At 34.1% G+C, this 72,089-nt stretch overlaps 1 protein-coding gene across 1 annotated transcript; it reads right to left on the reverse strand.

Moving 5' to 3' along the window:
- Window positions 1-19,823: 19,823 nt before the first annotated feature.
- On the reverse strand, window positions 19,824-24,872 carry LOC149553110 (homeobox-leucine zipper protein HAT5-like). The gene is made up of 3 exons (XM_089788622.1): window positions 24,448-24,872; window positions 21,162-21,553; window positions 19,824-20,488 (listed from the first exon to the last, which is right to left on the reverse strand). Exons 1-3 carry the CDS (start codon window positions 24,566-24,568, stop codon window positions 20,003-20,005), a joined length of 999 nt encoding a protein of 332 aa, XP_089644748.1. The 5' UTR covers window positions 24,569-24,872; the 3' UTR covers window positions 19,824-20,002.
- Between the last annotated feature and the right edge of the window lie 47,217 nt (window positions 24,873-72,089).

Below are 72,089 nucleotides of genomic sequence, written 5' to 3' on the forward strand. Positions count from 1 at the left end.
TACACCAAATCTAAATAATTGTGTAGAGCTCTTCAAGAGCTTTCTATTGACTACTCGAAATCCAAAATCTGACTTCGTATGCCTAAGTTATGCCTTAATCTATGCTCAAAATAAAAAACATCTAACTTTTGGGCTCCTAAAACCTAACAAAAAGTCAAAATCATAGAACCAAACCTACATCAAGTTGTAGTGCTCTAAATTAGCTTTCCAACACCTATAAGAAGTTAGAAATCCAATATCTTGAGAGAAAGTCATGGTCATTTTACTAAGATAGTCTTTTTACCATTTTCACTGCAAATTTTTTTTTGTGACAAAAATTCCAACATGATTAAATTTGACGGCCATAATGGGCTGAAACTAAAAAACTCTTTCATTTCCTTTGAACATGGCCAAATTAGGGCATATTATATATCAAAATTTATGAAAACATCAACCCAGATCCAATGGTGATGTCTATTTTTGCCCATGAGGTCATTTATGCAAGTTATCTCCTAAAACCTCATTTAAATGAAATATCTGAAAAACCCTTTTGTCCAATAATTTCACATGCCCAAAATCTACCAATATCCCTTCATAATAGTAAACCCAAAACCTTCAGATCTGTAATAAACAACTCTTATATCTTGCCCTTTCTTTTATCCTCGCATGCATTCCACAGATTTAATCTAGGGTTACAATAACAAAACCATAGCTCTAATATCACTTGTAAGGAAATTTGCAACGAAAAAAATATAAACATTTCCACATAACCCATAATAGATCTGAAATAAATATGCAATTGAAATCCACATGCAAGAGAATAGCCAATATATCTACAAAAAATTTGACACAAGATATACCCTAAGAAACCCTCATTGAGAGAAAAACCCAACCTCCAAAGGCATCCATCACCATGTATTATTCAACAAAAATACCATTGCAATACAACCATGGAAGTCTTCAATGCCATAGCCACAACCAAGCAATCCATGTGAACAAGCATGAATCCACACATCCCATGCCATGCTTCCAACCTTCACGAATGTTCCCTTGGCTAACCTGTCAAGCCTTGTCCCACTCGACTCTTGTCTTTTTCCTTCTATCCTCTTCATACAACAACTACCTTTGTGGTTTCTTATATAGTAGCAAGTCCCACAAAGCCACCAAGTGGTATTACATAAACCATGTGCTACTTAACCCACTAATCCCATTTAATATTGGACATTTAATTCTTTTCTCCAATATTAAATAATTACATCAAATATTATCACAATGTTAGAATATAACTCAAGTATATCCCATAGGAATCTTTACATGTTGCACATCCATCTAGGTGCAACATTACATAATAAAATAAAATAATACAATATAACAATATTATGTACTGTGTGTAACATCCATTATCTCAACAACTCCTTTGAAGAACAATTCATTAAATCACACCATTTCCATGCAGGAATCCTCACTCACCCTACACATCATGTTTTACCCTTTTAAAAGCTCCTATCCATCTTGAAGCTTGAGCATATCTGAGCACACATCCAACCATCATCATGTACATATCTAAGCATCAAGGTCACACTTGGGGGAGCTTACCATACTTGGTTTGCATTCCTCTTTTGTGTTTCCTTTGTCCTCTCATACATTTTGGTGTATTTCGTTAGTTTGTGAATGTTAGACTAATTTTAATACATTCTGTACACTAGGATTGTACAACATACAATAGGACCTAGAAACAAGGGTAAAAGGGAATTAGTACTGAAGATGCTTTTATCAACAAATGTATATTCAATATCAACAAAGACCACAATAATGCAAGCACTTCAAGTGATAAAAAATAGTCTTAAAATAAATATGTGATCAATAATTATGTCATTGATGCATGAGTGATAAATACCATGCAAGAAAAAATTAGTCTCAAAGGACTTGGTGTAATAAAAAATAAAATAGAAACCCAAACAAACCCTCAAATTAAAACAAAAAATGATACACAAAAAACCAAGCCATGGTAGCCTCCAAGGAGTAGGTATTTATAGTTTACACCATTAGGAGAACTACTTAATTTTGTGTTATGATAATTGATCCCAAAAAAGTTCATTCAGTCACCTGATATCAAAGAAGAACCAAAGGTAAAACCCCCTTTATGGGATGAAAACTAATCAAAAGGTCCCTAGATAAACTCTTATTTTCAACTCAAACATGTAGTGCAAAATCTCATTAACCATGGCCTAATTGAAGTAGACCCTCCTATGGGATCCTCCAATATTGATCACACTATTTTGAAGAATCACTTGGTAGAACATGATAAGAGAAAGGATTCTAGTTCAAATTCAATTGTGTTCTAATATGAGTTACAATCAATCTAGTCATGAATGTAACATAAACTGTTTAAATAAGGTAGATGCACATGTGTCTACTATTACTATTAAAGGTTATAACCTCCAACAATGTGTAGTTGGCACTCACCATAATAAGATCACTATACCAAGAGCTATGTCTAGGCCACTAATTTTTATTGAGTATAACCTTGTCAATCAACTTGGTAAAACCCTAACACATATATCTATATTTCATTTATTGTGTACTTCCCCTTAGCATAATGAGATCCTCAATATATTTTTGAAAGAGTCCATTATATCCAATAATGTCAATGTCATCCAATTTTAGACCATGATAGGGAAATTTTCATTATCACAACATGTTACCCTTTCACCTAGTGATGTCCCTCTAGATAAGCCTAATCACATTGACCTATTGCACCTAAAAGTCTTTTTCCATAATGCTAAGATTGGATGAGTCTTGATAGATGATATAGAAAAAATGTATATATGTACTATGAGAGTTTTAATAGGTATAAGTTATACTAAAAATGATATTGATCCATCTAGGAAGATCAAAATAGAAGTGTACGATAATCTTGAATGTCCTTCTAAAGGATTAATTGTATTACCCATCAAAACTGGCCTACAAATTGAAAAATACTTTGCTACAAGTTGTCTAAGATTTAGGCCTTCCCTACAACATGATTCTAGGACACCCTTGGATCTATGATATAAAATCATTCTTATATAAACATCAGCAATGTATGAAGTAGTCCTATAATAGATTGGAGATCACAATTCTAGGAGACCCTAATCCTTTTTAGTTCTATACAAATTTGAAAGATTCACCAAGCCAAAAAGTACCATTAAATAGTGAAGAAACATCTACTTATTCCTCTAACTATGTTGATGCATTAAAACTAGATGTAAAACTTCTAAGACAAAAGTTGAAAAAAAAAGTATCCTTAAGTAGATCTCTTGGTAAAAGAATAATTGAAAACATATTGGATGATAACTTCATAAGACCAATCAGTTATGTTGATTGGATCTCTAATTCAATTCATGTAAGTAAGCATTCTTGAGAGATCAGAATATGCATAGATTTTTAAGATCTTAATAAAGCATGCCACAAGGACAACTTTCCATTTCCCAATCATCATAATAGATATGAAAACTAGATATGAAATGCTATCTCTAATGGATGGGTTCTCTAGATATAATCAAATAAAAATTCTCCTAAGGATCAACCCAAGATGGATTTCACATGTGCTTGTGGAACATATTATTGGAATATCATGCTCTTCGACCTTAAAAGTGTTAGGGTAACTTATAAAATAGTAATGACTATTGTCTTTCATGACTACATGAAGATACTAAAGACTGTATAGATGATACACTATCGAAATATCTTGCTAGAAAAGATAATTTGATCATTTTGGATAGAATCTTTGCAAATATTGAAATCTATAAGCTTTGGTTAAATCCAAAAATAAAAGTGTATTTTTGGAGTTGTATCTAGAAAAATCCTAGCTTATGTTTTTTTTCATTGAGACATTGAGGTAAATCCTAAAAAGGTAAAAGTAAGATTAGAAATGCCTCCTCCAAGCACTTTGACGAAACTCAAAATCTTGTAAGTAAAATTACAATATATGTAAAGGTTCATTGAACAACTAGACAATAAGTTCCACTCATTTCAACATTTAATTCATAAGAGTGGAATCTTTCACTAGAATTAAATTGCAAACAATACATCCAACAACTGAAAGAATATCTTTTTAACCCACAAATCCTAAATGCCTATTATTCCAGTAAAGTCATTCATTTCTATATCTTAGATACTAAAACCACATTAGGAGATCTTCTAGCAAGACATGATGAAAAAGGCAATGAAAGGTCCATTTATTAAATTATCCAAGATATTGTGGGTTATGAATTGAGCTATTCACTCATTGAATGAGAATGCTTGGTTGTGGTTTTCACAACACAAAAATTGAGAAATTATATGATCCATCAAAAGATAATGCTAATTTCATGAATTGGCCCACCAAAACACCACCTATGCAAATAAAATTTAACAAGAAGAGTGGTAAATGGGTAATGATCTTAATAAATTTGACATTGATTATATTGATCACAAAGAAATCAAAGGATAAATAATCATTGATCAACTTGTAGATGCACCAGTTCAATATAATCATCCTTTATTGCCATATTTGCTAGATGAAGAAATATTTAACTTAACATCATATGTATGGTAGCTATATTTTGATGGATCATGTGCTATAAATGGATCAGGAGATAACATCATGTTTATCAAACGTTAAGGAGATGTGATAACCAAATCATACTAGACAATATTTGACTATACTAGTAATATTATTGAATATGAGGATTCTATCACTGGATTTAAATTAGCAATTCAATTAAATATCCAACACCTTAAAGTGTAAGGTGATTCCCAATTGGTCATTTGATTGATTAATGATGACTATGAGACAAAATATGAAAAATAGATACCTTAAAAGTAGCTGACTAACTTTTAGATGTCTAAATTTGTTCCAAACATATTTTGTAATCTTTCACTAATACATTTGGTGTAGTTTATTTTATGAGCATTCATCATAATTTTCATTGGCAAATGTCAAAATTTTGACAAACTTCCAAAAGTATGTTCATTGCTTTTTTTTTGTTGGACAACCCAAAGAATAAATATGTATTAAAATTCCAATTGCAGCGATGACATAAATGAGCTATGAAATGGTGGTTCTATAATGCCAAAATTCTAATAAAATCTACATGGTGTTTTCCAAAATTTTGACGAATGCACCCAACATAGGCATCGACAAGATTGCTAAACTCGAGAGGGAAAAAAATATCACAAGTCCATCACTCTCATTGGTTCTATGGAGGGGATAGTTTTGATTTGGATGAATGGGTTTGTCAAAAGTTTGAAAAAACCCAATATGTTTTTAAAAAAAATGTTAAAGTATTTTTGCAATTAGAATAACAAATTAATTTTTGTTTATACATTGCCATAGACATGAAGTTATCCCTAAAGGAAGGCATATAATGTGTTCTTGAGATCCAAGGATGGTTTTAATGGATCAAAAGAGTATGACTAAGTATGACAAGTGATGATTTTCATAGTGACAAGAAAATGGATTGAATTTTTTTTTATTAGTCTAGTGTAACTAATTTGAATTGAACTTGGTAAAGTAGTGGTGTATAGACTAGAGGGAGAATTGTAAGGTGTTTCAATAATACCTTTGATTGTCAAACTATTGTAACTTAAAGGGTACAATCTTGGACAGTTTAAACAGGAATAATCAATGAGATCTTTAACCATTAAGAGGTCTTGTGGAAGAGAAAAGAGATGTGTGTGATTAGTGAGATATTAAACAAAATTAACCCTTTAGCATTAAATATTGCTTACTTGTCCACTACCTTTATCCACTTAGAAAAATAGTCTTCCTCATCACTTAAAGGATATATGAGGACTAAGAAAGTGGAATGAGATATAAAATATAGATATCAAGGTGGTTTTGATGAGAGAAAAATCAATATTTTGACAAAATATAGTTGTTGAAACTTATCTTATTTTTAAACCACTCCAAGATGGGTTGACACATGGTTGGTAGGGAAAGGAAGAAAATTCTAATTTCCTAACAACCTGCCAAGAGTATACATGGAAGGAAACACATATTCAGTAGCAAGAACCAACTTATGTATAAATAAAGTACTAATTGATTAGACAACTTGCATGATAAAATATACTATCAACATCCAACATGCTCGACTATAAGGTCTTCTAAGTTACAAATAATACAATCAATTACAACATCAAATCTTAAAGGGCACAATATTGAGAATTTCTTCTTCCTTAGAACTTCCTTTTTTATACCTTCATGATGTCTTCCTAAATCTAATCCAATCTATTATATATAGCCAACGAGACCACAAGTCAGCCTATCAAACATTTAATTACAAACTAGGTCATGCCTTGGAGGAGAAAATAAAAGAGTAATTTAATTATAAAAATAGATTATGCACTCTTAAGGATAGGTCCACACATGATCCAAGAGATGTCCTTCAACCACCCAAGATGCCACATCATCATAAGAAACCACACATAAATTAATTACATGGTACACTGGATAAAATAGGTGAGAAAAGAAAGAGGTACAAGACTCTACGTACAAGGAACATTAGATTCTACACACTTAGGCTAAGGATCACCAATGGGTTCATAATAAGATGTCAACTACAGAAAACTTGTAACCACGAGCCACAATGGCTACTCCTCAAACAACAACATTGTATAGAAAAAAAAGCAATATTTTTGGTTGATGTAAGATTGCTCATTGAACCAAGATATTGCTCCTGCATCAAATACCTTGGGTAAATAAAAAACTTATGTCCTCATTAGGAAACCCTAATACTCTCACTTAAATCATAAAGACTTAGCTCAACTTGTGTTATCCATGAACTATCTTCAACTGGTTTATCCTTCCACTAAACAAGGAAATCCATGCAGTTTTTTCCTCTAGTGCTCTTACTTACTCTGCTATCCAAAACCTTCTCAATGTTTTCAATCTTCCTCTTGGGATAATCTAGGTTATATTCTAATTCCTCGTTTGATTCAAATTATTGAAAGATTTCTGCAATATTGAACATTGGTGAAATATCCATATCCTCTAGTAATTCAACTTCAAAAGCATTTGCACTCTCAAATATCTTCAAGATCTTACAAGGACCAAATTTCTTCATCTTCGTCTTTCTATAGGTACCAACTAGAAATCTATTCTTCTTCAAGTTAACCATAACCTCATCTCCAACTTCAAAATGTTTATGTCTTCTTCATTTATCTTCTCTCTATTTTTACTCTTGATTACTAGTCTCTAGATTCTTTTTAACTTCTTTATGCAAAGTTTTCATGAAATCCACAAATTCCTCTGCTTTAGCACTCCTCTTCATCTCAATACACAAATCCCTCTTTTCACTAGTTCCTTTAGGATGCATTACATTTACTATCTCAAATGGTGTCTTCTTAATACTTTTATTTATAGAATTATTATATGTAAACTCAGCTTGTGTGAAAATCAAGTCCCAGTTAGCAGGCTTATCTCCAACCAAACATCTCAGCAAATTACCCAAACTCCTATTCACAACTTAAGTTTTTTCATCTATCTATAGATGAAATGTAGAACTAAACTTAATTTCACTATACAACTTATTCCAAAGTGTCATCCATAAATAACTAATAAATTTAGTATCCCAATTTGAAATAATAGTATTAGGAAACCCATGCAATCTTACCACTTACGTAGAGAATAGTTCAACCATATTTGCTACATTAGGTGTCTTCTTACAAGGTATGAAATGAACAATTTTAGAAAATATTTCAACCACTAAAAAAATAGAATCATTACCTCTATGTGTTCTAGGTAAGCCAAGCATAGAATCCATATTGATATCTTCCCAAGGTCTATTTGGTACGGGCACTGGTGAATACAAACTCAAATTCTGACTAGTTCCTTTTTCCATTGACAAATTCTGCTACTCTTAACCATTTTTCCCACATCTTTTTTTATCTAAGGCCAATAATATCTATCAGAGACATCTTCACTATTTTGTCAATTCCAAAATGTCCAGCAAGTCCACCACTGTGTTTCTCTTTCATGATGTTATTCTTCATAGATCCTTTAGGTATGCACAATTAAATTTCATTAAACAACATGTCTTCTTGAATGAAATAATCAATTGCCTTTTCTTTCTTTCTTATCATTTCATTGTTATAATACTTCCAAGATTCTACAAATCAAGATATATTTCATATAAATATTTCAAATCATCAAAACCAAGTACCTCAACTCTCATTTTTGTCAGCAAATTCCTTCTTCTACTTAAAGCATCAAAAACTTTGCTAGACTATTCACTCTTATGTTTCAATACAAAGGATTTTTTTTGCAAATACTCTACCCACTTTATGTGTCTCTGATTCAAATTAGTTTGACTTCCCAACTACTATAAATCTTTATGTTTAGTGTATAACACAATCTTTAGGCAACAAATAATGTCTCCATTTCTTCAAAGGTTGAATAATAGCATAAAATTATTAATCATAAACTAAATACCTATTCTTAGATTCATCCAAATTCTTAATATATAAATTTATAGGTCTTCCTTCTTGACTCAAAAAAACTTCAATGGCACTTCTAGTAGCATCAAAATCAACATGAAAAACCTTAGTGAAAACAAGCAAAGCAAGTGCAAGTAATTTTTCCACCTTTTGTTTTAATATCTCAAAACTCTTATGCTCTCCACGTGTCCATTTTAAATCCTTTTTATCTCCTCTCATAGTCTCTATCATTGCATTATGTACTAAACTAGAATCTCTGATGAACTTCCTATAGAAATTTTCCAATCCGTGAAATGATCTAACTTCTCCAACATTCTCAGGGGTATGCCAATAAAGGATAACATGTGCTTTTCTATGATCCATCTTTAAATCATCAGTTGAAATAAAAAACCTAAGGTATACAATTTCCTCCTCCATGAAAGAAAATATCATCAAATCAATCAATGACTTTTCTTCTTTCAATCTTCTTTCAATCTATCATTTGTTGTTATCTTTTTTATGGTTCTAGAATCAGTGCACAGTCTCCATTCTCCATTCTTTTTAGGTGCTAATGCAATAGATATAGAAAAAGAACTTAAACTTTCTCTGATCAAACCCTTATCAATCACTTCTTGCACTTGTCTAATCAGTTCCTTATTTTTAGTAGGTGTTATCCTATGTGGCTTTTTATTAGGCAAACTAGCTTTAGATATCAAATCCATACAATGACTAATACTTCTTATAGGAGGCAAACCATCAGGTACATACTTAGAAATAATATCTTGAAATTTAGCCAACAAGATTCAATCTTAGGTACATGCTCAAGTTAATATGTTTTTTTCTTCCTAAGTATCAAGGCAAAACAAACATTTTTTCCTTCACATCCTTAATAAAATAATTTCCTTCAACCAAACACACTCTTACTATGGTACAATGATTCTTGTCAAGTTTAGCTACCAAAGAAAAAAAATTGTCATGCAAAGCTTTTTTTTATCATACTACCAAGTTCTACCCAACGAAATATGACAATAATCCATATGCATAATATCACACAAAACTTTATCATAATAATTTCCAATTTTGAACTTAATAAGGCATTGTTCACTTACTAGTAACTTATGCGCCTTCTGGATCCAAGAAACATGATAGGGATTAGGATGTCTCATTCTTTACAACTGTAATTTGTTGACAATCTCCTGTGATGCCAAATTATCTGAGCTCCCATTGTCAATGATCACTTTGCAACATTTTCCAGCAACCTTCCATCTAGTCTTGAATAAACTCTTCCTGAAAATAGGTTCTTCATTAGCTTCCACATTCCATAGGATTCTTCTCAACATCAAGTTCTCATAATGATCATGCTCATTAGTTGACTCAACAACTTATTCACAAGACAAAGTGTTTATACTACTACCTCCAATCTTCTTACCAGAATTATAATGTTCAAAGGCTTTACGTCCTTCTTCACACTTGAAATAACTACCCTTAAATGAAGATCTCTCTTCTATCTTGTACCATCTTAAAATGGACACATTTTTCTTTTAAGAAATTTTAGCTCCCTCGTCATAATTCCCTCTATGGATCATGGATATGCCTATTCTCGATCTCCTTTTCCCTCCTCTTCTTCCTCTTTCCACCCTCATCTTTCTGGCACCTACCCCTTCTTTTTGTGGCACCCTAAAATTGACCTCCAAGATTAGGTCGAATCAAGTTGAACTCGTCTGGACTAGGTCAACCTAGGTTAATCTAGTGCTTCTAGGTCGACCTAGTCCTAGACTAGGTTAATCTAGGTTGACCTAGCCCCTACAGTTTTGGAGCTTGGGGTCCAAAAGGTCTTAGGGGTTTAGTTAGTTTTTTACCATTACCCAGTCGACCTATATTGTTCTCCTGCCCAAAAATTCATATATAAGGAGACTTGGGGACTTCATTTTCATATCATATTCATAATTTAATTCTAATATTTCAAGCTCTTACTCTCAAGTGAATATTTCTTCCTTTTGCATTCAAGGAGTTCAATTATTCAAGTTTTATAAGCATTTAAGAAAGGATATTTCTATCTAGCATTGAAGGATCATTTTTGAGCATTTCCTCTTCAAGATCTAGCTTATTGTTGGCCATCAAGGGAGGAGGTCTACATTGAAGCATTCATCATCTTCTCCATTGATGCACTTTTATACCCATGGCACCGTGATGGAATTATGGTAGATCTATTGCAAAGAGTGGAGATACTCTACATTAGTAACTCAAGATCTATATTACATTTACCTACATACAAGCAAGGTGGATCCTAACATTTATATTGTCTTTCATTCATTTACATTGACATTTCTCAATTACAGTTAATTCCTTAATGTAGGGCTTGATCAAGGCAAGCCCTCATCGAACCCCAACCCAAAAACCATTCTTTTTTGTGTGGATTTGTAGGTTGGGAGCAAAAAGGATTACAAAACTGGAACCTACTATTTTGCATGCTTTCAGTAGTCATCATTTGCAGATCATAAGAATATGTAAACCTAATTGTAGGACGTCTTCCCAAGTCGTCCTAGTCCTCCAGTTTTAGATTCTCGAGAGATTTTTGGGTTTGTTCCTTTCATCATTTTATTTCAAGATCCATAGATAGATATTTAGATACACTTCAAGTATGTTTCTTTTGAAGTGAAAATGCATCTTCCTCTTCACATTTCAAGGTGTCTTTCATGTTTAATTTCCTTTCATATGTTTACCCTAGATTTACATCTTAATTGATCTAATTGTGTTTACATAGCATCTATATTTTACATTATTCAAGTAATTAGTTCACTTCCACAGTCACATTATCTTATTAAGAGCCAAAGAGAGTACATTTCCTTGTATCACATTCCTCTTTATACTTCATATTTAGTATTAGCTCCCTTCTTCCTTTGGGTTCTAGCTAATCTAATTTGGATCATAAGTGGAATCATATTTGGGAAATTCCTCTTTTTCCATCACACACATATTTGAATGGATTTGTGACCCCATAAAGTGGAAACCTAAATCTTATTAAAGTGCTTCCATTTTCCCACTAAGCATTTTGGTGAACCCTCCTTGTGCTCCTTTCTTTTTGGAGTTTATATTATGTAGCCAATATCTCCAGGCATATCTCATAGTCCATAATGCCTAGTCCATCATCACACTCAAATTGTCTATGTAGTGTTGATCTCCCTATTTCCATATCTTACTCATTCAAATCTTTGTGGATCATGATGCACCATACATCCTCTAGAGTAATTATCACCTCACTCATTGGTAGGTGGAATGAACTAGTATCTAAGTGTCATTGCTATGTTAAAATTTTAATCAATCATCTCTTTGCCTTAATAGTGGGAGTAAATGTGACATAATGTAACCCTAACTCAGCTAGTATCTCTCTCTGATGTACACTCAATTGAAATCACAACTCTAGGTATGGTGACCTATGCCACCACATCTATAGTAGAGGTAGCTCCTCCTATGTTTATCATACCAATTGTGTCAAATGTTTGTTACTCCATGTTAATGTTGATCAAGTTTGACTAAATTTGACCATATTTGACCATGATGACCTAATATTTGACCAACCCTAGGTTTTTGACTAAGTTTTGACCATTTAAGAGAATTCTGATTATATTTTGACTTTGTATGCAATTTGGTTTACCAACTATGCAGTTTGGCTTACTAAGTGTGTCAAGTGCACACTTGGGCATGCTAAGTGCATAAACTACATAGTTAGGCCTACCAAGTGCACAAGTTGTGCACTTGGGTGCATTTTCTACAAACTTGGCATGTTAGAACCCCAAAAATGCCCACAAGACTCACTTTTAACCCCCCATGTTTAACCCTCTAATTGCCTAGAAATGTGTAATCATAGAGATGCCTTGATGTACTTAATTGTGGTACTGCGGCCTTCTATGGTTACTAGCTCCATACTTGTTCCCTATGGGTTTGTCCAGTGGTAGCCTATCCATTTTCCTAGCTCCATAGCTCTAGTTCTTCCAAAAGTGAGAGTGAAAATGACCTCAAATCTCCTATTTAAGCCCTTTTATAGCCCATTTGTCTCATATATAGATGTGCAAGCTTTTTGTTTTGTATTGGTTGTAATGATCTTTGCAGTATGAGCCTCATAGCTTTTATGTTTGATCTCCTTTTTTATTCATTTTTTGTTGTGGATTCGCCTAATCATTATCAATATATTGACCTATCATGTATAGTTTTCAATCACTTTGTTAAGGGGGCACCCATGTATCCTACCATTATTGGGGAATGTTTATGCATTTTTTCATAACTATTCTTTGATACAGTGCTCAAAATTGCATTATATCAAAGAGGGGGAAAGTGTAGATGCTAAAATTTGGTTCATGTCTATAAATTCATCATTAGCACACTAACATGTCTGCATTCTTGCATCATAACTTTTGATCATTTTGGCCAACTTGACCATCAATCAAACCCCTTTCAATACTATTTCAAAATGATTCTTAATCTTTTCAAACCTCTTCAAACATGTCATTTCCAATCAACCTTAATCAACCGTGGAACAACAATAATCCTTTCAAATTACTTTCAAATCATTCTGAAATCAAATCAACTCTAGACACCTTCAAACCAAACTTCGACATTTTTGAGTTCATCATTGCATAACCCCATCTTGTTAGATCTTTGTCAAACTTATTATCATCATTTCAAATCGTCATCAAACATCCCCAAATGAATTTTGGGCATTATCAAGTCCCCCAATGCCAAATCAAACCCTATCAAATTCTAATCAAATAAACTCAATTCATCATCAATCCTCATCAAGTTGATCATTGACACTTTCAAGTCACTCAATGCATGATAAAGTCAAATCAACCTTATCCAAATAGATTCAACAATGTTGATAGAGTCCATTAATGCTATTCCAAACCAACATTATCAACTGATTATGATCAATTTGATGGCATCCACAGAGTCATTGACTCCACTAATGTCATACATTATCATTCCTTGGCCAAACCAACCGAACACATCATCAAACCTTGTTCAATCACTTTGAAATCATCATCCAATCAATCAATCACATTTGAACCATTTTCAAAATCACCACAATAGATTCAAGTTTGCATCAAGATCATCTAATTAGGTTATCTTTGAATTAAACTTATTAATTCGGCCAATCAAAAACCAATTTGTCCCTTGGGAATATATAACCCATAATTTTTTCCTATGTCTTAATCATATAATCATGTTATTTTCCCTTTTCTCCTAAGTCTCCCAATTAATTAATTTCATATTAATTAATTTTAACCATTTTCATGAATTATGGGATTTTTATATTCATAATTTCTGATTTCTAATTTGGAGAGATTAATGAATTTTTAAAATAAAAAAAATGGAACTTTTACACATCCCCCCTAATTGGGCTTCCATCCTTCTATTTCTAGCTTCCACTCTTACACTTTACCTTCACTTTCTTACACATTCCTTTCGATCTTTCCCCCTCCACCTTTTTATGCACAATTTCTTATGCATTATCATAATGTGTCCTTTTATGACACATCTTACAATTTGAACCTTTCAATTATGACAATTTTCCAAGTTGTGCAATTCAATTATGACAAATTTCCAATTTTCAAATTTATCACTCAACCCAATAAATTAAGCCTCTTTTGCACTTTTTTGGCTAACCACGCATCCAAGTATTCTCTCATCATAATCTTCATATTATTTTCAAGAGATTTGTTATTATCATGGAGAAAACATTAGAACAATTCAATGGAGAAAAAAGGAGAACATATAAGCTACAATTGAAAGGGGGTTTAGTTGTTTTGAATTCTTTTACATTTCAAGTAGTTTTTATGATAGGATTAGATAGGTTTGCATGTCTTTGAGGTTTTTGGTTGCCTTGATATGCTTTCTAACCCTTTTTCTAGTCTTACAACAATAACCACCTTGGATAACACAAAGTGGGCAAGCACATTGTAAGGTAATTATTTATTAACCTTATGAAATCAATGTGTGAGCCAAGCTGGAAATCAAAGATACACAAGCCTCACAACCCAAGATTGGTTAGATTTTGGTGTAGTTTCTCAAAAATGAGGCATCAATCTACCTATGCGGACTTTAAATAGCAGAGATCTCAAGCTATAGGTGGAGGCATTAAGGCACATAACTTGCAAAAATATAATGTTGAACCTTCAAACCAAATGTTAAACTTGCAAAATTGAGTGTTAGCTTGAAAATCAGAATGCAACTTTAATTAGAAAGAAGAGTAAAATGCTAGAACAAAAAAATCAATGAAAACAAATGATCAACCCCAATTAAATGAATCGGTGATCTACAAGTGCAAGTGTCAATTATAGGAGGCACCAATGCATAGAGATGTCAAAAAATCATTCGTGTTTAAGTGCAAGCAAACTCGTTGATTCAGAACTTGGAGCCCTTAAAACTAAAGATTTGTGAAAAATGATTATAAAAACGAGACTAGGATCCTACCCAATGTGCCAAATGATGTATGTTGAATTTGAAACCTATTTGTAAACCCTAACAACCCAACCACAAGCCTAAGTCTACAAACTAATTCAACAAACAATCAATAAAGCTCTTCTTCATGAAATGCAAAAGATAAAATAGTCAAAGTTAGACCATCACATTCATGTAATACTTGACTCTATTGTTCTTCAATCCTTCATGATCTTGTAATTTTCTCTTACTTATGTTGTACACACACAAGATGATGTGAAAGGATAAATGTGGTTGATTGATGTTGAAGAAGCTATGATACAAGATAATTATGAGATCAAACTAAGCAATAATCACAATATTTGTGTTCAACTTTTCTTTAGTGATTCATCACGTTAGACCAAATGAGGAAGAAATATGCTTATATAATATAAGTTCTTACAAGAATTCAGCATTGAGAATAAGAAGTTAAAAGATGAATCGCTAAAATAAGAGGAAATGTAAGAATTAATAAGATGAAGAGGTTGATTTGAAATTAAGGGTTAAGAATGTGCTAGGTAAGTGTTAGAGAGATGTTGACTTTTGGTAACACATCTTTGACTCTAATGAACATAGACATGGGAGGAAAAGAAAATGAAATGGGTAAATTAAGAGACTATTGTTATTTGTCACATATATGTGAATTTAGATTGTGATCGTGAAGAAAATAGAAGGCTAATGTTAGAAATGATAATATGGCAAATTAGTTAAATAAATAATCATATTTATTTAAATAATTAAAAAAGAGGCCAATAAATAAATAAATTAAATAAAATATTTGATTAACAAAATAGATATGATTATATAATTAAATAAATAAATAATTTTATTTTTAAATATCAAATAAATATATTAACTTTTGGTAACACGTCTTTAAATTTAATAAAGAATGCAAGTGTCTACACACTAAACTACTACAAAACTTGCATCATTATCATTTCCAAATGAAAGTTTCAAAAAATTAATCATCTCTTTAAATATTATTTTTCCCATATATATAAAGATTGCATTGTTATCAACTCAACAGTATTAAGATTATCATAAGACCTTTTCACACATAAAAATTAATAAAAGAAAAACAAAAAATCAAATTTGATGTGTATGTAATGACGTAGGTTTGAGCCAAAAGGATTAAACAAACTTTAAGCTAGGGTCAATGTAAAGAGCACGAAACTTTTTCTTCAAACGAATCATGAGGTAATAAGATTAAAGAAAATAATTACCTTTTCAAGAAATAAAACTTCATAAACTAAAAAGTTTGTGCCAAATCCATGCGAGATGATCTCTATATATTGAAAAGTCGTTCACACTGAAAGATGATTGGTCCTACATGGAGATTCTTTTCATCCTAAAGAGGAGATACCCCAAAACTGTAGAGCTTTTAGAAAAGGCAGACTAACACCAGTTCTTTCCATAATTGACTAATACCAGTTAAAATAAAATAGAGATGCTGTAAATAAAAGTTAATAGTATATTTCAAAGTTTGTGAAATGTCAAGTGGCTCTTAATTTGTTTGTGACGTTCAATGGTTTTCAATGAGTCCACTAGAGATCAAGTCTTGTTTGATGTAAGGCTCTGATATCATAAAGGATGAAGTCATGATTATGTTCCGGGCGATTTTGGCAGAATGTATACCCCAGTGTTTGGCTCTTAGCTGAAGAGGTTTCTGACACGAATGCACCCGTATCAGATTGCTAAAAAGTCACTGTGGTGGCCTTCACTGATTGATAACTCGTAGAAAGCATACCTCTGCTGAGCTGAACCCTCCATAACAAGAAGAACAAAAAGCTCATGTCATTTCCATGGCGTTCAGTATAGTTTTCCTACCTCACACACATAAATAAAGACAACAATACCAGGATACATCATTTTTCAACAGTCTGGAATCAAGTAAAGCAACTTTTGATCAAATTAAAGCCAATTGAAGATAAACCATATACACGTGTATGACGCAAATATCTTCGCTTGTGAACAAAAGTTCATGAAGTTGATCAAAATAAGTCCTCATGGACAGATCGAATTCGTTGTCAAAAGATAGCAATGCCCACACTTACAGCTGCCAGTCAATGAATCAATCACCTTGAGCTATCTGAAGGAATCAGTACCCATATATAAATATTCTAGCTGTGCTGTGGGACATGGTTCATGTGATCAAATCTACCAGTTAATGTTCGCATCACTGCCTAAAAGTTAAAATACAGAAATGGGCCTGGAATATCAGCTTTAATTGTCAACCGGAAGAGACATATTGACCCACAATGGCCAGAGAACAGCTCTACCGTCTTGGACTCTTGCAAGAAGGGCCCGGGCTACAATGAACAAGTGGGGAGGGGTGGGTAGGCCCAATGTGTATGTACATTGTATCACGAAACCCATCTTCCTGCCAGAGGATTGTGGACCCAGTCTCCTACTACAAAACAGCAATTTTTGACCACCCAAACGCATTATCATCACTTTGGCCAAATCTGTGACGCATTAGCTTGTCTGTTCCTCAAGTTTAGGCAGCCCTCAATCTCAGATTCCCTATTCATAAAGAGGATTGTTCTCGAGATGGATTCTCCTCCCATGTGGAATTTTAGGTAGCGCAATCTAGAAATAAAAGTTTTATGGGGCCAGGTAAGATAAACAGAACTAGGATTTTTCCAATGTTCCTATTCCTGAGTCTTAAGGCATTTAGCATATTAGGTTGCAAGGAAACAAAGGAATACAGGTATGGGATGGGAAATACTTGGGGACATCTTTGAACAGAGAATGGAAGGATATGAATAAAGTTACAGCTATATTAGAGATAGTTATAGTCTACAGATCATGTGGGATATCTGTAGATTTTGTCAACACGTCAAAAGCATATATTAGTGGTGGAGAGGGATCTTATCTCATTACGTCAACACCCCTCACATGATGGAGTCGAATACAACCATGTATCATGTAGGTTTTCCATCCACTACATACCCCGTCACTGGGTCAAGCCTACACGAGCGAAGAGTCAAAGGGCTTGAGGGACTCAAACTGATGACTCACACACTGATTCCATGAGATTTTGCCATTACACCAAAAGCACGTAGTTTTGGTGGAGATGAATCTCATCTGAAATATAATTACTACATCAACACTATATAAAGTGTGGAGATGGGATAAGTACAGAAGACTTAAGAAATTTCAAAGAAAATGGAAGTATAGAATTACAACTATACTAGAGATAGTGTGGGTTATATGGTGTGTGGGGGTGGGGTCAGTACAGAAGACTGGGGGGATTTTAGAACAGAGCATGGAAGTATATGACTAAAGTTACAGCTATACTAGAGATAATTATAGTAAAGAGAAGATGTGGGGTATATTGGGTGTGGGGATGGGGTCAGTGCATAATCTTGAAATAGGGTATAGAAGTCGATAAGGCTTTTAGATTTGCAGGTACACTTTTTACATCCCTCAACTCATCTTTTTCTTGTCTTGAGAAGATGAGTGTTCGTAGAACAATGCCAACATCAAGAGGTCCTCGTACAGCTATTGCAGATTAAAATCTTCTCAGGGGTAGAACATGGAGCCACTGAAAGTGACATTTTGTCTAGAGGGTTTAGTTCCGTGTTGTTGAAAATACATGCATTCTCTAGAGACACGAGCACCTACACAAGAAATATTACATTCATTATCCACACACCAACTTTCTTCGGACAAGAAACTTCATCACATCTCTCATGGCTCTTTGGTAAACCCCATTACATCAGACCTAAAAGACTAGATAGCAAAGTTCTCATACATCTTTACACACTATTGCAGGTGTAATTTCACGAGGAAAACTTGCGACGACCCCGCTCTATTTAAATTTCCACCACTAATACAAATCAAGAGTTTGCGTATGGGCATGTGTTAGTATCTTGCTTTTGTCCAGATAATTTGGGGAACCATGATACCCTACCATTTACAAAATGACAAACTCCAGAGAGGTCCCTTGAATTCCGTGAATTAAAGTAAATATGATGATCAGCTACAACTAGCTAAACTAATATATTTACTCAGCTGACTCTCAAAATACGTGGGATTGAATATTGGCTAGATAAAGCTATGTATATTAAATACTAAAACTAGAAAATACTAAAAATCACGCAACATGTCACCTTCAAATTGGTAAGAGAGATATTTGCATCTATTTCCTAAAGTATATTGGCAATTAAAAATTGTATCCATTTCCTAATAATTGTTATTGTGTTACTACTTGAACACAACTGACATACAATGTTCCCCACTTACAGTTCACGCAGCTAATTATTATTAAATCTTATTTCAATGAATCCTCAATATAATCTTCAGGTCATGGGCGAGATGAGAACATATACACAACTTAAATCAGGCATATTCATTTGCTCATATTAGCAGTTGTAATTCTACTATTTCAGTCTCGTAGTAACAAAAGAAACTTATAGACCAGGGCTGCAATCATCTGATTGGTCGAACAGCAGTAGAGTTGTCTGGAAATTTGTGCTTAATATTATCGAGATAATTTAATAAAACAATTTGGATTAACAAAGTTCTTTTGCTTTCAAACCCGAATTTGCCACCAGGCTAATTCCTTCCAACATAACAAACTTTGTAAGCCAGTAAAATGCATCTCAAAAGTCTACTACATATTCCTCAAGTCATCATTGCACCTGCACTAGTTTGCCCAAAACGTCAGCTCCTACATAAGTTTAATCGCCATGGAGACTAGAGAACCGATTCAATGCTTGTTGACGATATAAGACTGGACTAAGTAGCATACCATGGACTTTATATCTAAGATAATGATAACACTAGCATAGTTAATAAGATAATAATAACAGACAGAGCAGGATGGCATTCACTCATAATTCTTTTAATTAGGGAGGATTTAAATGCTCTTGCTTTAAGGATAAAAGACACTTGAAAACAAACATAAATAGCTATACATCATGTTGCATAGAAAGTTTTAAGGTCACTATTCAAAATGACAAAATCTTCTAGTAACTTACAACTGCAAGGTGTGCTAACCCTTGCACAGACCAATCTCCTATATTGTTCGAGTGGTTCTACATAATCTTTTCTTATTCCGAACACTGGAGATCACACAAAACGAGCATAAAGAGTAGAGCAATTAAGCCCACTCCCAGAGGGGAATGCTGACTTGATAATCACTTGGAAACATATCATTGCAGGTAACTGCTGATGCATCTGAGTAAAGGTTTCCTCCTGCTTTGGGGAGATGACATGTCTGAGGAAGCAGTTTCTCACTCACACCTTCGTCGTCGTCGTCGTCTTCTTCTGCAGGTGAGAGGTCTGACTGATCTGCTTCAAAAATATGGGATGGATTTACATGGTCTACAAAGGAGGAATGGCCACAATCAATGTGCTGACTGTCTTCATCTAGAACCCCACTGCTATCTGTTCCAGAGCTCAAAATATCTTCGTGTTTGCAGACAGGAATGGGGTCCTTAAGAGAAGCACCAATATCAGATTTCTGAAAATATTCAGAATGAAAAGCAGATTGACAAGAGCCTTTCTTCTCGGCAGTCTCCAAATCTTTTGTCTCAATTTTCAGGTCTTGATCTTTAGAATGCATCTTGTCGGTCAGCAAAACAACCTGATGCAATAGCAAAAATGCAAGAAACCAATGGATTTAAAAATAATTTATAACGATAGAAAACACCAATAACATAACATAAAGAAAGTTATCCAGATCCTGCAAGCAGCTGTTGTTATTATTATGTTAATAAAGATAGCAATTGACATATGTATAATTGGCACTTCGATTATAATCTGTTGAAGTGAAGGCCAATTGTCATTTGGTTTTCCCTTCAATTATGTATCTCTCGAGTTATGAGACTGTTCGTTATATGTAACTGGTGCATTTATAGACGATGCTGCTGCTGTATCATTTGTTTATGTTAATCAATAGAATTCTCTGCTCAATGTCAACATAGCTACAAGTTCTTGTGTACCACCATAAATCTCTTTGTGAATTGCTTCAATATTTTTCTCTATTCTATTTTCCGTTCTTCTACATTTACATAACCTACTCTTTTCTTTCAAGAATGATCTCCTTCAAATTAGATTATAGATTTTTCAACTGCGAAAAGACAGTTTTGCATCTTTCTGTACTGCATAAAACCGATGGGTTTATAAATCTCTTTGTATTTCTTATGCAAATTAATAAACCTCACAATCAGAGCCCGATTTGAAACTTTATGAAGCTAAACTAACTTAGCAATATCATCTTATTTCATACTTGTATTTAGATAGGCAGTTAAACATACCTCGGCTCTTAACTTCTCTTTTTCTTTGAGAAGGTTATCATAGTCCACCCTCAGAGTTTCATAGAGCGACTTAAGAATATCATAATCCCTTTCCAATTGTTTTGTTTTCCACCTTGCCCGCCGATTTTGAAACCAAACTGCAACCTGCCTAGGCTGCAGACCCAAATCCCTCGCTAGCTGTGCCTTGCGCTCAGGCTCCAGCTTGTTTTCAACCTCAAAGCTTCGTTCCAGAAATTGAACTTGCTCAGCAGTCAACCTTCTCTTCTTTTCCGGTGGATGGAAACAATCCTCAAGTTCCTCATCTCCAGTTTCTTCTTGTTCCAGGGTAGTATAAAATGGCCTCTTTGACACATTACCTATGACTTCGCCCAAATTAGCCACAGACCTTGAACCTACAACGATACAACAGCATCAAATTAGCTTCCAGCAGTGACAATATTCGTTGCCTGATTTCACAATTTATCACTCGAAATTTTTGAAAGATAGCTTCTCTAATAATCCCCCATAAGAAACCTTGATTGAAAATGTCACTGGCGAAATTCTCAACAAGCCACAAATCCAAAAGGGCTTAAATATCATATACTCACAACCAAAGCCTTAACAAAATAAATACTAAAAGATCCAAAACCGTTATCGTGGACAAGAGAAATACCAATAGAAACCCATTCTTATGAACATGTCATTGACAACCTAATGTAAACTAACACCGAGCATCTTTACAAATGATAATGCCCCATATTCATCGTCCCCTGAATGAAGGATTGGGTATGTAATTGTGAACGTAGCATTCATTCTCAAGTGCTTTGATGTAATAAGAGTGGGATAAGTGATAAATGATAACCATTGGTCCCAAGCAAAAAAACAGAAATAAAGGGTTTGCTGTACATGGCTTGGGCTTGGTAACAACCGGCGACCTCAAGAGTATAATTTGACTTTAAGAAATTCTGGAAAACTTAAATAAAATCCAGACAAGAAGTTGAATTAACGCCTAATCAATTTTCAAAACAACCGACTTAGACCCAAGATTAATGCTATAATAGTTCAATTAGCAAAGAATTGACTGCTATTGCTTTCCAATCAAGCCTAATCTAAAGACGGGCGTCCTATTCTACAACAGTTGGGAAGGGAATTGGTTTTGGACGTCAACATAAACATGGCCAGCAACAGGTAAAAGCACTGAAACTATCTAGAATTCAATTTCCTTTCATACCCAAATTGCAATTTTTAAGAAATATTTCAATGGAGCCGTTAAACCCACGCCGGCAAAAGCAATAATTTTGAAATATGTCAGCTGAGGACTGAATTTTGAGTCTCTGCATTATAGAAGAGCCACCTTAAAAAAAGGGTAGCATAATACTATAAACGATTACAAGTACAAAAAGAAGAAGTTGGAACTATAAACAAAAACTGTGCAATGCCCTAAAAAACAATTACTATTACTACTTTTAAGTTCAGCAATAAAATGGAATATGTTTTGGATAGAAAATGTAATCTGTTGGCCTTGTGACTATATATCTGATGAGATCCCTCTCCACCATCCGTATGTGTTTTTGGTGTGAAGGCAAAATCTACATGGTATCAAAGTGCAGGTCATCGGTTTGAGTCTCTCAAATCAGACTCAAACTGTTTGTCCATGTAGGCTTGGCTTATCAATGTGATATGTAGTGGGTGCAAATCCCACATGATATGTGATTGTATCCCCGTACATGCTTTTGGTGTGATGGCAAAATCTCCACAATTGAATGAGGAGGCTGATCCTTACAAAATCAACAGCCACCAGGCTGTAAAGAACCCAAGAGAACAAACAAAAGTACAGGAATACAACAGGGCACCACCAACAGCACACTGTCAGCAGTAAACCTCACTCTGAATGGAATATGTTACCCTAAGTAACATTGAGACGTTTTGAATTTTATAAATTATGAAACATCCAATCAAAAATCTGATATAAATATAAATTCAATGAGCACGACCTCTGTACAGTGTAATATAGAGACAACAAAAAGAACGCAAAATTTAGCCAAGGCAAACAAGTATCAAGTATCAATGCCTTGTGGGATACCTTCCAAAACACCTGAATTTCCGGATATGTTCATGGGCGCAAATTATGACATGCTTATTTTTCAGAATTATATACAAACTTCACCACTCAGCTGATACAGAACTTAGTAAAGAACAGAAAAATTAGAAACATAACGTCTGTCACAAACACCAAACATAACAACAAGTCTTAAGCTTACAAACAATACTATCAATGTTATATTTAAAAGCTCCCTAAATACTCCTTTTAATCAGAACAAGGCATGTCTGTATTGTAGAATTGAATTACAAAATTTACCACTAAACTCATACACAAATTTGGCAAGACTAGAGAAACTATAATAAAATACTTCTCTTGCACCATTACTACAAGATCCGATTTTCAGAAAAGAAAACTAATAACAGTGTCTATTTAACACCTCCCAAATTAGATATATAGGATTGAAGATGCAAAACATGACGTCTAATTTAACAGAACTTCACCAATCAGTTATTGTAGAACTCCGGACACATTATAGCATCAATATGAACGTTGAGGCTGAAGGGCACTATAAGAACAATATAAACTCTAGGGAACAAATAGTGCCAATATTATTTTCAACATCCCTCGATACCTGAATTATCAGAAATATGATAAAAAACACAAATCATGGCACCCTTACATTTTAGTATTCAACGATTAAAGGAAAATATCATCACTTATCTAGTACTTAACTTCAGAAAGACCATAATAATATAGATATGGCCTCTGCAACATACCCCATAACAAGATCTGACGTTTAGATTTATTTTTTAGTAAGTATTACCAGTTTTTTTAAGACCCCGTCAACAGCTTCATCAGCCTGATCTATTAGAAGGAATTCAAAGTCTTAAACAAGGTAAATCGATTTTTCACAGATAAATGATACATTCTACCAATTAGATACTGCATAACTTCAGAAAAAACTAAATAAATATATATTTACATGATCTCTGCAATCCACGGGTAACAAAAGCAATCTAAAGTTTACAATAAACCAATCCCAAAAGCTCCATAAACAGTTGAACTCCTACATGTGAGAAACAGCACAAAAAATGACATACCAAATAGGAGAGTGAATTGTGAACAAAAATCATCAATCCACTAATACACAATCGCAGAAAGAGGGAGAAAATGAAAAAGCTATTTGATAGTAAACTCTCCAAAAAAGAAAAAGAAAAAGATATTGATGTAATTAATATTGAAGTTGGGTATGGCAAGACGTACCGTTGAAAACAGGAGAGCCAAGCAGAGTTTCCAATGCATCTGAAGAGCAAGGGATCCTCGGGTCATTCCCCATGACAATCACATTGGATCCACCATACATTCTCCCCCCAGACATGATCATCTCCTTACCCAAATACTATTTCACACAGTAACATAAATTTTGCCCAAACCCAACACCAGCAAAGACAACAAGGTGAAGAACTATTATAAAAACATTTTATGGCGGAAAAAACTAGTGCTCCAGAGAGCTCTCATCCTAAACACCAACCAGCAGACCACCAGTTCCATCATTCAGAGCCCTCTTTTACCCAATTAAGGGACCTTGTTTTGAGAATTTTTTCCTCAGCCAACTTCAGCCAGGGGAAAAAATCTGAAGGATTTGAACTTTGAAAGCTCTGAAGAACTAGAAAGACTGTTCTATCCAGAGAAGAAAGAAGAGGAGTTGGGGGCCTTTTGAGGAGTCGGGCGGCATCTGGCTTTTAGGGAATCCTCACATGATGATGGCAGTGGTACCCATATGCATGGATGCCCTCATCTCCTTCCCTATGGCCCCATCGCTCTACATTGACCCAATCAATGCTTCCGATCAGTTTACATTGTGGGGTTTTGCCTTGTTCTTGTTTTTCCCAGGGTATGAAAAGGGCATTTCTCGGGCCAGTTGAAGAGGCGGACATTGTGGGTGTAACATCTCTTGGACTCTTCCACAGCTTCCCATTGCGACTTGCCTTGGACTCTTTCACAGCATCGCACTAGATTGTCGTAATAACAAAGTTTTCTCACCTTCTTACAGAACGGTTATTATTATTACTATAGGATTACAGCAGGTGTTGAACAGGAGTTTTAAGATATTATTTGCTATGGTGTGTTGGAGTGAGGATGAGGACGACGGGACTGTATTGTCATGGTCAGTCATATTAAGTTTAAGGACAGTTATCTTTGAATTATTGTTTATTGGATTTTGATGATTAAAAGTTTATTGTTGGTTATTGTTTGTTTAAATTTTAGAAAATAATACAAATTTATTGGTATCAATAATTTATGTTAAGATTATGATATTGTACTATTCTATCAATTATGAAAAGAATTAATTGATAAGGAGATATTTTCCTAGTCATATTGCTATCACACTTACCACTCATTGGACTTTCAGAGGTCACCCATCACAGTACTACTCCAACTTGAGTGTGCTTAACCACAAAGTGAGAATATATTTGTGTTTAATGTTGTGTAATACATTAGACATAAGTGAAAATGATGGCTATAAGTCCTTAAGTGAATTTAAAGACAACTTAAAGAAAACTTGAAACTCTATGTATTGTTTAAGAACTAAAGGTATATGAAGTTAGTTATAAGAACTAATGATACTCAGCTAAATGACAAAATAGTTTTTGAAGTATAAATCTCAATACATCTTATATCTTATAACTTATTAATAGTTAATTGTTACATTGTTTAAGTTAATTATTATGTTAAAATTATATTAATAAGTATATTCTCATATAACCAAAATCATTAATCTAAATATTTAAAAATATTATTTTTTATTCAACTCACTCAAAATAGTGAGCATGCAAAAGAATTAGGGGAAATGATCTAGTTGTCACTCTAAATAACATTCACCTTTTGCCCTCTAGAAAGTAATACATGATAACTAGAAATCTATATAAAATATTCTATGTATCAATAGCCACCCACTTGCACATCCAATACTTAAAATTTGAATATTTAATTAAAAACCATTAAAATATTTTGCATGGATTAATAGTCGCTCACTTGTAAATCTAGTATGACCAATTTATGATCTTTATGCACAAACACATCCTCTCTCATTTCATGTAACTACATGTATAAGTTAAAATTAATATATGTGAACTCTTAAGTCACATGAGAAGAAACCCTACAAACATCAATATCTTGTATTTATCTTGGTATATTCATTAAGGTTGTCATATTAAATGATGTTCTCAATATATTGTCTATTTGAGTGAAGGAAGTGGTGTTATAATAGTCCCCTACTTGTACATATAATATGACAAACTTTTTGATCATTATGCACCAACAAATACTCTTGCATTTAATGTAACTATCCATAAAAGAGAAGAGGTTTCCACAATCCATGCCAAGCAAGAGATATTTATTTTTGGATTTGGTTTTGTTTAAATACATGTTTCATCCTAATGATAGATCAGAGAGTGTGATTCGAAAGGTTGATGCAAAAAAAATTAAACACAATTGAATCCAGAAACAAATATCTCTTGCATTAAATATCCATAAGTTAAAATTAAAGATTTATCTCATAAGTCACATAAGAAAAACAAAAAAATGCACATCAATGTCTTGTGTTTATATTTGATAAAGGGTGGTCTTAAGATAAGGAAGTGATAGTACGCTTCTCTCACATTTAGCTTGTTAAAGTTATCAACATTAACTTTTTAAACTTGAAGTTATAAGTAAATCTAAAAGTCTTAAACTTCTTTCTTATGATTGTGGATCATTTATTCTCAAAAGAGATTTAAAACAATACCATAGATTTGAAATATGTTGATAAAATTGTAAATTCAAAAAAAAAAAAAAAATTCTCTTTTAAAATTCAAATCTTTATATGAGGTTGATTATACCTCTCTTTGTGATGGTAGTTTATCAACTAGAGATCAAAAGTGTTTTATTTGATCTCAAATGTTGTATTTAAAGCAATAATCTTATTTCATTTTAGATCATTGCACATGTATAGATCTTTTTCATATACAATTATCAGTTACACAATATTTGTTCTGATCAAAGAAGTTGTATACACATAATCATCTAGATCATCTTGAGAATTTGAAAGCATTTTCCTTGATTATTTGAATGAATGTTCTTTCAGAGTTTCACAAAAAATATTATCTTCCTTGATTATTTGAATGAAAATTCTTTCATTGTTCCACAAAAAAATTTATCTTGTAAAAAGTAAATGCATCATTTTTTTAATGTTAGAACAATTTAAGAATATTTAAATGATCTAACAATGACAATATAAATATATATTGATATTTACAAGTTAAATTACATCTACTTCAACAATTTAATGCATAATCACATAAAGAAATCAAACCAATCAATAAACTATTAACTAATTCTAAAACATTCATCTAAAGATCAATAATAAGCATATAAAAATAATGAATCATCATCCAACATCTATCACACAATCGGTTTTCTTTTTTTATTCAATTTTAAAAATATTCAATTTTTTATTATTTCCAACTTTATTTACCCTACAAAGGAAATTTATTCTCCCTTTACTTTTAAAAAGTAATATTTTATTCTTTTCAAAGTTGAAAGAACCAAATCCTAGCAAATATTTTACTCATCTATTATCCAACACCTTCTCAAAAGTCATCTAATGCAAGAAAAGACGAATTAGGGATATACCATAGAGATTGCATGAATTGCTAACACTAGAAGGAAATGCGTTGGATATTAAAACAAGGATTATTTGAACATTGATGGAAGTCGACTTTTGTTTTCTTTATTTGTTTATATATATATATCTATATATATTTTTTGTTTTTTTGTTTTTTTTGTTTTCTTTATTTGTTATATATATATATGATGGAAATAATAGATTATGTAAATATTGTTATCGGTGGTCTTATAAAAGTTATAATATGATTAAAATATATATTTAAGTATGATGATTTAAGTTATGCTATGTTAGATTAAATTATTAAGAAAAATAATAAAATGAATTTTCATAAGTGATTATTTTTAGATGTTGTGGATAATAGATTGTGTTATGTTATAATACTGTAGGGGACTCTTATAATATATTCAAAACACACACACTCTTGTACAATATGAAGGTTACTCCACTCAATATTTATACATAGCATAACAATTTGAATAACTCATGAAATTACGAGAAAGAACTTGTCTTCTTTTTTGAATAAAATGAAAATTTACACATGCTCTTTTATTTCAATTAAATGAAATGCAATTGAATTCAATTGCCAAACATCAGTTGCTTGGGCTTTACAAATTTGGAAGATGGAGCTACAAGCTATTCTTCTACGCTCCTTCCTACTCCTCTTTATCTATGAAGAGAACAACTCAACTATAAATAAATAACCTCTAGCCCAAGCCTCCCTTTAATAGAATCTTTGTATCTCTTGGAAATTTCACCCTCTCTCTTGATTAACAATGGATGACTATCTATAAAAGAAACATGTAGCCAAAAGATGACCTTTCATCTTCTCTAGGAGCTCCCCTAAAGAGATGAATTTTAAATTGGGTGCCTCAATAGGTGTCTTTTCCCATTTTTTTGTAACCATTCAATAAATATGAGTGAATGACTCTTCCCCTTCCTTGTTCCTACATCAAGATGACTATTTATATGATTTTGGTTTTATAAATATAGAGATGTGTCCTATTTTTAGAAATACAATTGTCTTTATACACATGCCCTACATATTAAATATTTTTAACCTCCTATGTCATTTTGGACACTTTCTTAGGTACATGGAGACCTATAGATGGTTGCATTTTTTTTTAATCACCCAACCCTTTTTTTTAAAAAGAGTAGTAAATGCTTTGACCCAAAGCTTTGAATCGGTGAGGCCATAAATGGGGAACCTCATCCCTAATGGGATCTAAACCTTGATGGCAAGAACAAAAACACAACAACTTAAATATCACAACTTTTCCTTGTTGGCTTTGATCACCTAATCTTAATAAAAAATGAAAAGAACATTTTTCTTGGGGTGCTGCAAGATTGCTTGTGCAATGGGATGCTCTTGCATTAGCTATGCTAGGTTGGAAAAACTTTGTGAGTAGGACTCACAAAATGATGTGGATTACTTGAATTACTCTTTCAAGTTTTAAACAACCTATAGCAAACTTCATCATTAATTAGACAAACATAGCTTCTTCCTCTACCTTTTCTAACACTTAGTCGGGACACTTGATGACCTCCTCCACCAAGTATGTGTTGGTGAGTGTTTGTCATTGATATCAAATGGTAAGTATGGTTTCCAAAACTTTTCTATTTGGTTGGGCAATAGAATTAGGAATTTAAATGTGTAGCTATTCAAGAGATTATATAATGGTTGGATTTGATAAAGATGGTGTTGATCTCTAAGACATGTTGCCTATTTGTGTTAAACACTTAGTCATTTCCTAGGCAGAGTTGGTTGGTCATCACTGCGACCGAGCCATCCAATTAAGGTTGAGCAATGTATAATAGACTTGTTCATATTTCAGTTTGAGCCGAGCATGTCTTCGATTGTTGAGTACTTCAGTTTGGACTGAGTGATAGTGTATGTCGAGTGTGTCAAAAGTCAGTAAATGTCGAGCGAAGAAGAGATAATTTATGCTGATTAACATAGTTAATACCAAGAATTCAGAAGCCAAAGGATGACATGTATATCGGTATGGACCGAGTGTCAAGATATTCAAGTGTTGTGTAAACCATTTTTGGCTGACTTCTACACTTAATTTATGGTTTGTAGAGACAACTAAGAAGGTATTTACACATTTTTGTCAGAGGACATCAATCCTAATGAAGGTAGTGTAACCAATCAGAAAAATGGAAGGACTAAATGACAAAAGGGATGAATCTAGATCATTGATCTTGATCTAGAAGGTTCATCAATTAGTTATTTAAAGAGGGACCCAAACCCTAAATCATGAGGATGAGAGAAGAGACAAAGTAATAACGAAGGAGGCATGTATGTTAGAAGCAAAGAGATCAAACAAAGTAGCCAAACAGAGCAACGAATGGTAGAATATAATATATATAATAAGGAGATCAAATCAAGATTGGTAAGAGAAGATCTTTAGCCTAGCAATAGAGTGCTAACCAAAGGATTAGGTACTGAGACATTCTAACCAGTGTATCAGGGCAAATCTCTTAACAGAGTGGTCTTAACAAGCCTATTCAAATATCCTAGTTCAAAGTTCTTGCGTAGTTGTAAGTTTAAATCCTTTAATTTCTTGTGTCATGTGTGTACATTTACTCTCATGTTTATGAATGTGATGCATACTTAGATCTATTACAACATAACAGTTATATAGTTGATGATCAAGACTTGAGATGGGTAAATGGTGAATGCATTTGATTTAGTTGAAGAAGTTAAAAGTTTTGTAGATCCTAATTCATCCCCCCCCTCTTAGTACCTCACTTCCCAATAAGACCTCTAACAGATGTTTTCTCATCAAATAAAAGTAGCAACTTGATCTAAATTGATACAAAGACAAGCTATTTAAATTTTTTTAACTTAGGTCTTGCAATGGAAGCTTTTGCATCTTGTAACCATGGTGACATGAACTAGTAATATGAATCAGTTACAACAAGAAAAAAATTGATTATCACTATAAACAATGTAGTATCAAATGTTAATATCCTTTAAAGTGGCCTTTGTAATTGTGTCTAAAGTTGAGATGTACACTTTTATGTGTATGGGTATGATGTTCTAGTTTTCATATTTTTATATACTAATGGCTAGTTGTTGAGACATAAGCTTGATAGGTGGTTGTTAGTTTAGTAGTATGGATAAAAAGATCTAGATACTTACTAAAGATCAAAAAATGATGAACCTTTCTTGATGATGGTTGGAGTGCATATTGAAAGTGTAAACTGGTCTTCTATAGACTATATGAATGGTATGTTAATATATTCAATTATGAAAATTGAATGTCATGGATTTACTATTGTAGAGATAATGAGTTAATGAGGGTTTTAATGATATCATTTGAGAAACTTGGTTGGAGAATTTATCGATATGATATGAGTGTGGATGTTTATGTTCTCAATTGCTAATGGATATATAAGTAGATTATGAATGTTCATTTTACTATTATGGATAAAAGTTGTGTATTTAATGTTATGTATTGAAACAAAGTAACCCTCCTTTGATTATTTTATTCATTTTATATTACATATGGATTGGGTACTCCTGGCTTTAGGTGGTTCTCATATTACTGGTGAGGTATAACATTGTAACCAATTAGGTTTCTAGTGATACTTAATATTGTTCTTTCTCATATTACTTTGAGCCTTTCAAGGGGTTTCCACTCCAACACTTGTCTTATGTGTTGTGCATATATGACTCTGGTTGATAAATATATAATTTGATGCTACTGATTTGGAATTCACTGGTGACTCATAATATGTGATGTTATTTTTGGTCATTGTATTGAAGTATTCATTTGATAAACTAAGTGTCTTATAGACCACTAATTCACCCCCTCTTTGTGGCTTGGAGTATTCCAACAATTGGTATTAGAGAATAAGTTCCTTTTAGAGGTTTAACAATCTAAGGTTGATCTTGAAAGTTCTAGAAAGAGACATTGTTATATATGATTTGTATGTTGTTATTAATGGTAACTAAATTCTATTCTTTTGGCCACTTGATAATTTTTGGAACTACCAAAAGTTTGCTTGATTAAATTAGCTAAACTTATGGATAAACAAGGAAATGTAATGGCTCAATTTTGTTAGAAAGTAAAGTCCACCAAGATAATTGAGAGGGAGAGGGGGGGTAGGGGGTGAATCAGTTTTGAATTTAAAAAACTCTCAATCTAAGTATATCATATTTCTAGAATCCATATCAATTAATAATTTTCTCTTATAGGATTGATTTTGTGATAGTTTTTAGTATCAATGTTTTAGATCATACTACATGATCCATCATTAGGATGCAAGAGAGAGATAAGGAATTGAAAGTGATGTTGTGTTTCAATTCCTTTTCTCTCTTTTGCATCCTGACGATGGATCATGTAGTATGATCCAAAGTGTTGATGCTAAAAACTATCACACAATCAATCCCAGAAGAGAAAATTATCAACTCTTAATATCTTTATTAATTCTAAAAATGTAAACAATAGATGTGACAACCATAGAAAGATAACCATATAGAATAACATCATATATGTTAACTAGGGAAACCCTTGATCAAGGGGGAAACTCTGGTGAGAATGATTCCCACAAGATGATGTACTAATATAAAATTTTCTTATGAAAGGATGGACTCTCTTAGGAGCCCATGAAATATAGTGAACATATGAGTCCCTTTTAGGAGAGTTTGAATCATTGTCGGGAGATTCCAACCCTCTTAGGAGTTGAAAGGATGACAACTAAACCCACTATTCAAATAGCCTCAGAATCTCTTCACCAAATAATCTTTAGGATAACATATCCAAGTTCAAAACTAACTAAACAACAAACTCTTTTCCAACAGAGTTCCTTTGAAGCTCATAGTATATCCTCAACATCAATCTTCACTCTTACAAAATATAGTTTTCCTTCAAGATTGCATAACCAACAAAATGATCTCACTGATGATTACAACTAAGGAAATAATATTTCATTTATACCAAATCCTAAAACAAGTATTGAGTTGGAATTTAGGCTTTCCCAATTTATAATGAATAATATAGGACCACATTACAATATTACAATACACATTACATTATAATTAACACTTTCCAAAATAATTTTGTCAATAGTTGGCCTCCTAGGAAACATTGAGTCTTCACAAATCCTCACAAAATGAACATCTAATTCTACCATGTTAACCGTAGCATCATGAATATGTCTTCAATAATAATCCAAGTGCACCAAAAATTCCTTAGCCTCACCAAAAAGATATAATACAAATACCAGAAACTATCAACTAGAAACTCTCTCTAAGAATAGTGTCCACAAAACTTTTTTTAGCTCGTGCAAATATTCATAACTCTTTCTACGAACATAGACATAACATCAAGACAAGTTCCTAAATATACCTTTAACTATGCATAACACAACTATCTATCCATAAACCACGCTAGATGAATATTCTTCTAGAACTCTGGTTGATCTATCCATAAAATTGATATGTTGACATCAATGACAAACATTGTCATGAATGCAACACATAAGTACTCAATCATCTCTCTGACATACTAACAAATTCCCCATACAAATGCATCAAGCATTCATGTTTAACAATCTCCCCCTTTGGCATTGATGGAAGTATAAGATGAAAAAATTCTAAGTACCATGAATACCAAACTAAATTTCTTCCTCATTTTCCTTTAGTCTCCCATTCATGTTGCTCATGAATCTAAACATACATCTCAATCTTAGATAGGTTGTAAAGAGTTTTCATGTTCTAATTGCAACCATAGAATACATCAATAATCAATATGCATGAACAATGTATCAATCTCCCCCATACATAAACATCAATACTCTCTCCCAAAATAACAAATACATTTCTCTCCCCATTGACATCAATACTAATGATTTATTAATCTCTACTCTCCCCATAATAATGTTCTAAAAGAGTGTATTTCATGTACTAATATCTCCCCCATTGACATCAATGATAAAGGTATCATTATGTCAATTCTTGAAGTTTAATCATCTCTAATCCAATCTACAAAAAGATCAAGTGTCCAATTGTTAAATACGAGTACCAAGAGTCCTCAATGACTCATATCAAGCATAGATACTCCCTCATAGGAGCATCATCAAGCATTCAGTTCGAAAAAAAAGAATAGTGCTCTATTATATACAAGATTGGTGCAATCTTTGCATCAACTACTCTAAATTAGGTTGGGGCATGACCCCAAGCATACCTCTCAAGTACTCAAATGTTTCCTTAGCCAAAGGTTTTGTAAATATGTCTGCTATCTACCCCTTTGTGCTAACATATTCCAATTTGATCTCTTTCTCTCAAAAAATGATACTTAATTGAAATGTTCTTTGTCTTTGAATGAAAAACTGGATTCTTCGACATACTCAAGAACTCCCTGTAGAACTGCATCAATCATTTATGGTTAACAAGTTTATGGATTGGTATGGGAAGATAATGAAGGATTTCACATTATGCACCCAGGGGATGACTATATGATGTAGGAGCATCTTGGGTTGCCTTGTAATCTTGCTCATTTTGTTCATTCTGGCAGTTAGCACTGAGTTTATAGTATTAACAGAGTTTGGAGTATTAACCAAGTTCAGTGTTAGCCGAGTTCAATGTTAACTGAGTTTGCACTATTAACCAAGTTTACAGTATTAACCAAGTTTGTAGTGTTACCTGAGTTCCAGTATTAACCAAGTTGTTATGGTATTAACCAAGTTTTCTTTCATATGTCAAGTGATTCTAATATTTGCTGATGCTCAATTCCTTCTTTGACCAAGTTTGACTATGATTGGTTCTTACTTCAAGCCGACTTATGTATTCAATTTGGATCATGAATTTAATGATAGGATCTTGTCTTGGGATGTGTGCAAACCATTTTATGGTCAACCTTTCTATTGTGTAATGATCTAGAATCTTCTGTAAGTCATTTTGATAAGTATAAGTAGGGGTATTTTGGTTAAGGCTAGGTAGAACCTAGAGAGTTGAGAGAAGATGTTTATGGAAAAGTGAATTTGATGTTTGATCATGGATATTGAAGTTTCATTTTGTATCTGGTCATAACCCAAAAGGCCTTATAGTTGGGCATGTATGCTGATAATTCGATGAATCAACAAAAGTGTGTACTTTCTCTCTCTCCTTAGTGTTTTTCTCTATATGTTTGCTTCTATTGTGTTTACTCAGTAAGGCGTTGGATAGTTAGGTGTGCCTTTGGACCTAGCTATTCATTCCCTCCTTGCATCACGTGGTATCAAAGATTAAGGTTCATCCTTAAGGAGATTAGATCATGTAGAACCCTAAGTTTAATTTGGTTATAGGGTGACAAATTTGGAGATTTTACCTATAATTTGTAGAGGGTTACGATCTTCCAGGAACCTACTTGTAAAGATGGTTCAAGGTAGAGGAAATACTAACACTACTATTATGAACATGTTGAGACAAATTGTAGCTAGATGAGATACTGTGAAGACATCCCAATTTAGAGGAGTGCATCTTGATGATGTGAGTGATGATGAAGCAATGGCACAAACCCTAATCCAAAACCCGAGTAAGATCAAGACAAGGAAAGATTGTTGAGAGTGTTGTCTAGGGCAGATTCAAAGCCTATTGTAGAAGTTGTTCCTTATGATGAAAAATTGGACACTAATGTTGTGTTAGATTGGATCTTTGATATAGAGAAGTTCTTTGAGTTTGAAAATACTTGTGATAATAGGAAGGTGAAAATTGTAGTCACAAGGTAGAAAGGTCATGCTTCACTGTGGTGGGAGCATTTGCAAATTAACATACAAAGGAGAGGAAAGGAGAAGATCAGGACTTAAAAAATGCTAAACAAGGTGAAGAAGAAGTTCCTTCTTGTTGATTACCAAGTTATCTTATTGAGAAAGATGCACCATTTGAGACAAAAGGACATGACTATGAAGGAGTATACCAAGGAATTCTATAGACTAGACATCACATTTGGACACGTGGATGATGAGGTTGAGAAAGTTGTGAGGTACCTAAATGGATTGAGATCTAGAATTCAAGATGAGATAAGTTTTGTGAAATTGGAAAGTGTGGAAGAGGCATACCAATAAGCCTTGAAATCTGAGGAGATCTCGACAAAGAAGCATGAACAAAGACAAAGAGGTAGAGGTGGTAGATTCTAGAGAGGTAGAGGTAGATCAAATGGAGAAGGTGGTAGATCTGATAATTCTGCGCAAGATAAGGGAAAATCTGAGTTGAAAAATGATGAAAAAGAAAAGATCGAATGGAAAGGTGGTAATTCTTACCGAGGAGGTACCTGTTCTTACTAAGGAAAAGGTAATTCTTGTTTTACAGGTGGTTTTCAGGGTAATTATTTTAGATGTGGAAAAGAACATCGACCCTTTGAGTGTAGATACTTTGGTGAGAACGAACAAGGTAATAGAAATGTTGTGATTCAAGGAGATCTTGAGGGTTCACCAAGTAGAAATGAGGTTGGAGAAAATCTAATGGTGAGAAGAACTTTGTGTAATAAGGGAATTGATGAGGAACCTGTCCTAAGGAGAAGTCTTTTCAAGACTAGATGTAAGATGGCTAGAAAATATTGCAAAGTCATCATTGACAATGGAAGTTTAGCAAATTTGGCATTAGAGGAGGAAGTTAGGAAGTTGCAGTTGCAAAGGTTGAGACACCCTAATCTCTATCATGTTTCATGGATCAAGGATGAAGATAAGTTGCTAGTAAGTGAACAAAGTGTTGTGAAGTTCAAGTTGGAAATTACTTTGGTGAGTATTGCGTGATGTTATGCCTATAGATTGTTGTCATATTTTGTTGGGTAGACCTTGGCAATATAATAGTGTGCTATGCATGATGGAATATTGAATCAATATACTCTTTGGGTGAATGGAAGAAAGCAAGTATTGTTGCCTTTGATTGAAAGTTCAGATGGTGTTAATTTTACTATTGCTTAGGTTTGTGTGGTCAATGGGAAGCAATTCGAAAAGGAAATGAAGAAGAAAAAAATATGTTTTGCCATAATTCCTAGAAGACCAAGTTGTACTAGTCATAACTGAGTGACAAAAAATAATGATGACTAAGTGTCAGAGGTTAGTAGTAACCAAGTGACAACATAAGCTAGTAATATTGATTGAGTGCTAGAAGAAATTGAAAGTTTACTTGATGAATACAATGAGATTGTTGTAGAAGTTATACCTGATGGTTTATTAGCTAGTAAGAAGTATAAGTCATTGTATGGATATGATTCCTAGAGCTAGATTTCTAAATAAAGCACCATATAGATTGATACCTACGAAAAATGGAGAACTTAATAGACAAGTGCAAGAGTTGTTGCATAAAGGTTTGACCAGGGAAAGTTTGAGTCTATGTGTTGTACCTAATGTATTAGCACATAAGAAGAATCAAGAATGGAGAATGTGTATTGATTCCAGAGCTATTAACAAGATCACAATGAACTATAGGTTTCCTATGCCAAGGATGGATGACATGATAGATTGTTTAAGTGGAGCAAATTATTTTACCAAGATTGATTTGAATAGTGGTTATCATCATATCAAAATTAGAGAAGGTGATGAATGGAAGACTTCTTTCAAGACAAAAGTGTTGAAAAAAATTGATCAATTGTATATTGTCTTTGATGTTACACAAAATGTCATATCTTTACCAGTCAGTGTCTATTGAGCTCACTTGGGCGATGAAGACCATTTCTTGTGTTTGTTGAGTATTCCAGTGTTTACCAAGTTTATAAGACATTATCTACTGAGTTCACTTGGGCTCCAAAGAAAAGTTTGTAGAAGTTTAGTGTTAACCAAGCTCACTTGGTTAACAAAGGAAAGTTGGATAGAACTAGTGTTAACCAAGCTCACTCGGTTACCAAAGGAAGTTTATGATATTGCAGTGTTAACCAAGTTCACTTGGTTAATATAGGAAATTCATTTCAAAGTTAGTGTTTATCGAGTAGGGTCAGCTAACAAAGGATTTTCTTGTTTTGGCATATTATGTTTAATGGATTTGTTTGTTGCTTCTAGTCGACTAAAGAGATGAAGAATTATTGTTATAATTTGTATTCAAGCTGAATTTATAATGTATATGATATAAGTATAAGGTCAAGTTGAGGATTGAAGATGTGTGAGAATGTGTGGAAGATAAGAAGATGCTTAGAGGAAGAGAATTGGAAGGATGAGAAGAATATCATTGTTGGGTGGCAAAGATTAATCTAATAAGGAAGGATCAAGTATTTGAGCTAGAATTGATATCTAAAATCAACAATATAGTTGCATCGACAATCAGGTCATATCATTCTTACTCTCTAACCATTGTAGTAGTGAATCAAATCTCTTAATAGAGTTAGCCTAACATCTATTTGTGAATCCTCTAACAAGGTGGCATTTCTAGATTGAAGTGTCTAAAGACCTCTAATAAGGCCACTCTTAATAGGGTGATTAAATCCTCTAATAGGGTCACACCTAACAGTGTTTTTTGTAATATTTAACAAGGTTGGCTCTTAATAGGGCTCACTTCAAAAGCATGAAAAATAGTAACTAGTTGTAATTGGTGGTTTTCCCAAATTGGGTTTCCACATTAAATCTTGGTGTCACTTGTGTTTCTGCTATTTATTTTATGTGTATGCAACTAAGTTAATTAAGGGTCATCACACATAATATCTTAAGATCTAAATGTTAAATATTTTTTGAGTAACAATTGCTATTATAGTGCTTGCTGAGTTGCAACATATTGATAGTGTTAATCGAGTGCCTATGTGCTAACTGAGTGGAAACAATTTCAATAGAGTTTATGTTTTGTACTAACATCTAAGGGATATGGAATTTATTTTTGTGGTAATTGATTCACCCCTCCCCTCTCAGTTACTCCTCTTATATTTCCAACAAAAAGATGGTTTGTACGAATGGTTGGTTATGCCTTTTTGTTTGACTAACGCACCTAGTACTTTCATGAGGTTGATGCATGAAGTTCTCAAGAGATTTTTGGGTAAATTTGTGATTGTTTATTTGGATGATATTATGATATTTAGTAAGACTAAGGAAGAACATCTTGATAATGTTAGACAAGTATTGCAGAGATTGAAAGAGGAGAGGTTGTTGATTAATTGAAAAAGTATTTTTTTATGCAAAAGGAGATTGTGTATTTGGGATTTGTGATTTTAGGTGATGGTTTGAGAATGGATCCTAAGAAGGTTAAAGAAATCTTGGAATGGCCCACACTTGAGAATGTGGGTGAGGTAAGATCATTTCATGTTTTGGCTATTTTCTATAGAAAGTTTATAAAGAATTTCAGTTCTATTTGTAGTGCTATGACTGAGATAATGTGAGGAGATAAGAAGGATTATAAGTGGACACATGGGGCTGATAAGAGTTTTGATATTTTGAAAGAAAAAGTTGTTGAGTTACTTGTATTGGCTTTTCTTGATTTCAACAAGGTATTTCAAGTTGAATGTGATGCAAGTGGTAGTGCAATAGGCACTATGTTGAGTCTAGAAGGTAAATATGTTGCTTTCTTTAGTGAGAAGTTGAATGATGCTAAAAGGAAGTATTTTGTGTATGATCAAGATTTTTATGTTATTGTTCAAGCCTTGAAGAAATGGAGACATTGTTTGATTCCTAAGAATTTTGTGTTGTATATTGATCATAAAGATTTATAGTATTTGGGAAGTCACCATAAGTTGAACTAGAGACATATGAAGTGGGTTGAATACTTGTAGAGTTTCACATTTGTGATCAAGTATATGAGTGGAGTTACTAACCATGTTGTTGATGCATTGAGCAGAAGATGCTCTTTGTTGACTGAGATAAAGGTTGAAGTTCTTGGTTTTGATGAAATGAAGGAGTTGTATGATATTGAATTCGATTTTCTTCAGATGTGGAGAGAGTGTAGAGCACCAAATCCAAATATATCAAGTCAAATGAGTAATTTTGATGATTATTTCATTCAAGAAAGTATGTTTTTCAAAGGAATTTAGTTGTGTATACCAAGAAGTTCTATGAGAGTTAACTTGATTAAGGAAAAGCATTGTGGTGGATTGGCTGGACATTTTGAAATTGATAAGACATTGAATTTGTTGAAGGATAAGTATTATTGGCCACATATGTATAAGGATGTTTAGAAGTTTGTAAGGAGTTGTGGAATTTGTCAAGTTGCAAAATGAGTAAGTCAAAATACTAGATTGTATACACCTATTTATGTTCTTGAGAAACCTTGGAGTGACATCAAGATGGATTTTATTTTGGGATTACCTAAGATAATAAGGGGGTATGATTTCATATCTGTTATTGTGGATAGATTTTCTAAAATGACACATTTCATACCATGTAAGAAGACATTAGATGATGTGCATATTGTTGAGACTTTCTTCAAAGAGGTTGTTAGATTGGATGGGCTACCAAGAAGTATTATTACTGATAGAGACAATAAGTTTGTTGGTTATTTTTGGAGGACTTTATGGAAGAAGATGGATATTGATTTGAAGTTTAGTTCTACATTTCATACATAGATAGATGGACGAATAGAGGTTATGAATAGAAGCTTGCATAATTTATAAAGATGCTTAGTTGGAGATAAGCCAGGTAATTAGGATATGATATTGGAACAAGTTGAGTTTTCATATAATAATTTTGTGAATAGGAGTACAAGAAAAACACCTTTTCAAATTGATACTAGAATGCAGCTTAGAGGAATATCAAATTTGAGGGATGTTGCTGGTGAAGAGAAGAGAAGTGTTGAAGGGGAAGAATTTTTTGGTTCAATGAAGTCATTGCATGAGGAAGTAAAGTTGAGGTTGGAAAAAAATAATCAAAAGTATAAGGAGAATGTTGATAAGTCTAGAGGACATCATGTTTTTGAAGTTGTAAATGTAGTGATGGTATTGGAAGAGAGGCATATATCCTATTGGAACATACTGTAAGCTAAAAATGAAGAGGTTTGGACCTTGTAAGATTTTGAGGAAGTTTGATAGTGGCAATGCTTATGAAGTTGAGTTACACAATGACATGGATATATCTCCTACATTCAATGTTCCTAATTTTCATAAGTATCATGAGTCAGATGATGAAGTTGTTGTATTAGTTGATTATCCTAAGAAGTAGATTGAAGAGTTTTAGTAGATATTAGATCAGAGAGTTGGTAAAAGCACAAGAGGAAAATATTACTATGAATATTTGGTGAAGTGGAAGAATAGACTAGTTGAAGATGCTACTTGGATTTCTCAATCTAAGTTGGATTCTACTTAGGTTGTGACATCTTAATGATTCAGGAGAATCATTTATTTCAACCCCAATTGTTTGATGTAGGAGCATCCTAGGTTGCCTTGTAATCCTACTCATTTTTTTCATTCTAGAAGTTATCTCTGAGTTTTTAGTGTTAACCAAGTTTAGTGTTAATGAAGTTTGCAGTGTTAACTGATTTTACAGTCTTAATTGAGTTTGTAGTGTTTGTTGGAAATACAATAGGGAAATTAAACTCTGAGAAGGGGGAGGGGGGGGTGAATTAGTACTCCAAAACTCTAACCATTAAAATATTCACCACACATCCATCTCACAATTTGCATGTAAACTAAAATACCAAACTAAGCATGTTCATCCATAGCATGAATACAAATAACATTCAACACATATGACACAAGATATTTGGTTACCCAGAAACCCTCCAATGAGAAGGTAAAACTAGGGTGGGGATGACACCCACAAATCTTCACTATTGTAGTTGTAAAGTGTATTCAATGAAGGTTAGAATGTTTGATCATAAACTATGATCTACCATGTGAAAGGTCTACCCTGTTAAAGGCTTAAAAAGATTATTAGATCTTATCCTATTAAGGATTTCAACACCCTATTAGAAGTGTGTCTAATTAAGGGAATTCAACTTACAATGAAGCAAGCACCATGTCAAAGGATTTACAAGAGCCCACTTGGACTACTCAGGTAAGAGATTTTTACTAATTTACCTACTAGAATGTCTCAGCCTTGATCCTTCAATTAGCACTTCTCTACTAGATATCAGATCACCTCTTTACTGATGTATACTTGATCCTCTCTAATTAGATGTATCACTTCTATCCTCTTCTCTTCTTTCCTCTATTATCTCTAATTGATTCTGCAATCCATTGCTCTATCATAACTCCTTAGCCACCATGAATGCTTTGTCTATGCATGCTAACTTCTTTATTTACTCACAAACTCTTTAGGGTTTGTCCTCCTTAAGAAGAACTAGGTGACTTACACTTAGGTAGGAATCAACAATTGTGATTCATTCATTTTCTAGTTAGAACATCCCTCAATTTGACTGGTTGCATGTACCGCATAGGGAATTGTAATATAGATTCATTCTTATCATCTAGAACCACAAAAAAATCTTTAAGTCGGCTAAAACATGATTTACATAGGAGTTTGTGCCATTACAAACAACTGTCAAAAACTATTTACTCGACACTTGAAGCCTCTGATGCTTGATATCCACTATATCTTCAATGCTGTAACTCAACCTCTAAATGATTCGATATCCACTATTCACTCAGCATTTGAATCACTCGGCATATACTAACTTGCTTATCACTAGAGTGATTGGGCACTAACTATTTGCTCAACACATATTGGTGCTCGACACATACTACATATCTCGCTCAACATGCACTATTTGACAACTTATGCTCGACATACACTACTTGCTCGACATGCTCTTTATGAATATGACTAAGTGAGTAGTCACTCATATGTCAAAACCAATATGAGATTAACAATCCCTTCCTTTGACATGAGTGACAAAAACACTTTTTCATGCATATATATCCTTGACTTTTAAGCATAAATCAGATAATTTATAATCTTTACTTGGATCATATACAAAATTTCAAAATATCAAATTTTTGCAAAATCGGTGACTTATTAGTTATACCTAAAAAACTTCGTAACTCCCCTTAAGTTGATTGTTCTATGTTGTATCTAAATTTTTGAATATAATACTCTTGCTGAGTAAATATGCTTTAACTGCTATCTTACTCTATTTCTGCATTTACTCCCCCTTTGTGTATTCTCTTTGTTTTCTTCTTATCCAATAACTTATATCCCCCTTTTAACTCAATATCCCCATTTTTTGACACTTAGGTCATGGGTGGTACAAGAATAGTGTGTGTGTATCCAAAAATGTTTGATACACCTCCATTATAATCTTAAGTGTTGCATCCCAATTGTTGCACACTACCTCTAGAGATTGAATTTGAACATCTAGCTCAACACCAAGGTCGACTAAGCCTTCATGAGTATAAAGATGAGGATCTTTCTTCATTAATATTTCTATAGAGGCTAGTTCCTTGTGCAAAACCTCAATGTGTAGGGTCAACATGGCTTGAATATTTGTCAAGGCAACCCTAGTAATTGCATCTTGTACATGTAATGTAGCTAGCTAACCTTGAGTAGATATCAATCTTTGAAAATGAGTCTGACTATGACTAGGAGATAACTTAAGAATATTTTTATTGTTTTTAAATCTCCCTATAGCCAATCAATAGCCCTCTGTGCTTCTTGTGTGAAAAAATTCACATCAGAAAGCTTTGTGTATAGAGGTAATATATTCTCTAACTCCTTTTTCACATCTTCCATCTTGGTTGCTAGGTCAACCCATCTTAGTGCAATGGTACTAGAAATATTTTCATCAACCTTTGTTAGAAACCTCTTCTTAGACCATTTTACAAGTTTAGTGTTTGTATCCAGATCTACATCACTGATCTTGTCAACCATATTCACCAGTTGCTTAATAATAGGTTTATCCTCATTAGGTGCTAGAAGGATGAATTCATTGAGAAATACATTTTTGATGTCATATAACACTTGTATTTTCTTGTGCTCCCTTATGAGTAACTCTTGGTTCTTCTTCCTGACTAGAGCTTCTTGCAATATGCTCATCTCCTCTATGGTGATTGTTGCTAGATCAAAATTTGGAAGTTTAGTCACCTCATCCATGTTGACATATCTATAAGATGTGCCTTCTCCAACCTTAGATGTTTTAGGATTAGGCCTTGATGATTGTAATGGTGTAGCTTATACACTTGACCTATGAAGAGTTTGACTAGGAATATGAGATGCAGATATTGGTAGGGTAACCAATGTCTAGATTACTATCTATTCCTATGGGTTTGTAGTAAAAAATGACTCTTCAATCCTCTCCTTCTCCTTCTCTATTTTGTCTTCTTCACCTTGTATCTGTGAGTTAGGTGCAAGAATCCTTTCTTGACCTATATGGAGTTGTCTCCCATCCTGCTCAACTGTCAATATTGCTTGCACTAAAGAATTTGACACCAATGTGCTAACATTTGATGTTACTATGTCCTTTCTTTGGTATACCACAATGGGCATTCAAAAATGGTGTTAGTGGTGACACCCTATTGTGCTTCTAGACCTCTTATCTCTATAGATGAAAGGGGTACACTAGATGTGTCAGTGTTTTGTTCCTCTCCTATTGATACCTTGTCAATTTCATCTGTGCTGATTAATATAGGATTAGTGCACAGTTTAGAAACTAAATTTGAATCCTATAGTATCCTCTTCAAATTATCCTCTATCAAAGGATTGATGTTCTACATGGTTTTATTAAAAACATCCTTTATCTTGATAGTATCCTGTTGACTTCCTTGTTCCACATGAGGGGGATTGGCACTCAACATATGTACCTGAGGTACATTCTGATCTTACTACTACTCTTCTTTAGTTATAGCCTTTGTATCTACTTCCTTATCCCTCCCTCATGTCTATACTTAATATTTCAATCCTTGGTAATCTCTACTACCTCTTGTTCATCTTTATCCTCACCTACCTTCTCAAGTGCTTGTTCAATGGTATCTACTATTTGCGACCCATAGATAACTTTCCATATTTGGGTGTTTTGTTTAACAACCTCCTCAATGTTATTCTATTAAATTTTGAAGGATTTTTATTTGGGAGAAAATATCCCCTTGTATTTTTTTATGACCTTAGTCATAAATGAGTTGTCTAATTTTGGCATTACTCTAGCTAGTGCAGTCTCCCTTATATTCCTTTCAGTAGTTGAACTGTATTGCCACCTTTTCTCAACTTTGTCATATAGAATTTTAGGTAAAGAGTTGGAAAGCTATATAGGTGTTTTTTTAAATGTGGCCATCATCTTATATATAGATTCCTCAACCTTATTCATTTCTACCTTTCCAAGTTTGCCAAAATCAACATGTGTGAACTCTAACAAATCTGCATTATACACAAGTTGTCTAAATCAGGAGAAGGACTGTGGCTTACCACTTGAAATTGACTATTTTCATCTAACTCATTCCTCTCCTCATTTGATTCATCTAGAGCTATATACTTCCTCCTCTTTGGTTGATCTTGCCGATTCTGCTCTGTAGTAGCAGTAGTTCTTTTGCCTTTGGGTTTGTCAAATTCTTGTGTCTTCTTTACAGTAGCCCTTGTGCTAGCCTTGGTAAAAGGTGCTATGTTGGACTCACAACTTTCTTTGGTTTCCTAAATGCTTTCTCCTTAGCTTTTCTTTTCTTCTTTTATGTAGGCTTAGGTGCTTCACTAGCTTCTTCTCCCTCGACACCTTCATCATGTTCCACTTCTTCTTCTTATTGGTCCTCACCTTGACCTTGAGTTAGTGCTAGAGGGGCTTGAGTTGATTTCTCATCTTCATCATCCTCATCATCCTCATCCTCATCTTCTTCTTCTCCCCCTTCAAAAAATCTTTCCTTCAGCTTCTTCACAATTTTATTTTTCTTTCTTACCACAAAAGCTATCTTCAAATCTATTGTAATTCTTGATTTGGCTTCCTCATAATTGCCAAATGAGGTTGCACTCTTGTCTACTTCCTGTGCTAATAGTTCTATGATGGCTACTAATTCCTCATCCACATTGATTTCATAGGGTAATGGCTTGAGCCATCTTAACCTAGGAATAGATTCTTGTACATAATTAAAATCAACATCAACTAGAAAACAAACATCATCATAATATTTCTCCACTAGTGACATTGATATCCTTAGTCTTTGTTTCATGGAATTCTTTAAGTCTTCAAAATAGCTTGTCATGACTAATTCAAAGTTGTCCCCAAGTTTCTCTATAAACTCTCCAATTTGAATTGCAATAGACTTGTGGGTCTTCCAAGCAAATTTTCCAAATGAAGGAAATGTATTCTACACATAAAAGAATATGCAAACTAGTAATGAACTGAATTTACATTGTGCACTCTTTGTTTTTCTTATGGCTCCCAAGTATTCTGATAACTGTTGGAGTTGTAACTCAAAAAATTCGTAAGAGTGATCCTTATTCACTATTTTTTAGCCCAAATCCATAGCCATACATGATACACTATTCAATCTACTAGATTGAAAGAACTTGTGAGCAATTATTCTCACTGCAAATACAATTAGGGAATATGAAATTGTATCTATAATCATCCCTCTTTTGTTCCATACAATCCCTATATTCTTCTCAATTACTTCCTTTGCATCACTTCACATGGTCTTGGGTCTATCTAGTATAGGATACCCTATTACTCATTGAATGATCCTTTTAATGATCTTGGTAGGACCATTTTCCAATCATACTATGTGATCATGTATTATGCTCAACACTATCTTAATCCATTCCATTTTGAATACATTTGGACAATCTAGGGCATGGGCTAACCCTTTTCTTTATTCAATTTTGTTCTCCTCCTTCAACACTCCATCACCACATAGTTTTCCATACAAATATCCAATTTCCATGTCTCCAATACTTCCAACCTTACAAGTGTAACAACATCTTACATCTTGTATCATTAAAACCTTTGGTGGTATCATTGATAACACACCTTTTGGTTCTCCATTTGATGTAGGAGCATCTTGGATTTACTTAGTGACTACTTTGGAGTTCATGGGAGGAGGCTCAGTAGTTGCTTTGGAGGGTGTTTGTACTGGTGCTTGGCATACACTGGGAGCTTAGAATGGTCTTGGGAGCTCGACATGGTCTATGGAGCTCAGCATGGTCTGGGAGCTCGACATGGTCTAGGGAGCTTGGCATGGTCTATGGAGCTCGGCATGGTCTTGCGAGCTCGACATGGTCTTGGGAGCTCGGCATGGTCCTTGGTTGCTTGACATAGTCTTTGGTTGTTCAACATGGTTTGAGAATTTGGTGTCTATTTTAGGCTGTATAACTAATTTTCCAAAATGAGTTAAAGGATGAAAATTTCAACAATTGAAGAGGGCCTAGACTTCTACCTATGGTTTGAAGATCGAGTTCTATATCATTCAAAGCTAGGAGATATCACAATTTTAGAAATACATCAATTTTGAGAATTTAATTGTTGTAGGAGGCCGACTTTGGCATTTAATTTATGTATTTGCATTTAATTTGTGTTTTGGGCTGACTTTTGGCTTAGATTGGTATAAGTAGGGGTTGTGGGGAAGTCTTCAGTCAATATTCATTCACTTAGAAGAGGAGTGGGTGTGGGAAGTAGCTAAAGAGCAAGTTTTTTAGAGTCCGTGAATAGAGCGCCGAATGTGAGGCAGTTTACATCAGGATTGTGATGGAGTTGTGAATGTGTGGATAGAGTGCCAAATGTGAGATAGTTTACACTTGGATGAAGTTGGAGTAGAGCTAGTAGTTGTGGCTTGGAAAATAAGGAGATAGCTTGGTGGGCTTGTGAGCACAAGTTGAGATCTTCCTTGTGGGTTTCTACCAAAGTGTGGATTTGGACTAGCTAGGGTTTGGGTTTGGATCTTGAGAGATCTTGCAGAACTATTAATTGCTTTATATCTGGCCATAATCGAGAAGGCCTTATAGCCTAGCATATTGAATGTAATCAGTTATATTTTATGAATATGTTATTATTATTTGGTATCAGATCTTGTGTTATTGCTTCCTATTATTGTGTTTTGGCTGCATGGTTTTATGGTAGGGGGCTAGGACATCTCCCTTGGGGATGCTCCTACCTTGCACTACATCAAGTGATATCAAAGTGAAGGTTTTTCTTTAGTGTGTAGATAAATCACCGAAGCTAAGGCAGTTTACACTAGGACCTTGGGAGGACATGCAAATTGACCGATGGATGCGAAGATGGAAGTTTGATCTTGTCGAGGCATGATCATAGAGAGTTTGTGGATTACAGATCTATGGTCCTAGACTTGTGATGTGGTTCTTGATTGTTCATGCAAGGTGATAGGTTGCGATTTGACTTGCAAACAATTCAAGGTTGTCACAAGGAGTGTGGGAAGGATTTTTTGTAGAGGGTTTTCAAAGATCTTGGGAGATGGCTCTGAGAGGATTAGACCTTGAGATGCTTGCAAATCTCTATGATGTAGTGGAGAGGAGGTTTTATGAGATGACTGATCTATTTGAAGCTAGCTTGGCTAATCATGTTAAGGATGGGGTAAGGAAGGAATTCTGTAGCTATTTGTGGAGTTGGAGTCTACTGATCCGGAAGAGAGTCATTTGGCCAGTTAAGAGACTTGTTTGTGAGAGAAGATGGCATAACAAGGTCGAAGTGGAAGAGTTTTGTTTTGTTGATCAGTTTGTGGAGTCTGATAAAGAACCTGTAGAACAGCTAGAAGTTGTTGCTGAAGATATTCCTAACCTTGTTGATGCTAGGATAGAGGTTGGTTTTCATGATCAGTTGGTTGAGTTTGACATGGAAATTGCAGAGTGCTTGGTCATGGATGATCTGGTTGATGTTGGTGGTGAGTTGTGTGTTGCAGAGCATCTTGTTGTGAGCAATGAGATGGTTGGTGTTGAGAGTTTGGCATGTGTTGATGGAGATCTTCATATTGTCACTAATGTGGAGTTGGTTGCTGCTGGTATGGATTCACTAGTTGTTGATATGGATGGAGGTTTATTGATGAAGCATTATGTTCAGTTTGTTCCTAGGAGTGAGCATGATGATTGGTTGGATGAGATTCTAGTGTTTGATAGAATGATGTGGATGTGGATGATGTGCAGATTGGTTTTCTTATCCCTATTGGAGTGGAAGCCTTTTGTGAAGATGAAGTTAGTTGTTGCTCTTTCTTTGGGCATCAAAGTGTGGGACACACTTTTCTATTTACCTGGGGAGTCTGATGTAGGAGCATCTTGGATTTACTTGGTGACTACTTTGGAGTTCATGGGAGGAGGCTCAGTAGTTGCTTTAGAGGGTGTTTGGACTGGTGCTCGGCATACACTGGGAGCTCGGCATGGTCTTGGGGGCTCGGCATGTTCTATGGAGCTCGGCATGGTTTGGGAGCTCAACATGGTCTAGGGAGCTCAACATGGTCTATGGAGCTCAGCATGGTCTCAGGAGCTTGGCATGGTCCTTGGTTGCTTAGCATGATCTTTGGTTTCTTGGCATGGTATGAGAATTTGGTGTCTATTTCAAGTTGTATAACTAATTTTTCACAATGAGTTAAAGGATAAAACTTTCAAATATTGAAGAGGGCCTAGACTTCTACCTATGGTTCAAAGCTCGAGTTCTAATTCATTTGAAGCTAGGAGATATTGCAATTTTACTATGACATCAATTTTGGGAATTTAATTGTTGTAGGAGGCCGACTTTGGCATTTAATTTGTGTTTTGGGCTGACTTGTGGCTTAGATTGGTATAAGTAGGGGTTGTGGGGAAGTCTTTAGTCATTATTCATTCACTCAAAAGATGAGTGGGTGTGGGAAGTAGTTGAAGAGTGAGTTTTCTAGAGTCTGTGAATAGAGCGTAGAATGTGAGGCAGTTTACAACAAGATTGTGATGGAGTTGTGAATGTGTGGATAGAGTGCCGAATGTGAGGTAGTTTACACTTGGATGAAGTTGGAGTAGAGCTAGTAGTTGTGGCTTGGAAAATAAGGAGATAGCTTGGTGGGCTTGCGAGCACAAGTTGAGATCTTCCTTGTGGGTTTCTACCAAAGTGTGGATCTGGACTAGCTAGGGTTTGGGTTTGGATCTTGACAGATCTTGCAGAACTATTACTTGCTTTGTATTTGGCCGTAACAAGGAAGGCCTTACAGCTTGACATATTGCATGTAATCAGTTATATTTAATGAATATATTATTATTATTCGGTATCAGATCTTGTGTTATTGCTTCCTATTATTGTGTTTCTGTTGCGTGGTTTTATAGTAGGGGGCTAGGACATCTCCTTTGGGGATGCTCCTGCCTTGCACTACATCACCCTTGTATGCAATCTCAAGAATAGATCAAAAGGGTGGTTTTTTTACCTCATTGATAATTAATTAAATATTTAAAACCTCTTTTCCTTCCTTCCTAATAGCAATAGAAGAACTAGACACCATATCAAATAACTAGGGTTTGAGATAATTCATACAACATAGCTCGACACATGATAAATACCTTATGAATTTGATGATTGGTGATGAGTAGTAGCCGAATCCAATTTACATATGCTTGAATCCTTTTCCTTAGTTTCCCTTATGCTCTTGGTGCTCTCTTCAATCTTGAATGAATGCAAATGAGTCAAAAATCAACCATATAACCCTTAAAAATTGACAATAAATGCTTAGTGCTTACATTGCTATAAGCTTGGATATCATAGCAATTTTGACTCACTCAGCTTACACATAATTTATTCTATGCTTGACAACCACAACAAGCTCATCCAATACTATAACCTTTAATAGCTCAACATCAACTAGAATTTTGTTTTCACTCGGTAGCAACATGAAAACTAACAAAACTTATACATTTCTTCTAGGTTCTAACCAATACATTACATCTTATTTCATGAATATATACAATCTTTTCACAACTTAGATTCTTGGAATTGATGTAAAATATATTATTGAAATATCAGTCCCACATACCTTTAGATTGCCTAGTTGGGGGTGATATGTGTTAGAGTAAATAATTAATTATTTATTCTATTACTTAAGCTTACTTAGATAAATGCATTTATTTAATACTTAGTATTTAATGCATGTAGTGGTTAGTTGATGACAACATGGGAGTTTGTTCCCTTCTAGCATGTTCCACCTTTTGTGGATATGTGCTGAGTTGTCATCTTTATCTTCTACCACTTTCTAGCTTGTTCTACAAGCTTCCATGAGCTCTTTATAAATGGGCTCCCTCTTTGTATTTTCAACACATCATAACATAAGGCATTGTGCATATTGTAAATACATTTTTTTTTCTTGTGTTTGCATATATTGTCTTTCATGTCTGTTTAGGGTTTTTCCCTTGCTCCATGCTCTTCCTCTTCTTGGCTTCTCTTTGACGGATTCTCGCATGCAGGTGATCTTGGGCATCTTCAAAGTTGGCTTTTCTCAACTCCAACATGGTATCAGAGCCTTCCTGCTGCTGCTTGGTTGAAGAAATTTTGAAGCTGTGACTTGAAGTCACAAACCCTAATTTGTTTGTGCATTTTTTCTTCAAATAAGGGGATCAACAATTTTTTGAAGCACTTTGGGCCTAAACGGACATCACCATTGGATCTAGAACACCGTTTGCAGTCAGAATTCATATAAAGCTTGTTGATTTTGGAGACAGAGCTCCAGGAGGCAATTTTTTTTTGGTTGCAGGCCCTTGCCGTACGGTCGTACGGATGATTTTCATTCAAAAAAAATAAAATAAATATATATATATATATATATATATATTTTTGGGCTGCATCACCGCAGCAGCGCTCGCATGCCACCGCGGGGCCGCCCGTGCTCCACTCATCTAGCGACGCCTCCTGTTCTCTCCTCCCCGGCAGCTCAGTTTCTGGCTGCCGCTGGCGGGCCACCCACCGACCGTCGCAGTTGGGCAGTGCCTCCCTCTGCACCGTCTGCTCTGCCTCCAGACGACTCCTCCACTGCTCACGTCCGCTTGACAGGTGTTCGCCCGATTAGTGCATAGTCAGTAGTCAGAGCCACACACCACATGACACGTGGCAGGTCAGCCACGTGGCACATTGCCACGTGGTCCCTGCCATGTCATCTGCCCACCATGTGGCCGTCAAATTTAATGGCACTGTTCGCTGACGTCAGCATGATTTCATTAGACCTTGCATGCACCTCTCTAGATTTTGTTTTGGACCTACCTTTGGTTTTTTGGCCATAACTTTTGCATACGAAGGTATTTTTTCAATCCGAAAGAAGCACCGAAAAGTTGGTTCCGAGACAAAGATTTTGGTGTAGATATTTTTAGGTTTTGATGCTTTTTCATTGCCATTTTTTTAGTCAAAGTCTGAAGTCCTATTTTTGACTCTGACATGCATATCTTTTGCGTCCCATGCCTGTTTTTTGAAAACTTTATATTTTTGGAAAGCTGGTTCTATCACCTTTTCAGAAATATAGTCCTTTTTCTATGTTTTTGGCCTCTGCTTGTTCTATCATAGTTTTAGCATTTTAGCTATATGGTGGATATTTTGAGTATTTTAAGCCCGAGGATCGTTTTCCTGGCATGGATTCTCTTGTTTTAGGCTATACTTTCTTTTGTTGTAGCTTGTTTTCAGTTATGATCATTGTAGCTATCATTTTGAAGCACCTTTTTGTATCACACTGAGATAAAGTGTCACTTTTGCATTCTGGAGATCATGAACGTTGTTTTGAGTCAGTTATACATGCACTATTTTCATAAAGCACCATGGGGGGGACAGTTGTTTGCTGTTTTAGGCCTTCTCCCTTTGTCAAGTGAGTGTCCCTTCCACGACATTAGCCCCATGTAGAGTCAGTTAGACCGTGTCTGTACCTCTTTTCCTCTCTTGTCATTCTTGGTTCGTTTGTAGGAGACTTGGCTCACCTTCTGAGTTGCCTATCATTACACCCCGTCTGCATTGAGGGGGGGTTATGTTGTTGTTCTAATGCATCTATGGTTTGATGGTTTGATAGTGTGAACTATGTATTCAGTGGTTGATCCTATATACAAGGCGATTGCAATGGCTAGCTAACTATGCATTTCGGTGAGATGGATCATCTAGCATATAGACATGCTCGGTTCGTGCCTTCTTCTTCCATGGAGGTTCTTCAGATCAGCAATTTGGCAGATTTGCGGCTTCTTCATGCTTTAGTGATTCTTCTTCATGATCACTCATTGTTCCTGTTTTAGGGAACAATTTCCCTAGTTGGAGACTTCTTCTATTCTTCACTAGGTTCTTACCTCTTTTTGGGGGAGGGTTTTTCCCACGTGGTTTTCTCTCTTTCCCTGTTTTACAGAGGTTGCATATCTTTGCATTATACTTGGGTACCTAACATGGCCTCAATGCCGGGACCCATTCTGCATTCATCTTAGTTTTGTGAGCTTAAGGCATTTCCCTAAGTTGCACTTAAGGGGGGGTGTTAGAGTAAATAATTAATTATTTATTCTATTACTTAAGCTTACTTAGGTAAATGCATTTATTTAATACCTAGTATTTAATGCATGTAGTGGTTAGTTGATGACAACATGGAAGTTTGTTCCCTTCTAGCATGTTCCACCTTTTGTGGATATGTGTTGAGTTGTCATCTTTATCTTCTACCACTTTCTAGCTTGTTCTACAAGCTTCCATGAGCTCTTTATAAATGGGCGCCCTCTTTCTATTTTCAACACATCATAACATAAGGCATTGTGCATATTTTAAATATATTTTTTCTTCTTGTGTTTGCATATATTGTCTCTCATATCCGTTTAGGGTTTTTCCCTTGCTCCATGCTCTTCCTCTTCTTGGCTTCTCTTTGACAGGTTCTCGCATGCAGGTGATCTTGGGCATCTTCGAAGTTGGCTTTCCTCAACTCCAACAATATGATCACTTGATCCATTGGATGAAGTGACCTCATTTGAACTTGATGTGCTACAATCTTTCTTTTTCTTCCATGTCTTGTTCATATGCACTTTGACATTCTCAACATCAATCTTAACTTTGCCTTTATTAAATTCACTACTTGGTGCTTTTGACCTTGTTGGATAGTTTCTGCTTATATGACCAGTCTTCAAAAAATTAAAGCATGTAGTTTGACTCAACCATCTATTGTAATCACTTTTGAAATGTGTTTTAATGTAATTCTTAGCAACATGTCCATACTCTTGACAATAGTGACAACTATACCTTGTATTATAATGCCAATTATAAGAGTTGTCTACGTGATTTACCTTCATTTCTTGTTTGATGACCAATTAGGCTTGGATCTGCACTCATATGCTCTATGCCCATACTTGTTACAGTTGTAGTAGTACCTTCAAAACTTTGTGTTCTTGAAGCCTTGGTCTTGCATTCATGTTCCTGATGTCCTTTCTTGTTCCACTAATGACAGTAACCCATTAATTTCTTCTGAGGGTTCTAATTTGCATTGTTGCTCCTGTAAACATTTTCTTTATGACCCATCTTTCCACAATTATGACAAGTGCGCTTGTAGTTCTTACCTTTGTTGTTTCTTTGTTCACCACTTTAAGATGTTTCTCCTTCCTTAGTACTGGTGTGTCCCAATTGAGTAGTATCATCATTAGATCTAGGAGATCTCATGAACTTCTCAAAGTACTTGATGGCTTCACTAGGTTTGTTGAAACTTTCAACAAATTATTTTTCTCTTTTCAGTTTATTCCTCAATTATTCATTTTATAATTTTAGGGTTGTGATATCAATGTCCTTTCCATTCAATTCATGATTGGTAATCATCATTTGATTCATTGTTTCTAGTTGCATGTGAGCAATCCTATTCACCTCTAATGTCTTCTCTTCCAATCTATTGGTTAGCATCCTTTTGTCATCTTCAATCATGACTTTGTCTTCCTCAACTTTATCCTCATTTAGCAATACTGATTGGACTTCTTGTTCTATCTTAGGATTTCTAACCTCTTTAGTTAGGGCACCATTCTTTTCCATCAGATCTGCAATTGCTACATCAAATTCACCTGAGTTACCATCTATAAATAATTTAGTAGTGTCTTCCTCTTGGTAATGTGTGTCATTCTCCTCAATAGCTATCTCCCATCTCACAATTTTCATGTAAACTAGAGTACCAAATCTAGTATGTTCAACCGTAGCATGAATACAAATAACATTCAACACAAATGACACAAGGTATTTGGTTACCCGAAAACCCTCTAATGAGAAGGTAAAATTGAGGTGTGGGATGATATCCACAAATCTTCACTATTGTAGTTGTAAAGTGTATCCAATGAAGGATACAATGTTTGATCATAAACTATGATCTACCCTATGAAAGGTTTGCCTTGTTAAAGGCTTACAAAGATTGTTATATCTTACCCTATTAAATGATTTCAATGCTCTATTAGAAATGTGCTTGGTTAAAGGACTTCAACTTATAATGAAGCAAGCACCCTATTAAAAGATTTACAAAAGCCCGCTAGGACTACTAGGTTAAGAGATTTTTACTGATTCACCTGCTAGAATGTCTCATCCTTGATCCTTCAATTAGCAATTCTCTACTAGTTATTAGATCACCTCTCTATTGATGTATACTTGATCCTCTATGATCATATGTATCACTTCTATCCTCTTCTCTACTTTCCTCTATTTTGTCTAACTGATTATGCAATCCATTGCTCTACCACAACTCATTAGCCACCATGAATGCTCTAACTGCACATGAAAACTTCTCTCTTCGTTCATAAACTCTATAGGGTTTGTCCTCCTTAAGAAGACCTAGGCGACTTAGGGTTAGGTGGGAATCAATGCTTGTGATTCACCCTTTTTTTTTCTTAGAAAATCCCTCAATCTGATTGGTTGTATGTACTACATAGGGATTTGTAATATAGATTCATTCTTATCATATAGAATGGTAAAACAATCCTTAAGTCAGCTCAAAAACAATTTATATAGGATTTTGTGACATTACAAACAACTATGTACAAAATTGTTTACTCAACACTTGAAGCTTGTGATGCTTGAAATCCACTATATCTTTTGTGCTTTAACTAGCCTCTAAATGACTCAACATCCCCTATTCACTTAGTATCTGAATCACTTGTCATATGATAACTTGCTTGTCACTGTAGTAACTTGGCACTAACTATCTTCTTGACACATACTGGTGCTTAGTACATACTACATATCTTGCTTGACATGTACTATCTAACAACTTATGCTTGGTGTACACTACTTGCTTGACATGCTCTTTATGAATATGACTAAGTGAATGGTCAGTCATACATTAAAACCAATATGAGATTAACAATGTTAACAGAGTTTGTAGTGTTTTTTGGAAATATAAGAGGAGTAAATGAGAGGGGAGGGGTGAATCAGTTACCAAATTTTTTTTTCTAGATCCCTTAGATGTTAGAATAAACATAAACTTCACTAAAAACATTGATGCTTGGTAAACACATAGTCACTCGATTTACACTAGCAAATGCTATAACTCGACAAACATTGAAATAACTCAACAACTTCTTATCCTCAAAATCTTAAGATATTATCTGTGATTAATCTTACTTAACTTAGTTGCATACACATAAAAGAAATAACATGAACACAAGTGACACTAAGATTTAACGTGGAAACCCAATATAGGAAAACCACCAATTGTAACTAGATACTAGTTTTCACTCTTCTGAAGTGAGCCCTTATAGGAGCCAACCTTGTTAAAGGTTACCAAACACACTATTATGTGTGGCCCTATTAGAGGATTTAATCACCCTATTAGGAGTGGCCTTATTAGAGGTCTTTAGACACTTCAATCTAGAAATGCCACCTTCTTAGCAGATTTACAAATTGTTGTTAAACAAACTTAGTTAAGAGATTTAGATCACTGCTACAATGGTTAGAAAGTAACAATGAGATGACCTAATTTCTCATGCAACTAAATTTCTAATTACAGATCTCAATTTTGGCTAGTATACTTGATCCTTTCTGATCAAATGTATATTTGTAGCTCCACAAGGATATTCCTCTTATTCTTCTAATTCACTTCTTCTTGGCATCTTCTACTTCCTTACACTTCCACACTTCTAATCCTCTACTTGAGCTGATACTTATAACTTATGCATTGTTAAGTTGACTTGAATATATCTTAGAATAATTAATATTCGTTACCTCAGTCAGTGAGAACCAACAAACAAATTAATCAATCTCAATATGCTAAAACAAGAAAATCTTTTGTTAGCCAACCCTGCTTAGTAGACACTAACACAAAAATGATTTTCTTTTGTTAACCAAGTGAATTTGGTTAACATTTTATTTTCACAAAATTTCTTTAGTAACTAAGTGAGCTCAGTTAACACTAGTTCCATCCAACTTTTCCTTCATTAACTGAGTGAGCTTGGTTAACACTTAGCTTTCATGAACTTCTCTTTATTTTCTGAGTGAACTCGATTGACATTGTATTCTGAACTTGGAAAACTTTGGAATGCTTGATAGACACAGGAAACTATCTTCATCACCTGATTGAGCTTGATATACACTAACTTATAAATATATGACATTTTGTGTAACATCAAAGAGAATACACAATTAACCAATTATATTCAACAATCTCCCTCTTTGACATTGATGGAAACACAACATGTCATAACACAACAAAATTTTAGAGAAAAACAATAGTAAGGAAAATATCCTTAGTTTCATTCTAATTCTCATCCTTGAGAACTCCCTCTATTAGTGTGAAATCCCTCTATCAACAAACTCTGCCTTTTTGATATTAGACCAAGTTCTTCCTCTGATGAACCCTCTTTCTTTTACATCTTCAAGAAAAATTTCTGAGATATGACATACACAAACTTCTCAATCTTTAAAATCTTATGTCAAAGATAATATTCAGTGAATATCAATGTACCTAATGTACTAATTCATATACATTCTATCCTTTTTATTACTGCATCAACTAACTGATCTTCAACATGCGTTGGTTGATGCATCGCTAAACTTCATTTAGTGAGCTTCAAATAGGGCAATGACCCCTAACTTACCTCTTAGATACAAAAATGCATCCTTAGATAATGGCTTAGTGAATATGTCTGCAATTTGTTCTTTTGTATTCACATATTCCAATCTTACCTCTTTATCTTGCATCAATTCTCTCAGAACTTGATACTTTATAACAATGTGCTTATACCTTATACTGGTGTTATCATAGAAGATAACCATTGGATCCTTGATCTCTACCTTCATACCTGCCAATAGTTGCTTGAACCAATCAACATTGGAGAAATTAACTATTGTTGCCACATATTCTATCTCTGCTATAGATTGAGAAATACAATTTTGCTTCTTACTTGTCCAAGACACTAGTCTTTTACCAAGAAAGAATGCTCCACCATTGGTGCTCTTTCTATCTTCAACACTTCCTACCCAATCAACATCTATGAATGCTTTCAAGTCCAAATTGAATCCCTTTTGTACCATAAGCCATAGTCTTCAGTTCCCTTCAGATACCTCATGATTCTCTTGACTGCCATTATATGGTTTTCTTTAGGATTTGCTGAGAATATTTCCACCATACCAACTGCTAATACAATATTTGGCCTTATGTACACTACATATTGTAGTTTTCCAATCATTGATATGTATGCAGTTTGATCTACTTCTTTGGAATCATCATTTTTGGAAAGCTTATGTCTAGCAGACATAGGTGATCCAACTGGTCTTAAATCCTCCATTCCAAATTTCTTTAGTATCTCCTTGATATATTTGGATTGAGTAATGTAGATACCATCTTTTTTCTATTCAATCTGCAATCCAACAAATTTTTAAATCTCTCCAAACATGGACATCTCAAATTCTTTACTCGTCTCTTTTAATTTATTTTTGGATAAATCATCATTTCCAGTAAATAATGTGTCATCCTTAAAGATTTCAGCCAACATAATCTTCTTTTCTAGTCCTTCTTTGATATGCAGGCTGTTATTATCATTTTTTCTTGAAAAAATCGTTTTTATCAAGTAGTTATAAAGTCTTTCGTACCAAGCTTTGGGAGCTTGCTCGAGACCATACAATGCTTTATGCAATTTACAAACCATATCCTTTTTTCTAGGATCCACAAAACCTTCAGGTTGTTCTACGTAGACTTCCTCTTCAAGAATACCATTCAAGAATGGATATTTCATATCCATTTGATAAACTTTAAATCCTCTATGTGCAACATAAGCAAGTAAAGTTCTAACACCTTCTAATCTTGCAATAGGAGCAAAGTTTCACCATAATCAATACCTTCTTCTTGAGAATAAGATTTGCATGTTAACCTTGCTTTGTTTCTAGAAACTTCTCCATGTTCATTCAGCTTATTTTTGAAAACCCACTTTGTGCCAATTACATTTTTATCCTTTGGTCTAGGAACAAGAGTCTAGGTCTTATTCCTCTCTATCTATTCTATCTCTTCATTCATAGCTTCAATCCAACTTTCATTATCCAAAGCATCTTTTATTGATCTAGGTTCAAATTCAACAAGTAAACATGTACCTTTCAATTTGTTTCTTGTCATTATACCATCTAATTTGTCTCCAATGATCTGATCAGGTACATGATGCCTTCTAACATATCTTGCTACCCCAAGTACTTTGGATTTGAAACTTGTTCCACTAGCCTCTCCATGATCTTCTATATCAAGCTCAGGTCCCACTATCTATGACTCAGGTCCTTCAGACTCAATTTTCTCTAGTTGCAACTCGGTAGCCTTTGATTGTGACTCAGGTCCTTTAGACTATGACTTGGGTTGCATTAGTTGCAACTTATGTTATTTTGGAGTTTTTGGGGGCTTGAGAGGTGAGGCCTCCTTACTTCCAATTAGATATAGCAATCTATTAGGTTCATAGTAAATAAACCTTCTGTAATCCTCATGTTCTTTGCTTCTCTCTTCTTCACTCTTTTATGCAAACTCATCAATTCTCACATGTGTCCTTTCTATGATCTTATGAGTGGATAAATTCAAACATTTATATGCTTTACTTTTGTTGGAGTAGCCTAGGAATATACCTTCATCACCTTTGACTTCAAATTTACCTTTCCTAGTCTCTTTTAGAATATAACATTTTCTACCAAATACTTTCAAGTAACTACATTGGGTTTGTAGCCATACTATAGTTCATGAGGAGTTTGATTTGTGTCTTTCTTTAGCTGTATTTTGTTCAAGGTGTGCATTGCAGTACTAATTGTTTCTTTCCAATATTTGATTACAACATTCTTTTCTATCATCAAAGTTCTTGCACAATCCATGATGGATCTATTCCTTCTCTCATATATACCATTCTGTTGTGGTTTAGTAGGGGCTAATACTTGTCTTTTGATTCCTCTTTTAGTGTAGAATTCATTGAATTCATTAGAGATGAATTCACCACCATTATTTGACCTCAAACACTTCAACTTCTTTCCAGTTTCTTTTTCTAGTCTTGCTAGATACCACTTAAATTTTTGAAAAGCTTCTAATTTTTCTTTCAAGTACATTGAAGTCATCATTCTAGAATAATCATCAACAAAAAGAATAAAATACTTATATCCACTGTAGTTCTCTATTCCAATAGGTCCACATAAGTATGTATGGACTAGTTTCAAGACTTCTTCGGAATGATAGTTCTTGCTTTTGAAACTTGTCTTGCCCATCTTACCAATTTGAATTTTTTTTGTATAGGTCCATATTAGGTTTCCTCAAGATAGGAATACCTCTCACTCTTTTGTTTTTGCTTATTTATATCAGATTGTCAAAGTTCACATGACATAACCTTTTATGCCACAACCAACTTTCTTCTACTTGAGCAATGAACCATGAACTTTCACTGAGATCTAGGTAGAATAGATTACCTTTGGTTTGTTTACTAGACACAACCAAATTTTCTTTTCCATCTAGTAGTTTGGCCTTCCCTTTCATGAATACTACCTTGAATCTAATGTTATTCAATTGTGCCACACTTAGTAGATTATGCTTTAGTTCTTCAACCCAATAGGCACTATCACATCTAAGTTCATTGGTTAGTGAGATACAACCTTTTCCTTTTATGCAACATGGTTCATTGTTTCCATCTCACACTCCCACCATCATAATGTTCCATATGTTCAAACTTTGTTTTGTCATTAGTCATATGATGTGAGCAACCACTATCAATAATCCATGTATCATTTTTGCTAACATGAGAGATAAGTGCCATTTTATCTCCTTCATCATCAGATTCATCTTTTATAATAATGTAGACCATTTCATCATCTTCACTACTATCTAAATCTTTAGCCATAAAAAAAGATTCCTTACCATTGTCCTTGTAGTCCTTGAAATTCTTGAAATCCTTCTTACCTTTATATTTTCTATGCTTCTTTTCATCTTTGTCTTCTCTGTTTGGACATCTTGCAACAATGTGTCCAAATTCTTCACAAGAAAAACAAATTCAATGGATTTTACCTTTATACTTCGCTTTGCCTTTGGGATACTTTTTTGTAAGAAATGCTTCAATGGCTTCAAGATCACTATTAGAACTGTCTTCCTCTTCACTTTTAGATTGTTTTCTTTTATACCTTTTAGATTTCTTATTGAGTGATAACTTGGCTTCAAATGGAGACTCAAGATTGCTAGAACTAGGAGTATAATTATCATAGTTATCCAGTTCAAATGCATTCAATCTTCCAACTAGAGCATCCAAATTTATCTTGTTATTTGGATCACATCTCATCTCTTCAATATCAGACACTTTGATTTCATAGATAGGAAGAAGGGTTCTGAGTACCTTGCTTAGCACCATCACATCTTTAACCATTCTTCTAGAGGCTTTGATAGCACTGACACTGGCTTTGATTCTTTCAACATATTTTACAATGTTCTCATCTTCTCTCATCTTCATCTAATCAAACTGACCTCTCAACCTTTCTACCTTTGCTCTTTTCATGTTATCATCACCTCCATAGATATCCTTTAGTTTGGTCCACATGTCATGAGAAGTAGCACATCATTTGACCTCATCAAATTTAGCATAATTAAGAGTTGATGCTATGTCAATCATCATGATATTATGAATTTTCTTTTCAACAATCTCCTCCACAGTCATTGTTCTAGTAGGAGCTTTGTAAGCAAAATTTAAATATTTCAAACTTGAATCACTGATGGTTTCTAGATGTAACTTCATAAGTTCTTGCCATGCTTCAAAGTTATCTCTATTTAGCTTGGGAATCTCTCTTCTGTAAGACATCCTGATCTTTATCTTAGGTCATTGAAACCTTCTCTACAAGCACCATGAAGCTCTAATGCCAATTGTTGGACATATAAGAGGAGTAATTGAGAGGGGAGGGGTGAATCAGTTACCACAAAAATAAATCTCAGATCCCTTAGATGTTAGAATAAACATAAACTTTACTGAAAATATTGATGCTCGGTAAACACATAGTCACTTGACTTACAATAGCAAATGTCGTAACTTGGAAGACATTGAAATAACTCAACAATTGTTTATGATCAAAATCTTAAGATATTATCTCTGATCAATCTTACTTAACTTAGTTGTATACACATAAAAGAAATAGCATGAACACAAGTGACACCAAGATTTAATGTGGAAACCCAATTTGGGAAAAACCACCAATTGTAACTAGTTACTGATTTTCACTGTTCTGAAGTGAGTCGTGTTAGAGCCAACCCTATTAAAGGTTACAAAACACATTATTAGGTGTGACCCTATTAGAGGATTTAGACACTTCAATCTAGAAATGCCACCTTGTTAGAAGATTCACACATGGCTATTAAACCAGCTTGGTTAAGAGATTTAGATCACTCCTACAATGGTTAGAGAGTAACAATGAGATGACTTGATTTATGATGCAACTAAATTGCTGATTGTAGATCTCAATTCTAGCTTGTATACTTGATCCTTTCTGATCAAATGTATTTATGTAACTCCACAAGGATATTCCTCTCATCCTTCTAATTTGCTTCTTCTTGGCATCTTCTACTTCCTTACATTTCCACATTGCCAATCCTCAACTTGACCTTATAATTATAGGTTATGCATTGTCAAGTCATCTTGAATACATCTTAGAATAATTAATATTCATTACCTCATTTGGCTAGAACCGACAGACAAATTAATCAACCTCAATATGCCAAAACAAAAAAATCCTTCGTTAGTCAACCCTGCTCGATAGACACTAACACATAAATGATTTTGCTATGTTAACCAAGTGAACTTGGTTAATACTATATCTTCAAAAAATTTCTTTTGTAACCAAGTGAGATCAGTTAACATTAGTTCCATTCAAATTTTCCTTCATTAACTAAGTGAGCTTGGTTAACACTCAACTTTTGTGAACTTCTCTTTGTCGCCTGAGTGAACTTGTTTGACACTGTCTTCTAAACTTGGAAAACTTTGGAATGCTTGATAGACACAAGAAACTATCTTCATCACCTAATTGAGATCATTATACACTGACTTGTAAAGATATGACATTTTGTGTAATATCAAAAACAATACACAATTAACCAATTGTATTCAACAATGTTAACTGAGTTCCAAAATTAACCAAGATATTATAGTTTTAACAAAGTTTTCTTTCATATGTCGAGTGAATATGATATTTTTTGATGTTTGGTTCCTTCTTTGATTGAGTTTGTCTATGATTGGTTCTTACTTTGAACTTACTTATGTATTTAATTTGGATTGTGAATTTAATGACATGATCTTGTCTTGGGATGTGTGTAGAATTTTTTAAGGTTGGCCTTTCTATTATGTAATGATCTAGAATCTTTTGTAATCCATTTTGGAAAGTATAAGTAGGGGTATTTTGGTTTAGGCTAGGTAGAAGTTAGAGAGTTGAGAGAAGATGTTTCTAGAAAAGAAAACTTGAAGTTGGATCATGGATCTTGAATTTTTATATTATATCTAGTCATATCCTAGAAGGCCTTATAGCTGGGAAATTATGTTGATAATTGGATGAATCAATAAAAGTGTTTACTTTCTCTCTCTCCTTGGTGTTGATCTCTTCATATTTTTTCCTGTTGTGTTTACTCAGCTAGATGTTGGATAGTTAGGTGTGCCTTTGGCCCTAGCATTTCATTCCATCCTTGCATCACTGAAGAGGTCATATTAAATATATTTTTATGACTAGAGGTGATAATGTTATATTATGTGAAAGTTGTGAAGATCTGAGAATGAAGTTGATAGAGAACTATTTTGAGAAGTGCCTAAGACATGTTGGGTCGATTAGTTATCCTATCATATTGATGATCCAATTATTTTGATAATTGATTTTGGTTAAACTAACCTTGTTATAGAATTTTTATCGAGGTTAGCATGGATATTTGGATGGTGATCTATCAAATGTTCTACAAATTATGTAATTTTTTGTTGGAGTCAACTTGCTAAAGTATTATTCTTGGTTCAAGTTTATAAGATCAAGTTTTTGAGTAATTTGTAAAGTGATGGATAGAGAGAAATTAATGATGTATTGATGACTTAATGAACATGCAAATAGATAGGATATTAAGGTCAATTTGTGTTGACATTACAATCATGTTTGTTATTAGTGACACACACTTATTTAGATTGTAAGTGTCTATCAAGTGTATTGTACAGTTAACCAATTATTTCAAGCTCTATTGAGTTCTATAGTTGCTACTGAGTTTAAGGGATAGTATTCAATTTTCCCTGAGCAGTGTAAACCAAGCTTCATAAGGTTTACTAAGTTCTTTAGTGCAAACCAAGTTGTGCAGTGCTTACCAAGTTCATAATTACTATAATGTGAATCCAATGTTGATCAAGCCACTCAGTGTTAACCAAGTGATTTAGTTTATACTGAACTTGTTGAGATAGCATTGACCGAGCTATGCAGTGTGAATCAAGTGATTTAGTTTATATGCTAAGTTTCACAAAATTCACCGAGTCACCAGTGTAGACCGAGTTCAAACTACTTGGAAGTGATTGGTATGGACCAAACTTCTATGTCTACCAAATGCATAATGATGCCAAGATTTGATAGTAGATGTTGAGTATCATAACCCACTAATCTAGTCTTTAGAACCCAAGTTCCTATAGTTGTGGTTGACTTTGTGCATTTTTGTGTAAACTTGTATTATAGCCAACCTTGTTGATTTGTAAATTGGATCAGTATATATGTAATGTATTGTATCAAATCCAATAAGATGTATGTATCTATGGAATGTAACTAGAAAAGAAGAGAAAAAGTGTGAAATAAAAAGGTTGTAATAGTATAAGGAGCAATAAAGATTTATCTATCATAGGAAGGTGATCAATACACTCAAAGGAATTTCATTCAACAAACCAAGTTGCAAACCAAAGATCAACCACTATTTCATCCTAATAGGTGGATCAATTAAATCCTTTCACAAGGTAGACTTAATAGTCTTTTGTAAATCTCTTTACTAAGTGCATACTTTATTGTATGTTTTTATATCCTTTTGCAAGGTGGACCTAGTAGTCCTTCTTGCTCCTAACAGGGTAGATCATCACAAGTGGTCATTGTATGACTTAACATGCCAATTTTATACTACAATACTAAATCTTTTAGTACTTTCTATTTGGAAGGTTTTTGGGTCACCATATTGTGCGTCAAAGTGTTTTGAATGTTTTAATGCTTTCAATCATTCATGCATGCAATTAGATCAGAATACACATGAAGACTTACTTGGTAAATATAGATTAAGTTTTATAAGTTACTTATTCACCCCTCCCCTCTTAGTAGCTTATCCTATCATATATATTTCCAACAATTGGTATCAGAGCTATGTGGCTCTTAGAGAAAAGTTTAACAGCTTCAACAAAGATCAAAGGCTATAGAGGTATTCAGACTTGATAAGGCTATTGACAATGAGAAGCTAGATTTGGAATTGGCTATTGGACAACTAAAGAAAGAAAAGGAGCATCTCTCTCAATCCTTGCAAAGGAGAAAAGATCTTGCAATCTAGATGAATGATCAACTCTATATTGAAGAAAGAATTGAAGACATTCATTCAAAAAAAAATTTAGATGAAGCTAATGGAGCAATCAAAAAACTAATAGAAAAGAATAGTTCACTTCAAGAAGAAGTTAGGAAACTAAGAAGAGAGCAAGAAATTCTGTTAGTAAGATTGTGTGAATTCATGGAAGAGATAAAAAACAAGATAAAATAAGAAATAGAAGGAAAGAACAATGAGATTCTGCATCTATCCCTTCAGCAAGTAGACTTCATTGATTAGCTCACCAATGCAAATGAAGAAATCATGAATCTAAGAACAGAAAATGAAAGATTGTAGAATGATATAAACACTGAAAGGAAAATCAATGAGAGGATGATGTAATCTCAAGCAAACATGAATCAATTGAATGAGAAAAACCATTATAGATAAAAGGGAAAAGTAGGAATTGGATATACAGAAGAAGGTGAATCATCCAAGCATTGAGCTCAAAAGAATCAAAGACGTACTTGCAATCACTATGTTAAGATAGGTCATACATTAAACAAATGTTGGAGTAATGGGAAAGATAAATTCAATTGAAAATGTTACAATTGCAATTAGCATGGTCATAGAGCTAATGAATGCAAAGAGAAACCTAAATTTGAAGGCAAATGTCACAAATGTAAGAAGCATGGGAAAAAATCTTTAGAATGCAAAACTAAGAGATTGAACCCTACATAATAGATTGTCAAAGCTATATTTGGTTGGGATTATAACACTTGGTGTACATGTCATTACTATGGAGAATTTAGACACATCAAAATAAATTGTGTAAAACATCACATAAGGACAAGAGACACTGCCAAAAGATGTTTCATTTGTATAGAAATTGGTCATCTTGCCAAGAACTGTATGAATACTGGAAGAATTGAAGATGAAAAGAAAGCCAAAGTTGATAACATTAGAAAGCAAATGAGACAAAAAAAGATTCCAAAATCTTCTGAGAATGTAAGTCTAAGCATTGAAGAAAATATCATTCAAGAATTGGGTGACTCATGTATTTCTACTTAATCTCTCTCAAGGAGTATTGGAAGTAGGATTCTGAAGAAGACATCTCACATTAGTTCTAGTTAGTAGAATGAAAAGATCCATATCAACATTTAAGAAGCAAAGGGATCACTGAGCATGCAGGAAGCTACCAATCCTTATCAAGTATGGTCGGGTTGCAGACCTTGCCGAGAAAGGTCAAGAGCTACTAAAATTCTTGAGTCATGGATGACTTTGCTGAGCACTTAATGTAAGTGAAGTGGATGCCAATTTGTCATTTGAGAAAATAATTGTACTAGGCATTTATGACAATCAAAAGGCACAATTTAATAAAAGGATGAAATCGAAGTCTTTTGTCACTACAAATTTTTTAGAGCTATTTGTGCAGAATGTTCTTAGTGCATCTGAGAGATCTGTGCGAGTTACTATTAAAGATTTTTGTGTTCAATTCAAACCCTACCAAGAAAAATGGCATCCACTAGCAACAAATCAAAGAACGGATCTGATATGTTAGTTTGAGGTGTAGAATAGAAGGCATTGAACTTTAAGCTGAGTCTTGCCATTGTAGAAATCCTAGATCTAAATAGAGCTCAATCTCAAATTCCATCAAAGGTACTATCGATTCATGATATTCATTCACATTTTCATTGTGCTATTCAAGATATTGGAACACTAGAATTGGATGAGTCATTGAGAGAATTGGTTAATGGTGTGTTAAAACTGGAGCATCAACATGTTGAAGTGAAGGGTTTGACTCACATTCAACACATGCCATGAGGCTTTCAAATCAAATGGATAAGATTTATCCTTAGTTTTGTACATAATGGTTAGCTGTGGTTAGAGAAACTCATTTTGATAACAAAGAAGGTGATCCATAGGATCACTGGTCTTCCAATGTTGGCAAAAGAAAAAAACAACTAAAACCCTAAGTCAGGTCGAACTAGAAAAGAAAACCCTTGTTGAGTGGGATGGAAGGGGAATGAAGATTAACTGTGTCATAGATATAGAATTGAAGTTCAAGATACATGTCATTGTGCACAAAATATATAGCTTGAGAAAACTCAACAGTGTATCATGTGAAGTAGTGGATCTTGCATACAAAGTGGTCAAGCATAACTAGTCACTTGACCTTGCTGAGTTGATGCTAAATTAGTTCAACAAGAATATGGAGAGTATAAGAATTTCAAAGAAAAATCCTTGTAAGTTCAATTCACTCTTAACTTTTCTATTTTTCTATGTGCAAAAGTTCTTCCCATCTACAGGTATAGTCATATGGAGGAAGGATGTACCTATTCTTTATCAAATAAATGAATACATAGCTGAAACGGGAGAAAATTATGTAAGTATTATGGATAATTACTTTAATGCATTGAAGGATAAGATGAATAATAGATTCAGGATCCCAAAGAAACTTGTTGATGATTACAAAGATGATATTTGTTTCATGTTTGATAGTCATAAAATATATATACAAGTAGTGAGACCAAGAATTGTATGCGTTAAGCCTCTAGGTTATGAGGTTGATATTGATGAAACTAAGGACATTGTTGAAGCACTAATTAATGAGCCTGTTGACCCAAAAGATGCATACTTTGGCACCTATGATGAAGCAAAGGCAAGCATAGAACTTGAAATAAAACTCCCTCAGGTGGTCAACAAAGAGAAGAAGATAATTGCAAAATTGAAAACTAGCCCCACTCTTCTATTAATTGAAGGAAAAGGTGATGACATTGAAGATGATGAAGTAGAAGATGAAGAGAAGTTGGAAGAAGAAGAACCTATAAAGAAGAAAGTTAAGGTTATTATAACCAAACCTATAAAATCATCTACTGTTGTGTTCACAAGGACATCTAGGAAGAAACTTGATAAAGAAGGAGGAGATGTGATCTTTAAATGACCTCCACCCACCTTTTAGGAAAAGTTGAAAGAAATAGATTTAGGAGCTAGCATAACAAACTTTAGATCACTAAAGTATGAGACTAGGACTGCAGAGGAGCATAAGCAAATAGAAGACATGATAATGTCTAAGATGGGTAAATGGAAGTATTGCCTAGATTAGCTTGCTTAATAGATTCCAAGTGATTTAATGGAGAAGGTCAAGCCAAGTTGGGAGAATGCTATGAAAAATACTAAAGACATATATGAGGAAACCCGAAGGCAACTCATGTCAAGCTTAAGTGACAAGGAAGTAAAAGAATCCTTAAAGAAGAAAGAAGAAAAACTTACCTTAAGATTCAACACTTGTCTTATATTGATGAATGACATTGAACATGTGGTATGAAATACCACCAACACATGGAAGAAAATTTATGTTCTTCACAAGTAGAGTGATTTTTTTGTCAATGTTAGTGACAAGGATGAAGATTACGGTGAACAAGACAAGGAAGAGGAAACTAATGATGAAGAAGTAACATATTATGATAACATAGATGATGAAGAACATGAATAGGAATAGGAAGCTATCGAGGAAGATCTACCTAAGTTTAGAACATTGAGTAGACTAACCTAGAGAAGATTGTAGTAGTGGTCATAGCCTCACTTCCTCATTCTTTGAGTGAAGCATTGAAAAAATCAAGCCCAGAGAAAGCTATTGCAGGATTGATTGTGTCAAACATTGTAAGTACAAGCACTTAATCAATTTTTGCACCTGTTCAGCTTAGTACTTCATTGACAGAAGTGACAAGCACTTCATCTACTGAGCAATCAACACTTCCTCCATCAATTTTGGTTACATAAGGTATTCCTTCAATAAGCACGGTACCTACTTTTTCAGCTAGTCCTACTATTTCTACTATTGTTTCTATTCCTAGCATGCAAATAATAAGTACAAGGATAGTCAAGACCAAGCCTCAACTAAGTACAACATTTTTGAGTAAAGGAAAAGAGAAGGAAGAAGAAATTGATCTTGATGAGGAGATTGTTATTCTAAATTGGGATATCTCCAATCTTAATCTTGATTAGATACATATATTTGGAGAAATTTTTCAAAAGAAAGATAAGTAAAAAAGGCTTAGAGATGAAAGGAATAAGGAATTTCAAGTGCTTGAAGATGCAAAGAATATTCTAGTAGAAGCACTCAACATAGAAGTTGACACTTCTCAACCAATTATGGCTTAGTTAGCAGAGGTACTCTAGAAATTTAATGAAGATTTGAATGGATAGGAGAAATTGTTGTAGAGAGCTGAGAAGAATATTGAGAATAAAGTTTTGGAACTAGTAGCACAATAGATTGTTATTCATCAAGTAGACTTGTCTACTATTCTAGGTTCATTGGAGACCTCTTGCAACAATGTGACTTAATTATTTGGTAAACTCTATGATACTTCAATTTTCACTAAAGAAATTAAGGAAAAACTTTATAAGATTGATGAAGATTTGAAGGAAAGTGCATAACAGTTGCAACTTGACCTAAGTTCTAGCTCTATCGACTACACAAAGATCAAATTCTTAACTGATATGCTGGTAGAACTGCTACGAGAAGAAGCCAGAATAAGAGCTACACTGGTAGACATATAGGCCATGATTCTCCCAAATATAGATGCATTACAAAAACATATTGCACATGCTAAAATGATCATCCATGATAACAACTTCTCAATTGTAGATCACATGATAAAACTTTCAGTAGAAGTTCAAGTTGCATTACACACATGCAAGGTGTTGAAAGAAAATTGGGACAAGTCAATGTTGCTGATTCTAAAGGTACATTCAGATTTCTTGTCACATTTTGGCATTACTGTATAGTATATAAAATACATCTTTCGCATTAATGTCAAAAAGGGGGGGGAGACATATATTGTAAAGCGGAGAAGTTATAATATAAGGAGGAGAAAATGTATATATCATATGTGAAGATGAGAAGATATGAAAAGATGTAAAGTATATATATATATATATATATATATGTATGTATGGGGAGCATTATCATATCATACATGTATAGATATTCAAAAAACCAACTTTTACAAAAGAAATTTTGAAAAATTCCAAAAACAGACTACTCTACTAAGTTCGAGACACAAGATGATGGATAAAAGGTGTTCTTGAACTTTTTAAATTTTGTTTTGTTTGATAAGTGTTTTTGCAACTAATGTCAAAGGGGGAGATTGTTGACATTATAGTTAGGTTTGTTATTAGTGACACACAATTATTCAGATTGTAAGTATCTACTAAGCGTATTGTATAGTTAACCAAGCATTTTAGGCTTTACCGAGTTCTACAGTTGCTATCGAGTTCAAGGGACAATATTCAGTTTGTGCCAAGCAATTTCTACCATGATGATTATCAGTAGTGTAAACCAAGCTTCATAAGGTTTACCAGGTTCCTCAGTGCAAATTGAGTTGTGTAGTGCTTACCGAGTTTGTAGTTACTATAATTTGAATCTAGTGTTGACCAAGCCACTTAGTGTTAACCAAGTGATTCAATTTATACCGAGCTATGTAGTGTGAATCAAGTGATTTAGTTTATATGCCAAGTTTCACAACATTCGTCGAGTCACCAGTGTAGACCGAGTTCAGACTACTTGGAAGTGATCAGTATGGAATGGCTTCTACATCTACTGAATGCATGACGATGCTGAGCATTGAAAGTAGATGCTGAATATCAAAACCTCATCGAGCTAGTCTTTAGAACTCGAGTTCTTGCAATTGTGGCCAACTTTGTGCATTTTTGTGTAAACTTGTACTGTAGCTGACCTTGTTGATTTGTAAATTGGATTGGTATATATGTAACATATTATATCACATCCAATAAGATGTATGCATATATGGAATGTAACTAGAAAAGAAGAGAAAAAGTATGAAATACAAAGGTTACAACAATATAAGGAGCCAAAAAGATTTATCTATCATAGGAAGGCGATCATTACACTTAAAGGAATCTCATTCAGCAAACCAAGTTGTAGATCAGAGATCAACCATTGTTTCATCCTAATAGGTGGATTAGTTAAATCCTTTCACAAGGTAGAATTAACAATCTTTTGTAAATCATTTTGCAAGGTGGACCTAGTAGTCCTTATTGCTCCTAACAGGGAAGATCACCAGAAGTGATCATTATATGCCTTAACAGGCCAAATTTTTATTATAGTACTAAAGCTTGTGGGTATCATTCCCACCCTAGTTTTATTTTCTATTTGGAAGGTTTCTAGGTCACCATATTGTGTGTCAGAGTGTTGTGAATGTTTTAATTCTTTCAATTATCCATGCATGCAACTAGATTAGAATACACATGAAAAATTAATTAGTAAATATAGATTAAGTTTTACAAGTTACTGATTTACACCTTCCCTCTTAGTAACTTAGCCTATCATATATATTTCCAACAATTTGATCATATTATGCTTACATGGAACTATTCTAGAATTGGTGATTCTATCTTTTAGCTCTAGGATGTAATCTTGAATGTTTATCCATTCACCTATTTTCTACTAAACCTTTAACATGGTTATTTCTTATGTAGAGAAACTATTGTGGGTTTCATCCGCACTATGGTTTTTTCCCATTGATAAGTTTCCATGCGAATATCAAAATGTC

The sequence above is a fragment of the Cupressus sempervirens genome, chromosome 6, assembly GCF_028749045.1.
Source record: "Cupressus sempervirens isolate cs-2001-9-10 chromosome 6, ASM2874904v1, whole genome shotgun sequence".
In the NCBI taxonomy this organism is placed as follows: Eukaryota; Viridiplantae; Streptophyta; class Pinopsida; order Cupressales; family Cupressaceae; genus Cupressus; species Cupressus sempervirens.

Coding starts and splice junctions, on each gene's coding strand:
- LOC149553110 (XM_089788622.1), bottom strand. CDS start 24,568: ATGATCATGTCTGGGGGGAGAATGTATGGTGGATCCAATGTGATTGTC. Junction 21,554..24,447: donor TGGCTCTCCTGTTTTCAACG/GTACGTCTTGCC, acceptor GTATCGTTGTAG/GTTCAAGGTCTGTGGCTAAT. Junction 20,489..21,161: donor AAGAGAAGTTAAGAGCCGAG/GTATGTTTAACT, acceptor CTATTGCATCAG/GTTGTTTTGCTGACCGACAA.